Raw genomic sequence first — 72,089 nt, 5'->3', positions numbered from 1 at the left:
GTAGCGAGCTACGCAACACCTGCTCGATTCTCCACCAAGCGTGAGGACGCATTCACCTCACTACTATCCACGCACGAGTTGGCCCATTGTGACTCCGTTAGCAAACGTCTGGTTCATCGGATTGTGCCCTGGCTTCGAACTGCTCGACATCGTTCGACGTGGGAGCAGCGCCGCAGCGAATAGTAAGGTCAGACCTTTTTAACTAAATACGATTGCGCAACGTATGAAGAAGTTTTTGAAAGCGAATATCGATTGCTCAAATGTGACGTCACACGGTCCGTAGCCAGTTTTAGTTGATTTAAAATCCCAATAATTTGAAAATTGAAAGGAATCGAAATAGAAATTGTAAAGCTCATTAAATTTACCATTTAGAAACAATATTTTTTCGGTCCGTAGAATTTTTAATAAAGTTCAATAATTACTTCGAGTTTGGTAATCCACTCTATCAGACCATGTTCGTTTATTTTTTTTTTCAATTTCTTACGAATTTGTTCGAGCTCTAATTCATCGTAAGACTATCGCTCAGTATTGTAGAGAGTTTAAATAGTACACATAATTTTTAAAATTCCCTCCGCTATTATTATCACTTGTTTTTTGAATTTGGTTTGGTTAATTTGCGTCGCGTCGTTTGGGTCAAAGTTGTTGATAAGAAGTTCCTACTGAACTGTTTGGCCTGCCCTGAGCAGGAGTTCTCATACCGGGTTATGAACAGAGGTAACGGTCCTTCAATCTGAAGGTGGCGCTAAAGCCGTTAGCTTGGTGGAACGGAACGGATTGTTACACAATCATCTCTCACGCGGGTCGGCCCAAACAGCACAGGTTGAAAAAGCGGGCCAAGCCAAGCAGTTTACGCTGATGCTTTTCAACACTCAACCAACTGAATGTCTAGCAGCGTTGTGAGCCACACTAACACACTCCCAAAACATGAACGGTAGGCCTAACTCGTCGCGTGTGTTTAACAGCCTTAGACCGCTCCAGGAGTCCCTCTTCAGCGAAGAGCTGTGGCAGATAATGGGTGGTATGAATAAAAATCGCTAAACTTTACTACTTCTACTTAAAAACAAAATCTTTACTAAATCTACTCAAAAACAAAATCTACAAAGTTTACTAAACTTTTGGTATGAATAAAAAAACCTTTTGAACATGTAGTACATACTACTTTCGATCGTGAGCAGTAAATGATGCTGCACGTTAAGAAAAATCCATTCAGAGTGCAGTGTAAAATCAATAAAATCAAGCAAATAGAGGAAATGCCAAATTTGTCACTAACTCACACGACAAATCATGTGAAAATATGAATATTACTACATTCCCGCTATACATCGCGTGATCGAGCATGGACGCAAATTCATGTAGGTTATGAAATTTTATACGATTTGTAGTGTAAATTTGCGATAAATCGGTTCTATCCCGTTAGGTCGAATGCCGTTAGGCCGAATGTCGTTAGGCCGAAGGCCATTAGGCCGAAAGAGTCGTTAGGCCGAAAATAACCGATAGTTCTAGTGAGGTCGAATTGGTAACCAAGAAGGATGAGTCAGGATAATTTGCATTACCGTAAAACGGGGTAACTTTGATAGTTTTTTCGAAGAAAACTTGAATATTTATGCGTGCTGTTTCAAAGAATTTTAATTTATATTTTTAAAACAAGTACTGGCATCCTAGCTATCGAATGCAGTCGATAGATCGCCAAAAAATTTATTTTGATTGGATGTATAATTTTTAATATAATCGAAAGTAGGTTTTCTGTTTTGGGGTAACTTTGATAATAGAGTAGTAATCGAACAAAATTGAAAGAATAACGAACATTTGTAGGGCATTGCATACCTCTAGGCGTTTAACGTTATATAGACATTTCTGACTTAGATTACAAAAATGGTCCCAGTTTGTGAAAATGCTTCTCGCTAAGAGATTTGAGACCGTTTTCAAGTTCTATGATAACTAGGCTGACAAAAATAAGTGGCCAACTATTCAAAACCACATCAAATAGTGATCGTAGAACAGATTGTTTGTAAGCGTTTTGAAAATGCTATAATTGTGTCAATTTTTAATATTCGTATAAATAGCCTGAAATGTTCTTGATTCAAATGAAAACCGCTCTAGCATGAAGCGTCATACTAATATTCTTTAGATTTGCATTCATTTTGCTTAACTGATTAACAGAAATTATAATATTTTGTTTAGTATGTGGTGGGTTACGCACTATCAAAGTTACCCGCATTATCAAAGATACCCCGTTTTACGGTACCTAGAAGCCGTCGAATGAATATCTAGGTTGAATGGATTGTTAGTTTTCACATAGGATAATTTGTATTACCTAAAATAGCACAATATCCGCTGTTAGAAAGAACAGCCTATGATAAAAAAGGAAAAACATTTTTGCATGGCTTACTTCACAGCCTACTGCTTGACAATACAACGTTTTCCGGGACAACTAGTTTGCAATACAATATAAATAAATTTTCGAGGAATCTATTCCATGATTTGAGGAGGGTTAAAAAGTTTTCAAGATTACTATTTGTTCGTTTTTTTATTCTAGTATTGAAAGGATCTATTAAATGTTGGCAAATATTATTTGAGCTTCATAAAGCCTAGCAAAAAAACTAAACCAATGTTTTTGAAGAAACTTAAATAAACTACTCATAAAAAAGAGAGAAACTATCGTACAAATGCAATAGGCTTGTATATAACACTGCGGAACACGTTTTTGTCTCAAGCATCAAAATACTGTTATTTACTTAATTAAGGGTTGCTGAATCCATTGCCGTTTTCAAAAATATCACAGCACGTCTAGTTTTTGAGATATTGGCAGTTGAAAATGCAAAATTTGACTATTTCAGCCAACTTGCATGCAAGTTTGCCAGCTTGCAAGGAAATTTATTCGCTTAATTTGCCACAGAATTCAAACTTTATGTGTATAACAACACTTATCAGCAAAGTTCATAATACTATCGATGCTCAAAAGTTGTTTTTTGGTGTTTTAGAAAAGTATTGCATTTTGCCATATAAGATAAACAAAGAGTTTTGTATGGAGACTGCAAGCATGTTGAAAAAATCGATTTAGACTAAATTTTATCGTGCAATTTCAACCAAATTATATCTAAAATGAAAGTAGAAGTGCTATTTTGCATGTTTACTGTAATGGATCACAAAAAAGTTTGAGTAATCATACTTTAAATTTCATGTAAACATCGCTTAAACCAGTGTTTTATACTACTTTGGCGACCTGTAGTTAAAAATTGTGACGTGCTGGGACATTTCTGAGAACGGCATCAGATTCGGCGGCCTCAAATCTACTAGAGACACATAATTTGGTTCTTGAGACACGCAAAAATGTCATTTTTGTTACGCTGTGTAATATGCATAAAATATGAATTATTTCAGGAAAGTACATCAAATTAGCATAATTATAACGTTTTAAGAATTTCCCGGGATTGTTTGTAGTATGTTCGAAAGGAGTAGTGAAGTAAAATAACACAAACATGTTCCACTCGTGTTCCACATATAGCATTTATTACCGAGAATGTAGTAAACTCAACTTTACTACATTCTTTTCATACCGCCCAATGTCTGAACACGGTTTTCCGGTTAAACTAATAAGGCTGGAACGTGAAGCAACGAGACGCACTTTTGAATTCACTGTTCAACTTTGCATTCGAGGGTGCTACTAGAAGAACTGGCGTGCAGAGAAACGGCACTATCATCATACGGCCGCACATATTCCTTGGCTTTGCGAACGATATCGACCTTGATGGAATTGATCGTAGATCAGTGGAGGCCTCGGCCTTCGAGCCTCTCAAGAGGGGACAGCGACGATAGGCCTGACCATTAATTATACCAAAACGAAGTACATGATTCCAGGTAGATAAAGGTAGGCTTGGTGCTGAGGTAGTGTTTGATGGGGATGTGTTTGAAATTTTTGAAGAATTTGTTTACCTTGGACAACATGAGACATGTGCCAACGACGTTTCTCGCGAAGTGAAAACAACTTGCAAACGGAAACAAAATTCGCTCTGTATAAAACATTGATTCTTCTCTACGAGCACGAAGCGTGGACGTTGAAAGAGGCAGACCGTGAGTTCTCCGGTTTCTTCGAGCGTAATGGTGTGTGACGCAGGCGCATGGATCACAAATTAAATCAAGTTTTATACGAATATTACTATGTATACAACATATGGCAGTCTTAAGTGGGCTGGTCATTTAGAGGTAGGCGAATTCGTGCTGGCTGTACGCAGTGGAAGAGGACCTGGCGACTCTGAGAGTTCAAGGCAGCTGGAGAAGTATAGCCCAAGATTGACGAAGATGGTGCTCTACAATATACCCGGAAATAGCGTGACGCTACGCTTTAGCCATCAAGGTGCAATCTACAGGACAAGTACGAAAATGCAAGTACTTTTGCATGCTTGGTAGATTGGGTTTACTGAAGTCAGGGAAGAAAATAATCTGACATAATATCTGAATGAAGGTCCAAAACAAGATCCTCAAACAAAAACTTTAACTCCATTAAGAAAACATTACATATTGATCAATACTTCTGTAATGCACCTAAATCTACCAAGAAAAAAGTTCTCATCATATACTTTAATGATTTCGATCATTATCACAATTCGTCAAAAGCGATCCCTTCACCCTGGACTTAAAAGTACACAATAAAACAAAAAATAATGGCACTTTTATATGTCTTTTTTCTGACTCAGGACGTTTTTGAGACAAACTTGAAAATTTAATATTTGCTTGATAAAAGAACATATAACCCGACATAGTAAGCGGTATGAATAAAATGTAGTAAAGTTGAGTTTACTACATTATCGGTAGTAAACGCTATATGTGTAACACGAGTTGAACATGTTTGTGTCATTTCTCTTTCTACACCTTTCGAACATACTACAGACAACGCGTTGCTATGAATAAAGGTAGCATTTACTACAAAGCTACTGGTAGTTAGCTTCAGAGGTTGCTACTCATGCTTTGAGATTGTTGAAATGAATGAAATAATTAAAATTTGAGTAAATATCATGGGAAAACGATGTGAGCATTGATATTTCGAAAGGTACACTCCCGTGCATAAGTTTGGGTCCACCTCCTTAAAAACATGCAAAAGTGATTAGTCCATATCTCTGTGATTACACGTCCAATTGAAACTCTTTAAGCCGCATTCGAAAGGCAAAGAGTTATTCTTACTTCGTATGTATTTTTCCAAAATCATTTTTTTAATTTTGTATACTAAATTTTTACTTAAAGTTGTGACGTTTTTCAAAAAACACACTGAAAAATCATATCCAATTTCCTCAGCATTGGATCGACCAAAATTTTAAATCAAAGTGTCATTAGAATCGTAATCTTATATTCTTTGAAGAGGCCCCAATTTTGGCGGAAAAACCTGAAAAATATTCAAAATCAATTAAACAGTCAGTCAAGTCATCGTGCAAAAGTTTGGGTTCACCCCTCAGTATGGTGTATCGTGCAAAAGTTTGAGTACACTTGAACATACTTAAATCTGTGAAATCTCAAAACAATCATGTACGCGCCGATATTTGTGCTCAAAAAAGCTGTAAATTATTGAAATCGGTTGAAAAATGGCAGAGATATTGACAAAAATAATGTGCCTGCCTCAGGTGAACCCAAACTTTTGCACAATTTGCATCATACTGAGGGGTGAACCCAAACTTTTGCACGATGACTTGACTTACTGTTTCATTGATTTTGAATACTTTCCAGATATTTCCGCCAAAATTTCGTGGGGTCTCTTGAAAGAATATAAGATTACGATTCTAATGACACTTTGATTTAAAATTTTGGTCGATCCAATGCTGAGGAAATTAGATATGATTTTTCAGTGTGTTTTTTGAAAAATGTTACAACTTTAAGTGAAAATTTAGTATCCAAAATTCAAAAAATGATTTTGGAAAAATACATACGAAGTAAGAATAACTCTTTGCCTTTCGAATGTAGCTTAAAGAGTTTCAATTGCACGTGTAATCACAGAGATATGGACAGAACACTTTTGTATGTGTTTTAGGGGGTGAACCCAAACTTTTGCACGGGAGTGTATTTTGAGAAGGATAGGGAATTTTCAATTTATTTGAGAGATCTGGTATTCTTTCTGGCGTTACGTCGCAACTGGGACAAAGCCTAATTCTCAGCTTAGTGTTCTTATGAGTACTTACAGTGAGATTCCTGCAAATTCTGGTCCGAATCTTTGGAATTCTTGTAAACTTTAGATCCCTTTCCAGTTTCGTTTGGATTTCAGAAGAAGTCTTCATTTAGAGTATAAACTTTTGATGTAAAAATGTAAAAGAAAATCCTTAATTAAACCACTATTGTGAGAATTGATTATTATTTCTAAGAATTCCAGGGATACTACCAGGAAACCCACCGAAATAACGAGAATACCACAGAAATACTAAGAATTCCATATCCACTTCCTGTTTTTTTTTTAATTCACAGAGGAAGCTCAAAATTTTACCGCTAATTCATCAAATTCTCACTACTGGAATCTTGAAAAGGTTAGGAACTTCATTATTCCACAATTGCTGTAATCTCAAGATTCTTTCATAGAATACAGATTTCTAGCTACAATTCCAAATTTCTCGGCAAATTTTTTGTTGTCAAATCATTATTAAATTCACATGCACAAAAGGGAATGGTTTACACTTCAAATCGTGTAAAAGTTACATAACCTACATGAATTTGTGTTCATGATCGATTACGCGATGCATAGTGGGAATGTAGTAATATTCATATTTTCACATGATGTGTCGTGTGAATAAGCGACAAATTTGGCATATATGCTTGATTTTATTGATTTAAGTGTCACTATGAATGGAATTTTTTTAATGTGCAGCATCAGTCACTGCTCATGTTCGAAAGTAGTAGGTACTACATGTTCAAAAGGTTTTTAATACATACCAAAAGTGTAGTGAACTTTGTGGATTTTGTTTTTGAGTAGATGCTACATGTAGTCAAGTTCCACGCTTTTCATTCATACCTCCCAGTATCTGATTTTCAGAGCAGCACAAAAAATATTATGCACTAAAATTGAACTTCAATGTGAAAGGTTGTCCTAGGATTTGTATAGAATTCCCTTTCGTTTTACCCTTTTTTTCTATGTTTTTTTAGTTTTATTCGATATATTTTTACGTTTTTTTTCTTCTATGTTTTTGAGTAAATGCAAAGAAGCATGTCCAGTAGACTGATGCAAATTTTGAAGTTTTTGCTCCCCTATGCTTAAACGATGTCAATTATTATGAAAATGATCCTCCCAAAATTTGAAGTGATTCGGAAGAAATTTGGTTGTGCTCAAGCTGTTTGAAGTTTGTATGGAAATTACTATGGGAAAGGCAACCCTTTTGTGTTCAGTCCGATAAATTGCTCGTCATAATAATCTATGGAAAAGTGAACACACTCATCTTATATGAAAATTTCCCAGCTACAACTTTGCCAAAGACCACATTTCGATAGGACGTAAGGATAATTTGTTATTATTGGTAACAGAGTCTAAATCATGCTGAGATGATCATTCAATTACATTCAGAGCAACACTGCTTTTTTGCTGTAGAACATAGTAGCCTGGATAACTTTGATCTATTCTTCCCGCCAGGAGCACCACTGTTGCCTGCCGAACAGTTGGTGAAGCATGCTACATGCAAACCAACTTTATGATAATAAATAACAATTTATCCTGAGGTCCAATCAAAAAGTGGTCTTCGGCAAAGTTGTAGCTGGGAGGATTTCATATTAGAAGAATTTGTTCACTTTTCCATGAACTATTATGACGAAGAGATAGAGAGCTGAACAAATAAGATTGGCGTTTTCCATAGTAATCTCCATATAAACTTCAAATGGTGTGTGCACAGTCAAATTTCTTCCGAATCACTTCAAACTTTGGGAGGATGCTATTTACCATAATTAAAATCGTTTAAGCATAGGGGAGCAAACATTTCAAAATTTGCATCACTTTAATGTCCAGGGCCAAACATATCGCTCCCACAGTTTCTGCACGGCTGTAGTTAAGGTGAAGATGAATCGAAGCCAAACCTCAAATTTTCAAATGCACGGATCTGGAGAACCAAACATCCGTTTAAGCTGAAAACTTGATCGATTGGTAACTTGCTGACAGTGACCAATCGATTAAGTTTTCAGCTCAAACGGGTGTTCGGTTCTCCATATCCGTGCTTTTAAAAAAATGAGGTTTGGCTTCGATTCATCTTCACCTTAAACGTTTCTCAAATTGAATATGGATTTCAATTGAGGCAACAACTACGTATATAAGTAGACACATACCTAGCAGCAACCTGATGGTATGTAGTTACGGAGCCAAGGTCGAGGGTTAACAGATTTTTGGTCAGGCGCCTCGTTAATTTGTTAATTTGCGGCGACCACTAATTGGTGATTGCATCATATTGCCAAATTTGTCGTGTGGAGATTATGATTCGATCGGGTATGGACAGATGTATTTTACATGATTGGCATGCAATGAAGGAATGTAAGGTGAAGCACCTTATATTGATCATATTGTTAATGAGTATGCAACTTCAGAAACATGTACAAGTAGAATTGTGAAGGTATAGAGACTAATAATAATTGAAGAACTAATTGTGGAAGACTTGTGAAAGCAATTTACTTCAAAGTCGTAAGGAAAAACTTATCAACAACAAGCATGAACTTTTTTGCTTCTTTCATAATAAGAGCATTTAAACAAAAAAAAAACGCTGAGCATACTCTAATTTATTACACAGATCACTAGTAGTGATTGTTCGGAAACAAGACCATCCAAACAGCAATCTCAACGACTATAACCTTTGTGTCGTTAGATCGGTGTGTGATATCCAATCTGTTTGGCACTTGAGATCTCGAGGAGTCATTCAGTCTGTACCTCTTTTTGCTTTGCGAGCCATTCGCACAGCTTAAGCTCATCCATCCCATTGAGGGAATAAGATGATTGTTTATTTATGAAGATAATTTTGATCATTGATCGAATGTGTTTTTTTTCTTATGTCAACCGTTTTTGCCAACCAGTTTGAATGGATCATTATTTTGGATTAGTGGTTCTCAAACTTTTTAATTGCTGCAATCCCCTTTGAAGTTATACAAGCATACCGCAAACCCCTAGAAATAAAAGCTCACGAAATAAAAGTTTTTGGAAAGGTTTAATAAGGATTCGACAGATATTCTTCCTTGGTCAGCATATCCAAAAGTCATGTCTGGAATCCACCACAGATAATTCAGGAATTCTAAACTACACAACAGATCTCCAAGAATCCAATATGGAACTTCAAAAACAGGCTTTTACAAAACAACCAACAAAAAATCTTGCAGATCAAGTTGGGATTTTTATACTCAAGCTGTATCACATTTACTTGCTGTTTCATTAAAAAAATAACACCTATTTGCAAATAGCTGAGCGCATTCCTATAAGTGCGCGGACCACTGGTTGGGAAACCCTGTTTTGGAGGGTTGCCTTTCGGGTGTCGAATCTTTTTTTATTAAGTCTCTCCCTAAGACTTGGACTCATCCTCGTTACCCTAGTGTGTGGAGGCGATTCATTCATTGTCGGTGTGTGGCATTGAAAGTGCGCAAAATTACTGCCGGCTTTAAAAGGAGATCGTTAAATCAACATTGGAGCCACCGGTCCGGTATGCGACATCACGGTATGATGTGGAATCGCGGCTGCGTATCAACCCAATTTCTGGAGATCTTCAGTTCAAGGTAATGTTTGTTGTGGCACAAACCGCCTCCACGAACCGCCGGTCGAATGGTAGGTAAATGGAAGAAAATGGAACCGGTGGTGAGTTGACTTGTTTATTCGTGGCACATTGGTGCATGAATATTCTTATTTTGAAAGCCATATTTAGTCAGAGGTTTTAGTTTACTTTGGATGAGAATTGATTTTGAATGACCGGTGACATGATACGACCTACCCCAATTCAATTCAGATTACGGAATAATTATTTGTATGATTATGAAACTGTGGACATTTATAACCCAAAGCTCTCTTAGAACAATTGATATCAACCTAACTTATCGAAGTTTAAACTATGGCAAAAACGGCAAACATTGGAAAAAAATGCGAGGTTCACGGGCTCCACCATAACAGTTATTAGTTCTAACAAATAAAGAAACAACTACAGTCGACTCTTCACATCTCGATATCTCTCCCTATGTCGATGATTTTTTCGGTCCTTTCTTTCTGCATAAATGTTCACTCTTCATATCTCATTATCCTCCTGATCTCGATATCGCGATGTGATTTTCGTTCTCGTTTTTCTCTCCGTATGTCGATATGCCCATTATCAATGGTTACTAGCAGGGTTGGGAAAAAATCTGAAATTCACTCTATAGTAGTCAAACAAAGCCAATCACAGTCAGCGAAGCCAGTGAAACTCACGCCCATCGCTGCTGTAGGCAAAAAGCCTTGAAAATTGCAAAACACCCGTTGCTAAGGGCAACCCAAAATTACTGTAGAAAAATGTTCTCTTTCCCGCTGCATTTCCCGCATTTAGAGCCTTCAATGACACTACTGATTTAGAGAAATTCATGAACCCAATGAACCAATGCACGAGTTCACTAATTTGACGTTTGAGCGGTGCCGAATTCACTCGTTTCCATGGCAACATAAATAACACGGCACCGCTTAAACGTCAAAGAATGAACGCGTGCATTGGTCCATATAGGCTACTTGATGAGATTCACGATTTTAAACTATTGTAGTGAGAGGACCACGTGATTTTCGCGAAATTCAAGCCTACTACTATTACCATTCCCAGCACTGGTTACTAGACTAGTTTTTAGAGATTCAAAACAATTTGCGGAGACGAAATGACATCTGTTTGTTTTCAATTTTCCAGGTATCGGAGGGATTTTCAATCTTATCTTCATTAAAAATTGTTCTATATCTCGCTCTCACCCTATTTCGATGGTTCCTTCGATATCGAGATGTGGAGAGTTGACTGTATGCTATAAAAACTAAATACACCACAAAATAAATTGATCTTTAAGGCTTTGAAGGAATTTGAACACACATTGGCTTACCAAAGCACCCTTTTTGAATCCAGTTAAAACTCTCCAAAATTTACGGAATGTTTAGATAACCAGACACACATTTGGAGAGCTACTTCTTGAAAAGGGAAATTATAAATGATGTACCATTATTTGGCCAACTTTTAACAACCTATCCGTATAAAGATCATGAAAACTTCGAAACACATAATTTCAAAATTTACGAATCTATTGAAGATAACTCAAATGATTTGTATTATTTTTAGAGAAGCTTCGTAATACCTGACATTATATAGCCCATATTTTTATTATTAACCAGTTCACTCGACAAACGATGCATTAACCAGTAGGCCATGCAGTAGGCCCACTCTGCATCACGTCAAATTTTTATTTTCCGCATTTTCACCTTTCTTGGGGATTTTCTCTACAAGCACGTCGGAACTCTTAAGGAAATCAATAGTGAAAGAATGGTCCAAACGATTGTCCCGCTCTTAAGCCAACTCGTGACATACATGTATACATGCAAATAACAATTCATTTTTATTTGGAGATTTTTTTCATGATAAATTAAATAAAATCAAAATGGCGGTCGAAAAATTAAACACCGAAATATCTTCAAAACAGGATGACCAAATGTAGTAATAAAACGAATAAAACGAAGGTGCAAAAATAGATAAAACCAACACAATCGTTATCTAAATATTTTTTTGGTGTAATGTATCTTTGTGTCGACAGAGCCCGCCTAGGCAGCAGTGTTACAATAAACGGGGATACTTTCGAACTGGTTGATGAATTCGTCTACCTCGAATCCTTGTTAACGGCTGATAACAACGTCAGTCGTGAAATAATGAAAAGCATCAACATTGGAACGCCTACTATGGGCTCCAGAAGAAGCTGCGATCGAGAAAGATGCACCCCCGCACCAAATGTACCACGGCGTGTCTGGTAGAACAATATTATCACAAAAAAACGCTAAATCTTTCACCATTCGAAAATATAGATTTTAAGCTTTCATTTCGTGTTCCCCAAAAAAATCCACCAAGGGATTTCGAACAATTTTTTTGTTTTAAATTTTGGTTTTTAAAGTATATTTTAATATGTAATCATGGTAAATGGCAGTTTATTTTCTCTCAAACTCGATGGTAAGCTAAATTTCAAATGAAAGTCTGTAGAGCAAAGATATAGAAGGTAATATTTTGTAACGGACAAACCTGTGTGATCTTGTGGATTTAATAAGCCATAGGACACTTATTCGTACAATGGAAGTACACAGTCAGTTCAGTTCGGCTAATTTTTTTTTACCAAGATCAGCGTTCAGCAAATTAATTTTAACTGATATGTAGGCAAAAAAACATGTTTGATTAGAGCAGCACCTTTGGGTGCCGCTGACATCAAACGTCACATTTGCTGAAATGTAAGCAAACGAACTTTAATCAAGATATTCACAAGTTTAAGTGTGGTTGAAGTGTGCATTTGATTCTTGCGTTTAACTGTATATCCAATGGTTAGAATACATGAACTTCCTTCTTCTTATGTCTGGAATTACACCCCTATTGGGACAAAGCCAGCTTCTCAGCTTCTCAGAGTTCTTTGGATACTTACTAACTGAGAATTTTCTTCGCCAATCGTTCATTAATGTGTTTGTATATTGTATGTAAGAAAAATATTCTCGACTAGTGAGATCGAACCAACCATCCTGACAAAAATACGGAATTCATAACAAATTCACGCAGCTTTTCTTTCAATTACATATATCAGTGTTAAATTCCAGGTGTCCAGCCATTTGGACGAATGCCATTTGGCCGAACGTCATTTGGCCGAACAGGTCATTTGATCAAATGCCGTTTGGCCGAATTAAGAACAAAAAAGTAATCTGATTGCTACAACGCTGATGAGTAGGAGCGGCCCAACAGCTGTGGTGGGGTGGGACGCCATGTTTGTTGATGGACTTATTTATTCTGGAGGAAGTTGTGAACTCCAAACATCGCTTCAAGTTTCTAAGCTGATAATTGGTTCGTTATGTTCGTGTTATGTTATTAATTCGATTGCTAGACTTATGTAATAATTTTCTAGGTATGCTACTTGAGGGATCGAAGCAAACCTATCCTACAGAACTAAATATTTCAGTTCCTGTCAAAAGTTGATAACAAACGCGAAAGGGAATATTTGCTCACATTTAGGATGTTCTTCTTTCAACTCTGACTGTCTCTTGAACTGACACTGAAAAGCAAATTATTTGCATATTAATGATGATTTATGATTTAAGAGTAAGCTGTTCTTTGAAAGTCAACTTTGAAATTCAGTACAAATACAATTCACGCTAACATTATGCTGTGTTGATAGGGTGCATAGCTACTTGGGCTACTTGGGATTTACATTGGCAAGGGAGGTTTTTCTTGGCCGAATTTTCTAAAACTTTGCAATAAGAAGCACTTCAATACGATGCATGTGTGGCCAAAAATGAGCTCAGTAGATTTCAAAACAAAAAACAACTGCCAAGAATAGGATACAGATCTCTATTTTAATCTTTTTCACAAATAATATGATACACGACGATTCTTGGTTTACTAATTTGGTAGTGAGAAAATAAGTGATAAATCTTTCAGTCTGTTGAAAACTGTGTTTTTTGATTGGAACTGTGTTTTTTGGTTGATATGCTAGTAGATGATAGGACAAATAGAACGATTTGGTAAGTAATTCAGATAAATTTTCCAATAAAATTTTCAATTTGAAATATAATATTTTTAATATTTAATGGATCAATCACCTTGTGATAGCCTATTTGCTGATGGGCACACGAATGGGAAGGTATTTTTTCTAAACATCGAAACTCTTGGAAGAAAGTCTTAAAAATATACTTTAAATTGCAGTATCCCTACTCTGTGGGGCAAGTTGGACACATAAAAATCAACTTGTTAATCCACCTCATAATACTTACCATTACCATTAATCACATAATCACAATTACTGCAGTTGTGATAATTGTGTCATTGCTGTTATGCTTGTCAAAAAAAAACACACTTTCACGGTAGAATTAAAGTTTGTCTGTTTTTAAAATTGTCTGTTTCATTCACAACAAAACGCGCCACCAATTTTCGAGCAAACTGAAAAAATCAACCCCAGCAAACCAATCAGAGGAGGTGCTTTGCCTTTGTGTTGGCAAGACTGATGAAACGTCAAATGCCAGAAAATAAATCAAAGGAGGTGATTTGCCATTGTGTTGGTAAGACTGGTGAAACGTCAAATTCAAAGCGGTTGCTTGGCTGGCGCAATTTTGGCGACGGTTTCACCGGCGACGATTACAAATCGTCGCGTCCGATAGGGTGCAAAATGTACAATATCTTCCACTATATTCTTTTTAAATTTTGAAATTAGTTTTAGAATACATTGTGAATCAATTAAAAATCAACGTTTTCGACAGTTAAGCTTTAAACCCTCTAAAATTGATCCCAAATTCAAATCGTTATAATTTCTCGGAATATCAATTATTTTTTAATTTTTGTGCTGTTTTGGAAAACAAGAGAGGACAGTCTTGGTGAAGAGGGATTATTGTGAAAAAACGGAAATTAAAACGTGAAAATTGAAAACTTTAGTCGCTTGTATCTCAGAAACTCAGAAAGTTGTACATAAAACTACACTTTCTTCGATAAATAATTGTAACAGGGGTAGAGCTACTTGTTGCACATTGGTTAGTTAGGAATTCCACCACATGATGGAGCTATCACAGAAAACATTATTTTCGGATCCCCAGAATTTCATAGGGCCCCCCCATGGGGCCCAGATAGCCGTAGCGGTAAACGCGCAGCTATTCAGCAAGACCAAGCTGAGGTTCAGCTACGTATCTTTGTGTCGACAGAGCCCGCCTAGGCAGCAGTGTTACAATAAACGGGGATACTTTCGAACTGGTTGATGAATTCGTCTACCTCGAATCCTTGTTAACGGCTGATAACAACGTCAGTCGTGAAATAATGAAAAGCATCAACATTGGAACGCCTACTATGGGCTCCAGAAGAAGCTGCGATCGAGAAAGATGCACCCCCGCACCAAATGTACCACGGCGTGTCTGGTAGAACAATATTATCACAAAAAAACGCTAAATCTTTCACCATTCGAAAATATAGATTTTAAGCTTTCATTTCGTGTTCCCCAAAAAAATCCACCAAGGGATTTCGAACAATTTTTTTGTTTTAAATTTTGGTTTTTTAAAGTATATTTTAATATGTAATCATGGTAAATGGCAGTTTATTTTCTCTCAAACTCGATGGTAAGCTAAATTTCAAATGAAAGTCTGTAGAGCAAAGATATAGAAGGTAATATTTTGTAACGGACAAACCTGTGTGATCTTGTGGATTTAATAAGCCATAGGACACTTATTCGTACAATGGAAGTACACAGTCAGTTCAGTTCGGCTAATTTTTTTTTACCAAGATCAGCGTTCAGCAAATTAATTTTAACTGATATGTAGGCAAAAAAACATGTTTGATTAGAGCAGCACCTTTGGGTGCCGCTGACATCAAACGTCACATTTGCTGAAATGTAAGCAAACGAACTTTAATCAAGATATTCACAAGTTTAAGTGTGGTTGAAGTGTGCATTTGATTCTTGCGTTTAACTGTATATCCAATGGTTAGAATACATGAACTTCCTTCTTCTTATGTCTGGAATTACACCCCTATTGGGACAAAGCCAGCTTCTCAGCTTCTCAGAGTTCTTTGGATACTTACTAACTGAGAATTTTCTTCGCCAATCGTTCATTAATGTGTTTGTATATTGTATGTAAGAAAAATATTCTCGACTAGTGAGATCGAACCAACCATCCTGACAAAAATACGGAATTCATAACAAATTCACGCAGCTTTTCTTTCAATTACATATATCAGTGTTAAATTCCAGGTGTCCAGCCATTTGGACGAATGCCATTTGGCCGAACGTCATTTGGCCGAACAGGTCATTTGATCAAATGCCGTTTGGCCGAATTAAGAACAAAAAAGTAATCTGATTGCTACAACGCTGATGAGTAGGAGCGGCCCAACAGCTGTGGTGGGGTGGGACGCCATGTTTGTTGATGGACTTATTTATTCTGGAGGAAGTTGTGAACTCCAAACATCGCTTCAAGTTTCTAAGCTGATAATTGGTTCGTTATGTTCGTGTTATGTTATTAATTCGATTGCTAGACTTATGTAATAATTTTCTAGGTATGCTACTTGAGGGATCGAAGCAAACCTATCCTACAGAACTAAATATTTCAGTTCCTGTCAAAAGTTGATAACAAACGCGAAAGGGAATATTTGCTCACATTTAGGATGTTCTTCTTTCAACTCTGACTGTCTCTTGAACTGACACTGAAAAGCAAATTATTTGCATATTAATGATGATTTATGATTTAAGAGTAAGCTGTTCTTTGAAAGTCAACTTTGAAATTCAGTACAAATACAATTCACGCTAACATTATGCTGTGTTGATAGGGTGCATAGCTACTTGGGCTACTTGGGATTTACATTGGCAAGGGAGGTTTTTCTTGGCCGAATTTTCTAAAACTTTGCAATAAGAAGCACTTCAATACGATGCATGTGTGGCCAAAAATGAGCTCAGTAGATTTCAAAACAAAAAACAACTGCCAAGAATAGGATACAGATCTCTATTTTAATCTTTTTCACAAATAATATGATACACGACGATTCTTGGTTTACTAATTTGGTAGTGAGAAAATAAGTGATAAATCTTTCAGTCTGTTGAAAACTGTGTTTTTTGATTGGAACTGTGTTTTTTGGTTGATATGCTAGTAGATGATAGGACAAATAGAACGATTTGGTAAGTAATTCAGATAAATTTTCCAATAAAATTTTCAATTTGAAATATAATATTTTTAATATTTAATGGATCAATCACCTTGTGATAGCCTATTTGCTGATGGGCACACGAATGGGAAGGTATTTTTTCTAAACATCGAAACTCTTGGAAGAAAGTCTTAAAAATCTACTTTAAATTGCAGTATCCCTACTCTGTGGGGCAAGTTGGACACATAAAAATCAACTTGTTAATCCACCTCATAATACTTACCATTACCATTAATCACATAATCACAATTACTGCAGTTGTGATAATTGTGTCATTGCTGTTATGCTTGTCAAAAAAAAAACACACTTTCACGGTAGAATTAAAGTTTGTCTGTTTTTAAAATTGTCTGTTTCATTCACAACAAAACGCGCCACCAATTTTCGAGCAAACTGAAAAAATCAACCCCAGCAAACCAATCAGAGGAGGTGCTTTGCCTTTGTGTTGGCAAGACTGATGAAACGTCAAATGCCAGAAAATAAATCAAAGGAGGTGATTTGCCATTGTGTTGGTAAGACTGGTGAAACGTCAAATTCAAAGCGGTTGCTTGGCTGGCGCAATTTTGGCGACGGTTTCACCGGCGACGATTACAAATCGTCGCGTCCGATAGGGTGCAAAATGTACAATATCTTCCACTATATTCTTTTTAAATTTTGAAATTAGTTTTAGAATACATTGTGAATCAATTAAAAATCAACGTTTTCGACAGTTAAGCTTTAAACCCTCTAAAATTGATCCCAAATTCAAATCGTTATAATTTCTCGGAATATCAATTATTTTTTAATTTTTGTGCTGTTTTGGAAAACAAGAGAGGACAGTCTTGGTGAAGAGGGATTATTGTGAAAAAACGGAAATTAAAACGTGAAAATTGAAAACTTTAGTCGCTTGTATCTCAGAAACTCAGAAAGTTGTACATAAAACTACACTTTCTTCGATAAATAATTGTAACAGGGGTAGAGCTACTTGTTGCACATTGGTTAGTTAGGAATTCCACCACATGATGGAGCTATCACAGAAAACATTATTTTCGGATCCCCAGAATTTCATAGGGCCCCCCCATGGGGCCCAGATAGCCGTAGCGGTAAACGCGCAGCTATTCAGCAAGACCAAGCTGAGGTTCATGGGTTCGAATCCCACCGGTCGAGGATCTATTCGGGTTGGAAATTTTCTCGACTTTCCAGGGCATAAAGTATCATCGTACCTACCACAACGATATACGCATGCAAAAATGGTCATTGGCATAGTAAGCTCTCAGTTATAACTGTGAAAGTGCTCATAAGAACACTAAGCAGGCTCTGTCCCAGTTGGGACATAACGCCTGAAAGAAGAAGATCATCAGAGTTCAGTAACATACTCTAGAGCAGCGTGCTGCCTTTGCCTCTTTGCGAAGGAGCGAAAAAATACTAAGCAAGATAGGAAACGAAAATTGAGCGAGGAAGATGCAGCACAAAACACACCAGAGTAAAATTTCATCACAAAAGATTACCATCACAACTCCCCGAGGACTGGCTTGTTCGGGTGGGGACGCAACAGAGAGAGAGAGAGTGAGAGAGAGAGAGAGAGAGAGAGAGAGAGAGAGAGAGAGAGAGAGAGAGAGAGAGAGAGAGAGAGAGAGAGAGAGAGAGAGAGAGAGAGAGAGGAGAGAGAGAGAGAGAGAGAGAGAGAGAGAGAGAGAGAGAGAGAGAGAGAGAGAGAGAGAGAGAGAGAGAGAGAGAGAGAGAGAGAGAGAGAGAGAGAGAGAGAGAGAGAGAGAGAGAGAGAGAGAGAGAGAGAGAGAGAGAGAGAGAGAGAGAGAGAGAGAGAGAGAGAGAGAGAGAGAGAGAGAGAGAGAGAGAGAGAGAGAGAGAGAGAGAGAGAGAGAGAGAGAGAGAGAGAGAGAGAGAGAGAGAGAGAGAGAGAGAGAGAGAGAGAGAGAGAGAGAGAGAGAGAGAGAGAGAGAGAGAGAGAGAGAGAGAGAGAGAGAGAGATCATCTCCACGTATTTGGTACCTTAAATAAGTGTACCGAAGACGTCAGGATTCGACGTAACACTGAGCATCTATCATATTTCAATGGAGCGTGCATACTTTTGTGACGGTCCAACTTTTGATGTAATCAGCGATATAAATAAAAACAGAGAAGCAATCCGATAATCCTTCGCTTAGTTTACTTTGGTTTGAAGATAAGTCGTTCTTTGTGCAGTACATAACTTATATTCTGCTGTTCTAACTATCAGAGAATGTGAATTACACTACCGTAGTTGAAACTTAGCCCCGGCTTACTCTACGTACTTCAATGAACCATTTCTTAAGTTGCTCCTTATTTGGGCAGCATATCATTTGCTGCTCTTTCTTATAATTAAAATTCACTCATTCCCAGAAACTTTCCGATGGGAATTAAGTGAGCCCCCGCCTTCGACTTTTAGTGCTTCTTTCACCTCCCTTTTATCGAATCTAGAGCAAATGCTTTTATAAGGATGTGAGGTGAGATTCATTAACAAAATCTGACTATTACCATTACTGCTATTGTGTGGTTGCCACATTGACTGGTGGTATGCTGAATGGTCAGGTCAAGTAAACGGATATCGGTTTATAAGTACTGCGCAGTAGCCTAGGATTGGATAAAACTTCCATTACTAAAGTTCTCATATTTGAATCTGGATATGTCTATAAAATTTCATAACTACAACCAATTCTATTACCTCAAACAAACTCAAACTTATGATTTCCAATTCCGGGAAGCCAACAGAATACAAATTGGAGAAAACAGTAGAAGACCGATACATATATACTGCCATGAAATATAATATACATAATGCAAAAAAATAAAAAAAAATCGTTAAAGTCTGCTTTATTTTCAAGTTTTTTTTGTAATTTTCCGGGATTCCAAGAATTTCAAGGATATTGGAATTAAAATTATTACTGTCTTAATATTTGATTATTTTAAAAATATCATCTGAGTAATATGGAAAAAAGAGTATTTTATATGGCAATTATTTTCGAACAAATGGAATCGATTATCAACAAAAATAAAAATAACAAAGTTCAAACAGGGCAAATGTTTATTAATTTAGAATTCTCAATTTAACACAAATGATATAAATGTCTTGAACCATGACAAGAAACATTACAGAAATCGGGTGAGATTTGGAAATTTGACTCTTTGTTGGTTTTTGATGTGAAAATTGTTATTTTTGGTCGAATGTGAGGCAAATGTTCGAATCAGCGATACAAAAGTTAAAGCAATATATAATATCGCGAAAAAACATGAAAATTGTCTGAAATCTACAGATTATCTTGAAATTTAGTGAAATATGCCTGATCATGCGAAAAAAAATTTAAATTTTTTGCTTACTTTAGTTGGTGACTGATTGAAGGTATTATTGTCGTAACAGTATTGATATGTTATGTGTCAGTCAGCGATTTTTTACCCCACTGGTAGGGAAAAAGTTCGTTGAGGACAATCAATTTTTAAATTGTTTTATAATTTTAATTTAATAATGGGTTAATATTCTGACACAAGTTTGTTCAGCGAAATTGTTGTCAATATGTTCAAAGTTCACTGTGTGGTATTTATTCTTTTTCAATTACTAGAATATATCTGAAAACGTCGATAATCCCTTTAAGGTACAAGTTTTTCCCAATTAAAACTCAATTTCTCAATCAATTTGGAACATATTAAGAGGTTTGTCCGACTTTTTAAGTAGAAAATGGCTACTGTGCATTGCCTCCGTACTGCCACATAAAACCCGAAAGCACCTGACGCGACAACGGGTGCTTCGTTACTGTCGGGTCTCACGCGTGGTCCTCAATTTTGGCTACTACAGCGCCGGCGACCTCTGAATTGGTGGTTTACTATGGCATTGGCAGCTGATTGAATTCAACTAAATTCAATTTTGTTCTTTCCTTTAGTCGTCCTACCCTTCCGACTGCTGCTTCCCGCGCAAGACCAGGTACTAGTACATAGTAGGGGAGCTGGTGGTAGAATGAACATGGAATGGATTTCATCTCGTTTCTAATGGGATGTGTTCATATTTACCTCATTGTGAAACCTTAATTCCTGTTAGTTGAAAGTTACATCAGATCATTCTTTAAACATGGTTTTCTAAACTTTGGTCCCTCGTTGATGTTTTCAGTGCCATTGACCTCTGTATCAACATATACACTATATTTGATGCTCTTAAAAGTCAGTACGTGACAAAAAATTTCTAAAGATGTTATTTTTCTTTGTTTTTAGCTAGATGTTCATTCTACCACCACTTCCCCTACGGTATGGAATGGCGTTGAAGCACGACGTGAACCTGTTATGCCCCCTCTAGAGGGGTAGTGCACTGGTTCTTCGGGCTTGTGCAGAGTCAGTAATTTTCGGTTGATGAAGTAGGTCTGATTTACCCCTCCTGTCGCTTTTTGGTGCTGGGCTACAGGTGCAAGGCAAGTCAACCTAGAAGGTTCAATGCGATTCTAATGGTCGTTTTCAGTGTCAAGATCAACCGGACAATACGGTGCAATTTAGTAACAAAACAAAAAAGTCGAGAGCTCGTTTTTTTTTTCTCCGCCGATTACCAATTTCGCACATTTTAAAGACATCAGTTTGGACACTTGAGACTATGCGGGACGCACTCATGCTGCTCATCATGGTAGTGGCTGTAATGATGCAGGATGTTCACAGATTAATCGCCTGACATTTAGCACTTTGTTTCATGGCTTTTTTAATCGCAAATTACGGGATTCCAATAGCTACGACGATTGTTGACCAAGGCGAATAGTTAGGGCTATTCCATTGGCTATGGATATTGGATTTAACAAAACTTCACTATTTTTAAATAAAAGTAGTATAGAAGATATATAATGTTTCACATAATACAGTATTCAACAAACCAATAACAAGATTATAAAAGAATATGTTTCCATAATATGATTTTTTAATATACATGTAGCGTTAGTAGTTTAAATGACAACAATTATAACAACAGTGGCACTAAATGAATCGTAAATATAACATATTCTATTAGAAATATTAAAATAATTATAACTTCGGATGTGATTGAGACAAAACTTACAACAGCAATGTCAAAATTTTAACAAATGATGTTATCAATATGTTACAAAAAAAACAAGTTAAGCACAAAGCTACCTATCAGCCATTATATCAAATTCTTCTGTTTTGAATCAACAGCATATAAATGTGCTATTATTTTATTTATGTTTATTCTGGGTATTCCAACGTCACAAAATGTTAAACACAACTACCGTTTTGATTCATTTTACGGACTGCTTAGAATTCCGGACACACACAACAACATTTCACACGAATGTTTCAACGTATGACTTAAAATGAACTTTAATAAATCATAACTTGGCCAATTATTCATCGATTTTGGATCTTTTGGTCTCAAACAAACCGCATACTTCTACTAAAATGAGGTTCTTGGCATATCCGGACACCCCGGAATCGGTTCTGACAAGGCGTCGGTGGAACGCATTTGTAATCCTACTCACTCATATCGTGCCACGGCTCAAAATTCACGATTTTTTATCTGGAACATCATAGCCATAATGCCAAAAATATAATATGAGGTTCTGGTCACATCCGGATACCCCGGAATCGGTTCCGGCAGGGCCTCAGTTAGACACTTTTGCAATCCTATTCACTCATATCGTACGACGGCACAAAATTCATGATTTTTTATCCGGAACATTATAGCTACAATATGAGGTTCTGGTCACATCCGGATATCCCGAATTGTTTATCCAACAGCATCACTTCATAAACAAACAAAAAAAGTTTCTGTCCAGATACTTGAGATGGATACGCTTGAAATCTTAGCGAGATACTGAGGCTGGTTCGAAGAGTGACCATAAGGAAACAGAACCTGGACTAGAAGACAGAGCTTGGACGCGGAAGCAGAACCTCTTCGTGGAGAAATAGCCTGGAAGCTGAGCTGTAGTCTGGAGGAAGAGGTAGCATGGATGAGGATCTAAGTGGTTATGGTGCGCACGCGCTCTGAAAACGTTTTTGCTCATGGTCATGGGTTCGAATTCCGTCGGTAGCAGTACAATGATCAACAATTACAGCAGTTCACGAAATCTGTTTCTCGCAGATAAAGGCGGCAACGAATTGTCGGGTAGCTTCAAAAATGCCTATTTTCGTCTTATTTCCGCGATAATTTCATTCACTGGTAAACACAGAGTTGAGTACGACAAATCTCAGCAATCACAGAAAAAGAAGACCGTCTTCGCGAGTTTCGTCTCAGCATAAAACCAGTGCAACTACAGTCGCCTTTCCACATCTCGATATCGAAGGGACCATCGAGATAGGGAGAGATCGAGACATAGAACAAATGTTTATAGAATACTAGATTGAAAATCACTCCGTTACCAGGAAAATCAAAAACAAACAAACAGACGTCATTTTGTCTTCGCTAATTGTTTTGAGTCCCTGAAATCCAGTCTAGTTACCTTTGATAAAAGTAAAATTCAATAAAAAAGTGCGTAAAAAATAGTGTAGACAACTACTAAGGTACTTTAACACGAAGCGTTATTTTTTCGTCAGCATCGTGTTAAATTTTTCAATAAGAAGGATTTCGATTCTTCGCATATTGTGGACATATATGAGTTCAGTAGCTTTTTAAAATCTCCTCTGTCAATTTGAATCAAAAGTTCCAAGGATAAGATCTTTAATCGTCTGAAAAAAATAGCTTATGAGCATCTTGGAATAGATTTTTTTAAATACGGCAGTGAAACTAAACAAACTAAATTTAAACCTAATTGATCCCAATCATATAGATGTAAGCTATCTAAAATTATTTGCTGAAAACACTAACCTTCTAACATTTTATTTTCTCGAAATAGGAAAGTTCTCTGAAAATACCATTCATCTGGGGATTAGCGATATTTGGATCAGTTTTATCACTATTCTGACAGATATTGGGGCTCTGAACTGTTTGGTACAAACACCAGATTTTTAGCTATTTGGGATCTTAACCCACTAATACCCAACCCCACCTTTAGACGGGGTAAACTTTGGAATTTTGTGTATTTTTTCGTAGCTCGGAAATCAAAATGATTTTATTTTTGGCTTAAACCTTGGCTCATAACACGCATATAGGAAAAGTTTTTTATGACTTTTGAAACTTTTTTGCATTTTTGAAAATTGTTGGAAAAATTGTATTCTTATATAACCTACCAATGCCTAAGGTTCATTTAATGAGTAATATAAAAAATCGTACCTTTTATATTTTTCTACGATCAACCTTTCACAAAATAAGAGCTTGGTGGTATTAAAAAAATTTCAAACTTGATTTTCCGTTAATTGCACGGAAAATAAAGATATTTTTTTAAATATTAAAAATTTAAGATTTTTAAAAGTATCGTAAAAATCTGAATTTTTATTATTGCCAAAAATCAGTAACTAGAAGAGGCTTCAAGAAAAAATAAAAAAGGTAGGGATGTTCAAAAATAAGAATTATAAAAATCAAAAACCAAAATTCATAGATTTGCGAATAAAGATAAATCATTGCCCAAAACGTGTTAAGAACGATTTTAGATAACTAAAAATGATATTTAGATCGAAAACAAAAAACACTAATACACCGACATTTCAGATCATCAAGACTCGACATATAAGCAATTAAAGATTTTGTAGAGCGCTATGAATTTTCAGTGATCTGATTAAAAACTTTGACGAAGGCATAAACCTTCTAAATCTAAATTATCAGAATGTCAAGATATTCAAATTGTACTAACCGTCACCCAGCGGATTAGATTTGTAACTGCCAGATAGCCCTGGATCTTCAGAGCCATTTTGTCGATGACACCAACCTTCTAACTTATGCGGATTTCGAGATATTGAATATTGAAGGAATGTTGTTACTAACGCCACCTAGTGGCTAAATTCTTAATCAAGTTTGTCACTCTCAGATCGCCCTTAATCTGTTCAACAAATTTGTCGACCAACCTTGTTGCTTATCAGAATCTCGAGGTATTGAAAATAGGGTAACGACTGTTTCGTTCTTAATCGCTAATAGTTGGCGCCAGCGGCAAAAAGTACAGACAACAACCTTTCGAACTGACCGCCGAGCGGCGACACTGATGTTTGTATTCCACTCACTGATTGCGCTACGCTGGATTCTCAAATTTCTCAAACTGTTAACACAAGCGCATGGAAGAATGGTGGTCGACAATTGTCAAAACGTATGAAAAATAATGAAAAACGTAAATTACTTGTAATTAGGAAACTGTTTCAAAAAAGTAGAGATTAGAAATCAAGCGTAATGTGAATTCAAAACTTTGTGTGTTTAGTTCATCTACCCTGGTGCTTTCTTTGCTTCAGGATTTCATTTTTACTACCACTGAAAATGAGCCATCTATTGCCTTTTCAGTTTTGAATATCGCCCTATTGAAAATTTTTACGAGCGACACCTAGCGGATGAATTTCTAATTATATTTGTTACTGCCAAATAGCCCTTGAACAGCAGAACAATTTTGTCGAAGATACCAGCCTTCCAACTTATTGAGATCTGTAGATATTGAATGTTGAAGGAACTTTGCTACTAACGCCACCTAACGGATGAATTCTCAATCAGATTTGTCACTATCAGATTGCCTTTGATATGTTGAACAACTTTGCCGAAGACACCAACCTTCTGGATTATCAGAATTTAGAGATATTGAAAATTTTTACTCGCGCCACATCTTCTTCTTCTTTCTGGCGTTACGTCCCAACCGGGACAAAGCCTGCTTCTCAGCTTAGTGTTCTTATGAGCACTTCCACAGTCATTAACTGAGAGCTTACTATGCCAATGACCATTTTTGCATGCGTATATCGTGTGGCAGGTACGAAGATACTCTATGCCCTGGGAAGTCGAGAAAATTTCCAACCCGAAAAGATCCTCGACCGGTGGGATTCGAACCCACGACCCTCAGCTTGGTCATGCTGAATAGCTGCGCGTTTACCGCTACGGCTATCTGGGCCCCACATAGCGGATATATTTTCCAATTCCTAATCTAATTTACCACTGCCATATAGCCCGTTATCCGCTACACAACTTTTGAACAATATTTTGAACATCTGTAACTTTAAACACATGGATTTTTATAACAAATTGATCAATTTTCGTCTAATCTTATATCAGCTAACTAGTTAAATACTTTTTGGTAGCAGGAACATGGATAGCTTTCAGTATGTCATTTACATTACGATTTTTTCGGGGAAATGGTACATTCGGGAAAATAATTTTCGGGGAAATAGTTCATTCGGGAAAACGTCATTCAAGGAAAATGCATTCGGGGAAATGGTTTTCGGGGAAATGTCATACAATCAATACGACCAATTGGCACTTGAACCGTAATCTCATTATCTTTGATGAACACTTGCATAGTTTTGGCGAAAGAAATATTAATTATACAAGTCATCGCGCAAAAATTTAGGTTCACTTCTAAATATGGTGTATCGTGCAAACGACACAGACACCGTCCCAGCCATTTAGCTGCTCTAGACAGCGGTCAAGCATGCTCAGCGGACAAGCAGTCTGGAAACTTTCCTGACGAAAAGTTTCAATGACTGAATCAGGAATCAAACCCTCACCACATGGAACGATACGCTTTACTGAAAAAAAGATAATGGTCCCGCGGCCATGAAGACAAGTGGACAGAACAAAGTAATAAAATGGTTGTGATTGAATTCACTTACATGCTTCCAATTCTTCATACATAGTCAAAAATTACGAGGACCAATATTAATTTACTTTTTTGCTATGTTGTTATTTTTCGGCATATCTTAAGTGGAAAATTTCGCAAAGAATAATAATTTTTTACCTAGGAATTTATCAAACAGAATCTATAAATAAAAATGCAATATGAACAAAAAACAAATATGTTAATGAAGTCACAAATCAACCCCAATCGAAAAGCGTTGACTTCAGAAGCAGCCCAAAAGTCGTAACAAATAAGCATGATCATAAGTTTATTGCCGTTTCCGTTTTCAATCCAACGAATCTCGTCTTATGGTGACTTAATTTCGATGCAAAGTGTTAGATTGCGAGATGAGATGGTCCACTAAATTGGCTACTTCCGTCCCAGCCTAAATGTTATCTGTGCAGAAATGGGTCATTTTTCAAATTTCGATAGTTCTCACAGCTTCCGACCGGCGGAAGCTGGACGGATGTGGGACAAGGACGTGGGCTGTACCCTTTTACCGTCTCGTCTGAAGCAAAATTGTGAACCTTCAAGACTATTTTCTGCGCGACGACGAGGCCTTAGTGATCGTGCCAATAACCGCTTTCGGATGTCATAAAAAATTGGGGAGAATAAACAACCTGTGAGGAAGTAAACAAAATACGCACTAGCAATCAAGCTAATACCACAAGCCTTGTATGAGATATGCCCTTTCTGTAGGGCAAGAGCTTTCAAGAAACTGGATGATGGAAAGACGAAACATAACAAAAATTGAAATCTTGTTTTGACGGCTCGTCTAGCGGTTCACAGTGCTTTACTTTGTCAATTTCATGCGCTTTTTCAAAAGCGCCTGAACCTTATAATTTCTGGGTATATTGAAGTTCATCCTTTAATGCTAAACGTTTTATGATTATGCCTCATCAAATAATTCTCATTATGCCAAACGTCCCTATGCGAAATGTCATTACGCTGAATGTACCACCTTTCTAATATCAACAGTTAAGTTGTTATTTTAAAAAGGCACGAAAACGACAAAATAAAACACTGGCAGTCGCGACTAGTGGTCAACAGGATATTGGATACCAATTTGAACGATAATATACACCACATCAGCATAATCGCGAAAGAAATGTTTTTATGAACATAGTACAGAAACAGCAAAACGGAAAGAAACGAAAAAAAACTACTGACGGTTGTAACCTTGACCGACACGTTTATAGCAAACCCGAAATGAAGGAGAATATACGGCTCTGAGCTGATTTGTGACTGAGCTTGATGGGGATCTGTACCGACTGAGAGTGAGAGCCCCCTCAATATGTCCAATCCGCCAGTAGAGCAATCCAAAAAAATACTCGAAGGCGAAAGAAAATGACAGCAAATAACCACCCCGCCGCGCCGTAAGTGGATAAACGAGTTGTGAGGAACTGGTAGTAAACTAGCTCTGCGCCAATCATTTCGTATGTATTGGCTGTAATTCCCACGATAATTGTGTGCAGAATCCCTTCGGGCGCTTTGTGGATATAAATAAATTATATCATACAGGAGCCTTTTGAAGGGGTATTTAAAAAGCGTGAAGCGTGACATTGACTGTTTAGAAACATGATTCTTTTTAATTACATATGTGATGAAATCACTTACACAATAGCAGAAAATTGGATCTGGGAGGACGGTTTCCTGAAAATGGACACATCTACTCTACAAACAAGATATTAAGGGTATTGAGGATATTAATGAGAAAATTGTAGGTGGTACAGTCCTAATCCACATAATAAAACCAAAGGCAGATACTCTGGACTACAATAACCGTGTATCTAGTCAAACCTAAACAAGGATGCTTGAGTGCAGAATAGTGGCCTCTAAAATGATCACCTTGTTTTCTATTCGAATTTCTTAGATCATAGATCATACTATCCAGAATTTCTACAAAGCTAAAACTGTTAATCGATGCGTTTAGCCGTGTGGTAAGAGTCCGCGGCTTCAAAGCAAAGCCATGCTGAAGGTGTCTAGGTTCGATTCTCAGTCGGTCCAGGATCTTTTCCTAATGGAAATTTCCTTGACTTCCCTAGGCATCGTACCTGCCACACGGTATACGAATAACTTTGGCAAAAAAAGCTCTCTCAGGTGATAACTATAGTAGTGGTCATTGAACATCAATCTGAGAAGCAGGCTTTGTCCCACTGAAGACGTTATGCCAAGAAGAAGAAGAAGAATTTGTGAAAAGGGCCTTTTAACGATTACGTAACTAGCTTATTTTCCGCAAGTTGCAAATTCTTCCGGTGGCTCTCTACGGACACGAAGCGTGGACGTTGAAAGAGGTAGACCCGAAAGCCTTTAGTGTTTTTGAGCGTTAAGGGGTGCGGATAATACTCGGTGGTGGCTCAATCCTATTATCCCGAATGAGCCATTACTCCGAATAGTATGAGATACAGTGCAGTATCTTGTTTTACGGGCAAAAATGCGTCTCTAATGAAAACTGGTAATTAATGGCGCGTAAAATTCGTCGGTAAAATGTTCATCATATATTGTACCTTCTTTTATATGTCAGCTATTCTTTCAAAATATCTTGTTGGCGATTATTTTCTTCTCATTCTTTCTGAGACAGTGCCTGTTTATCAGCTCAGTGGGCACTTTCGCAGTTCAAGGATTCTTTCACAAATTTCCTAACGCCAGAAATTGCCATTTTTGACACCTACCCACCCACCCCATCGTAACATTTTGTGTATGGAAATACTACATATTCTGTATCGGCTGTAACACTTTGTGGACCACAAATTGTTTGCCTTCTTCAGCGTTACGAAATTTGTGAATGGGCTTTTCATAAAATAAGCCTCTTATGAACTGAGAGCTTTCCTTGTCAATTTATCATACTTGTCATACCTCTATGCCCAGGGAAGTGAAAGAAATGTTCAATGCATAAGATCCGCCACCTGAGGAATTTGAACCCATAATTCTCAATATGGTTTTGCTGAACAGCTACGTGATCACCGGTATTTGGATTTCTTGGTGGTGTTCATATTTCAATTATGTTTTTAATCAAATATTTTCCTTACTTATGGTTGTGCCAAAGCATTACATTGTTACAGTGATCATTCAAGTCATAGCTGCAAACATTTCACCAGAAGTTTGCCCTTCTTTCACAAATAGGCTGTTCTTTCAAGTTTTCGTTGGAATAGCTAGTCATTTTTTTTTCTTCATTATTGAGATTTTCAGCCCTAGGCTGGTTCATCTCATAGCTAGTCATTAATATTTCCATATAGAACAGCTTTTTAAAGGAATATGCCCTGAAGGCATTCACTAAAGTGAATCCTGCTATAATTTTAATCAGAAATTTTTCCTTTCTTGTATTAAAACAAATCTCAATTAGTTGAACACATTTGTCCAAGACACCATTTTTGTATCTCATCGCTGAACTGAGAAATAAACGAAGCAAATATGTATACCGTAAAACAGGGTATCTTTGATAATGCGGGTAACTTTGATAGTGCGCTACCCACCACATTATAAACGAAATATCATAATTTCTGGTAATCGGTTAAGCAAAATAAATGCAAAAGTAAAGAATATTAGTATGACACTTCATGTAATAACTGTTTTCATTTGAAACGAGAACATTTGAGGCTTTGTATACGAATATTCAAAATTGACACGATTTTAGCATTTTCGAAACGCTTACAAACAATCTGTTCTACTATTACAATTTGGTGTAGTTTTGAATTATTGATAGCCTAGTTATCATAGAACTTGAATACAGTCTCAAATCTCTTAGCGAACCCCTTTTTGACAAACTGGGACTATTTTTGTAATCTAAGTCTGAAATTTCCATATAACGTTAAACGCCAAGAAGTATGCAATGCCCTACAAATGTTCCGTAGTTCATTCTATTTTATTCGATTTATACTCCATTATCAAAGTTACCCCACAACAGAAACCCGACTTTCGATTATATGAAAAATTATAAATCGTTTCAAAATAAATCTTTTGGCAATCTATCAACTGCAATCGATAGCTAGGATGCCAGTACTTGTTTCAAAAATATAAATTATAATTCTTTGAAACAGCATGCATAAATATTCAAGTTTTCTTCGAAAAAACTATCAAAGTTACCCCGTTTCACGGTACGCCGAAAAGTTGCTTCATATGTTGTTCCTACATGCGACACTTGTTAGAATCTGTGCGCGCCATCTGGTGAGTCAATTCTGAATTTAAAAAATCGAAAAACTACGTTTAATCAATAAAATATTGGATTCATCAGCGACGAATATGAATTATTTTTGTTGATATCTATATCATTGTTCGACTTGTTTCAAATGCCTTTGGCTTATATGAAAGTAAATTATGGACGCCCCTATAGTTGTGTTCTAAGTAAGTATTAGTGACCCCAATCTTTCGCACGATAGCTTGAATGATTGTTTTATTGATTTTACAAAATCGAATTAATCTCGCCCAACTTTTACATGTGCTCTACAAAAAGTATGGAATCTGGGTTCTTCTTCTACTTCTTTATCTTTTTCTTCTATTACTTCTTCTTCTTTTTACTTTTTTTTTGCTTCTTCCTACGAGCACTTTCCAGTGGTCATATTTACTAAAATGAATAACAATATTGTATTAACTCAATAATTTCACAGTTTGAATTCATCTGCTCTGGTATGCGGTATCGGAGGATTCTTCTCTACACTTGTTTTACGATCCATGAAACTTGGCGTTACTTATTAAAGTTTTATTAATTATCTGTATAATGACATTCCCGCGACTTTTCCATTCGAATGCACTCACCTGCGCTTTCAGTCATTTTTCCTGCTTTTCGTCTCTCCTGCTGAATCCGATGGGACCTTGTAAAACAGCACACTTGGCACGAAGCCTACGATCTCCAGCCCCAATCAAGCGTGAAAAGTATTTTTTTCCGCTGTTGCACTTTTTTTTCTTTCTCAAGCACCTAAGCCACTCACAGCACTGAATAACTCCACGATTTATCCACGTTTTGCTCCCTTGGATTGGTTTGTCACGTCGTCTCGGCTCTAGGTGATGCGTTTCTTTTCACTTTTCCTCGCGGGCGTTCCTAAAGCGGACTCTTTGCGGTGTTCGTTAACGGGGACACTGGCTCTAAGATTGCGCCGATTTTTCTGTACAAGAGGGAAAGAGAAAAAAGCGAGAAGCAAAAATGTAAACAATCATCCAGTGGAAGCTTATTCACTAGCAAAAGGTAGGTAAATTGAAATAATAGTACAGAAGCCAGTAATCGAGATAAACAGCCAGTACACGAGCCTCCGGCTTCAACCAACAAGAGCTACGTAGCGAATCTACATTTAGTTATGACTATTTGAACAGCTTATTTTCTTGCGCGATACCCGCTTTTCTACACTTGGAATTAAAACGAACCGTGTGTGTGAACGTGATAAGTCTAATTATTACTTGTACCGGATGGATTACTTCGCTTCCTATGCAGCTTAGCTTACAACCAACCGGCGCAGATGGTCGAACGAGAAAGATTGCCGAATGGATTTCTCAAAGTGGAAGATACCGCCATCCGCCTACCTGAGTCATATAGGGGAGACTGGGTGGACTTGATCCAACTCTATTTTTCTCGAAATTTAAATTAGTTTTATTCTTAGTAAGTTTATACAATACTTCCTCTATGAAGACAATTCCAGAGCTGGAAATTCATCAGATGGTAAAAAATACTGGGCAGTCTTTTTATCTCAAGCACCAAAATACTACTAATTTCTCAATTTAGGGTTGATGATTTCATAGCCGTTTTCAAAAATATCATAGCACATCTTGTTTTCGAGATTTTGTTAGTTGAAAAATGCACCACCAAGTCTCCACAGTTTCCCCTACAGATGAGCTGAGCCGTAGAAATGGCTCGTGCGATTTTATGAAGTAACCAAATCAAGATGAGTGCAACAATTATAGCACCAAAACGCAACTCTCTAGCAGAGATAGATGATTGTTTGAGTTTTACGACAGTGACACCCGTAATTACTGTATGGTGGGCGTGCTGATAAGATTAGTCTTGATTGCTAGGAACGAATGCTATTTAAAGTGCTCGACTGAAGGAGTTCAGTAGGAACCGTTTAATAACTACTTACTAGTTGTTTAGGAGAAATGGTTACAAGCTGTCCTAATCCGATGGGCTGTATCACATTGGCTCTGATAAAGTGGGTTTTATCATATGCGTAAGAACAGGGAAATGGTGCAAACTCATCCTTCTCACCCAAGATTTTTCTATGATTTTGAATATGAAAATGTAAACTTATTCGATTCACATGACTCTAGCAAATTGGATTCTATAAGCATCCCCAGAAGGTTGGTAAATGGCTGGGCATGGCATACCATTGGTACCTCACGTACCCGCAGGAATAAAATAGACCCCTTTATGTGGTCCTTAGCATCTTGCCCAGCAACTCCTATCTCATCGTGGTACTGGCCAGGGTACGAATAACCTTAGGGAAGATCGGGTAGCCAACCCCGGTGGGAACTTTGGTCGTATGCTGACAGGGAAGGGGGGAGGGGGTTTGCTTTTGCCTTTGTTGCTGCAATCCTGGAGCGTCTGTACTCTATGTTAGGAGCGGCTCAAAACAATAGTCCTCCGGAAATCTAGGGGGTTAGTGTCAGGCCCTGCAAGCCAGCCGTAAAAAAACTCAAGCAACGAATAATCAGCGAGGGAATGCGAACCGGGACAATCGGCGAAGACCACAGCGACGTAAACGGACTAGCGATTGGAAGCTCGGTACGGAGAACTGTAAATCTTTCCTCTTTATCGGGAGCACACGCATAAGTATTCACCGATTTGTTGAGACCGCGGATTCGGTATCGAAGCGTTGCAGGAAGTTAGATGGAAGGGATCAATGGTGCGAACGTTTAGAGTGATCCATAACATCTACCAGAGCTGCAGCAACACACACGAGCTGGGAACAGCTTTTATAGCGATGGGTGATAAGCAGAGGCGCGTGATCGGGTGGTGGCCGATCAATGAGAGAATGGCCGGTTTTTCAACTTTAGCATAATAAACGTGCACAGCCCCTCACTCCGGAAGCACTGATGATGACAAAGACGCTTTTTATGCGCAGCTCGAACGCGAGTACGACAGCTGCCCAAGCCATGACGTCAAAATCGTCATAGGAAATCTAAACGCTCAGGTTGGCCAGGAGGAGGAGGATTTTAAACCGACTATTGGAAAGTTCAGCGCCCACCGACTAACGAACGAAGACGGCTTACGACTAATTGATTTCGCCGCCTCCAAGAACATGGCATTTAGCCTTTCCAGCACAGCCTTCCATACCAATACACCTGAAGATTACCACAGCAGACAAAATCCCAAATCAACCACTTCTGATTGATGGACGGCACTTCTCCGACATTATCGACGTCAGGACATATCGTGGCGCTAACATCGACTCTGACCACTATCTAGTGATGGTTAAACTGCGCCCAAAATTCTCCGTCGTTAACAACGTACGGTACCGACGGCCGCCCCGCTATGACCTAGAGCGGCTCAAGCAACCGGATGTCGCAGCGGCATACGCGCAGCACCTCGAGGCTGCATTTCCGGAAGAGGGCGAGCTGGATGAAGCCCCTCTTGAAAGCAGCCATCAACAATGCAACTGAGAGCAACGTCGGGTACGTGAGACGGAGTCGACGGAACGATTGGTTCGACGAGGAATGTAGGCAGATTCCGGAGGAGAAGAACGCAGCGCGGGCGGTCATGCTGCAGCAAGGGACCCAGCAGAACGTGGAGCGTTATAGACGGAAACGGCAACAGCAAACCCGTCTCTTTCGGGAGAAAAAACGCCGCCTGGAGGAGGCGGAGTGCGAGAAGATGGAACAGCTGTGCCGGTCTCAAGAAACATGCAAGTTCTCTCAGAAGCTCGATGCATTCCGCAACGGCTTCGTGCCGTGAGCTGAGATGTGCAGGGATAAGGATGGGAGCATTTTGACGGACGAGCTTGAGGGGATCGAAAGGTGGAAGCAGCACTTCGACGAACATCTGAACGGCACTGAGAGCACAGGCAATTAAGGTCAAGACAACGGAAGAAATGCCTTCGTCGGTACTACTGAGGATGGAAAAAACCAGCCCTCACTTTGAGGGAGGTTACGGATGCCATTCACCAGCTCAAGAACAATAAAGCTGCTGGTTAGGATGGTATCGGAGCTGAACTTATAAGGATAGGCCCGGAGAGGCTGGCCATTTGTCTGCACCGGCTGATAGGCACAATCTGGGAAACAGAACAGCTACCAGAGGAGTGGAAGGAAGGGTTAATATGTCCCATCTACAAGGTAGGCGATAAGCTAGATTGTGACAACTTTCGAGCGATCACTATAATAAATGCGGCCTACAAAGTATTATCCCAGATGATCTTCCATCGTGTGTCCCCTATAGTACGCGAGTTCGTGGGAAGTTATCAATCCGGCTTCGTGGACGGCCGATCGACAACGGATCAGATCTTTACTATACGGCAAATCCTCCAAAAATGTCGTGAATACCAGGTCCCAACGCATCACCTTTTCATCGATTTCAAGGCGGCATACGATTGTATCAACCGCGTAGAGCTATAGAAAATCATGGACGAGAACAGGGAAGCTCACGAGACTGATAAAAACGACGATGGAAGGTGTGCAAAATTGTTTGAAGATTTCAGGTGAACATTCCAGTTCGTTTGGATCCCGCCGGGGACTACGACAAGGTGATGGACTTTCGTGCCTGTTGTTCAATATTGCGCTAGAAGGTGTCAACAGTCAACAGCCGAGGTACGATTTTTACGAGATCCAGTCAATTTGTTAGCTTCGCGGATGATATGGATATTGTCGGCCGAACATTTGAAAAGGTGGCAGACCTGTACACCGGCCTGAAACGCGAGGCAGCAAAAGTTGGACTGGTGGTGAATGCGACCAAGACAAAGTATATGCTAGCTGGTGGGGCCGAGCGCGACAGGGCTCACCTAGGAAGCAGTGATACGATAGACGGGGATACGTTCGAGGTGGTCGACGAGTTCGTCTACCTTGCATCCTTGCTGACGGTTGACAATAATGTTAGCCGTGAAATACGGAGGCGCATCGCCAGTGGAAGTCGGGCCTACTATAGCCTCCACAAGAAGCTGCGGTCAAAAAAGATTCACACCCGCACCAAATGTACCATGTACAAAACGCTCATAAGGCCGGTAGTCCTCTATGGGCATGAAACGTGGACGATGCTCGAGGAGGACATGCAAGCACTTGGAGTCTTCGAACGTCGGGTGCTTAGGACGATCTTTAGAGGAGTGCAGGAAAACGGTGTGTGGCGGCGAAGGATGAACCATGAGCTCGTCCAACTCTACGGCGAACCCAGTACCCAGAAGGTAGCCAAAGCTGGAAGGATACTATGGATAGGGCATGCTGCAAGAATACCGGACAGCAAACCTGCAAATATGGTGTTCGCTTCGGATCCGGTCGGTACAAGAAGGCGTGGAGCGCAGCGAGCTAGGTGGGCGGATCAAGTGCGTATCGATTTGGCGAGCGTGAAGCAGAACCGAGGATGGAGAGATGCAGCAACGAACCGAGTATTGTGGCGTGAAATTGTTGATTCAGTGTTATTTGTTTAGATGTTAACTAAATAAATGAAAGCATCCCCAGAAAACCAATTTCCCGAAAACCATTCTAATGAATTGACGAATAATTTTGGTGCTATCCCTTGGTGGAATTCCTATAATTTGTATGATTCTATAGAATACAGAATTTTATGAATGGAAATCAATGATGGAATCTCATAAAAAATGCATAATCCATGAAGCAATACTTTGAGGGATGTAAGGGCATCATCCGAAACTAAGTATCTATATTGATAATAAATCTTCGAGCTGTTTAGTAGAATACCTATAAGTAGATGAAAAAACCGAATTTAGTACTATCCCAGACAACCAAAATGTACGTATAACGAAATCACCTGGAGGCTTTATATGGGCAAACTTTCAATTATAAGATGTCGCGAAAAGGCCTTCTACGTACAAAAGTGGAGGCGATATGCGTGCATATATTATGTGATGAATAGTAACATACAATGCGAGTGTATAAATATTCTACCGAACCAACCTGTGATCTTATGCGACTTAACTTATGATAACAAATGTTGATTTGACAGCTGCTACGGATTGATGCGACTTACTTTGTACGAGTGTACGAGACGAAACAAAATGTATAAATAAACTCAGAAAAGAAGTGTTTTATGCGAGGAAACTCATCAAACTGACGAGTTTATCCACGGTGTTTTGCGGGTTTGATGTAATTAGTATGAATAAACGAGTTGTAACGTGAACTTTCATGCGATTTCTGGTTGTCTGGGATACCATTTAATTCCACTAGAGTTTGTATCCTTTGACAGATACGCGTATTTTGACTTCAACTGTAAGGCCGTCTTCAGTGTCGTGTACTAGACTCGACTGACGGCCTTACAGTTGAGGTCGAAATACACGTATCTGTCAAAGGATACAAACTCTAGTGGAATTAAAAGGTATAGTACTAAATTCGGTTTTTCATCTACTAAATATCTAGCTGTTTTTTTTTTTAGTTTTCAAAGAATGAGGAGTTCCAGGAATAAGATGTTTAATAATCACCACAACACGTGCACAATGTTTCGTGGGAATCTCAAGAAAAAACATTGAAAGGTCATGAAGAAGTTTTTAAAGAAATAATCAATGATGAAATGATATCACAACTTTTAGAGAAATATCTCCAACTTCTGGAGGATGCGTTAGAGAATATTCTTTTACTGGATAATATTTTTACATAAATAATTTTATATATTGAAAATTAAAATCAATCAATACGGCTGATCGTGTACAGTGATTTGAGACAAATCGATACAACCGTACAATCATTAAAAATACATGTTTGCATTAATTTAAAAAAAAACGTGATTATTGCGACCGACATTGCTTCCTGAAACACTAATTTGCTGGGCCAACAATAATTTGCTGTTAGCAAAAAGGAATACGATAAATCGATCAATATAGTACATCCATGTCTTCAATGACTTGGTCGTACCAGGGGATTTTTTTATTATCGTACAAATTGAGCCGAAGGGTCTCAGATTTTCATGAAACTTTTTCCACAGGCAGGGCTCATGGATATATGAATAAAAAAAATTGAGAAAAATTCAGGGTCGCCTATTTTCCGGAAAACTCAGGTGGAAATTTTTTGTTTTCCCTTGACACTACTTACTTTGAAAAATCATAACTCAAGAACGAAGTATCGTAGGAACAAAGTTTTTATATGAAAATTTAAGCAAATTTTCTCAAAAATCCAAAAAAAATATGAACTGGAAAAAGTTTTCCACAAAATTTTCCACCGTTGGGAAAATTCGTAAAGAAAAGCCGGAAAAACTATGCCCGAACTCGTGGAAAATTTTCAAAAAAATATTTTCGAGAAGGTAATTTTATAAGCTTTAATAACTGAAATTTTTGGAATGCACTTTTTTTTCGTTTTTCAGTTATGGCCAATTTTGTGAAAAATGTCCAGATGTGCCATATACGACTTTTCTTTGAAAAATCATAACTCAAGAACGAAACATTGTAGAAACAAAGTTTTTATATGAAAATTTTAGCAAATTTTCTCAAAAATCAAAAAAAAATATGAACTGGAAAAAGTTTTCCACAAAATTTTCCACCGTTGGGAAAATTCGTAAAGAAAAGCCGGAAAAACTATGCCCGAACTCGTGGAAAATTTTCAAAAAAATATTTTCGAGAAGGTAATTTTATAAGCTTATGGCCAATTTTTTGAAAAATGTCCAGATGTGCCATATAAGACTTTTCTTTGAAAAATCATAACTCAAGAACGAATCATTGTAGAAACAAAGTTTTTATATGAAAATTTAAGAAAATTTTCTCAGAAATCCAAAAAAAATATGAACTGGAAAAACTTTTCCACAAAATTTTCCACCGTTAGGTAAATTCATAAAGAAAAGCTGGAAAATCTATGCCCGAACTCGCGGAAAATTTTTATTAAAATATTTTTAAGAAGGAAACTTTATAAACTTCAATTCTAGTAACTTTTAGGATGTACTTTTGTTTTGTTCCTGAGTTATGGTCAATTTTGTAAAAAATGCAAAGATTTGCCATACATGCCTTTTCGTTTAAAAATCATGACTGCACTTCACGCAATTTTTCATCTTTTCCGTAATCCACCGAACTCCATTCGAATGAAGCTTACTGATGAGGCCTTGGCTGATCGATCGTAGATTTGTCCTTACTGATTTGTGGCCGTCCAGTCCGAAGAGGTTACAGCATAAAGAATTGTATTCGTAATATTGAACTTTGCCCATTTCAACAGCTTCGGGAAAACTTTTTTTCACTTTCCAAAAATTAATAACGAGGAATATACAGCTGATAGACAACACTTGCACTTTCTCACTGCTCATTGTTAGTTTTTGGTAAACTTATGATTCTCAAGCCATTTCAACGCTTTAAACTTGAATTGGTAAATACCTATTTGTCATATTGTCTACCCATTTATTTAACTGTCAATTTTGTAGTTACCTAACAGGAAAAACTTGCCTACATTCTGATTGAAGAAAACTTTGTTTCTATGTAGTTTCGTTCTTAAGAAATTTTGTTTATGAACTTATAAATTTGTAAATATATGGTTCAAACAGCTCATCCTAGCAATATATGATCATGTTTTAGGAACGAAAAATGAGCGTATTGAAAAATATTGTAGGATTGGATCTTATTGATCGCTCTTTTCAAATATACTTTGTTTGAAAGCTGGAATAGCTAATCGGGTTTTCATTATTTGTTTTCATAAACAGTGAAAAATGTCCTGGGAAACTGATTCCATTTCAAAAATTTCATATTTTTGTGGTAATTTGAATCCAGTTCGACAAGTCATGATGAGTCTTGAGTCATAATTTTTAAACGAAAAGGCATGTATGGCAAATCTTTGCATTTTTTACAAAATTGACCATAACTCAGGAACAAAACAAAAGTACATCCTAAAAGTTACTAGAATTGAAGTTTATAAAGTTTCCTTCTCAAAAATATTTTAATAAAAATTTTCCGCGAGTTCGGGCATAGATTTTCCAGCTTTTCTTTATGAATTTACCTAACGGTGGAACATTTTGTGGAAAAGTTTTTCCAGTTCATATTTTTTTTTGATTTCTGAGAAAATTTGCTTAAATTTTTATATAAAAACTTTGTTTCTACAATGATTCGTTCTTGAGTTATGATTTTTCAAAGAAAAGTCTTATATGGCACATCTGGACATTTTTCACAAAATTGGCCATAACTGAAAAACGAAAAAAAGTGCATTCCAAAAATTTCAGTTATTAAAGCTTATAAAATTACCTTCTCGAAAATATTTTTTTGAAAATTTTCCACGAGTTCGGGCATAGTTTTTCCGGCTTTTCTTTACGAATTTTCCCAACGGTGGAAAATTTTGTGGAAAACTTTTTCCAGTTCATATATTTTTTGGATTTTTGAGAAAATTTTCTTAAATTTTCATATAAAAACTTTGTTTCTACGATGCTTCGTTCTTGAGTTATGATTTTTCAAAGTAAGTAGTGTCAAGGGAAAACAAAAAATTTCCACCTGAGTTTTCCGGAAAAATAGGTGACCCTGAATTTTTCTCAATTTTTTTTTTATTCATATATCCATGAGCCCTGCCTGTGGAAAAAGTTTCATGAAAATCTGAGACCCTTCGGCCCAAACCCGTACGGTAATAAAAAAAAATCCCCACCATCTATTAAAGGAAATTATCACTCTCTCAACAAACATGGATACTAAGCATGTGTCATTGTCAAAGTCACCTCCAATTTTGGCAGAATTCACATAGCTTTAACTCTACAAATAGGACCGATTGCATACCTCCTCAGCCCAGCATAATCAGATCATTGACTCACCATCCGGAGTTGATAGCTCACGTTCGATGATCTTGAAACCGCCTATTCTTCACCATCACCATCATCAACCCCGATGATCAACGACCGATGCCTTCAAAGTGCTGGCCTGACTACACCTTGGTAAAGCTAGATTAGCGCACTAAACTTTTCTACACCGTAGACGGCCGATGCGAAGTAGCACTTGCTGTAGGCGCGCTCGCTTTCAAAGATCAGGCGCAACCAAAACCGGTCCGCTGCCTATTTGAAAGCCGGCCCCGATGACTGAGCGAACAATTTGCGCATGTCAACGACTGCAACTCTCACGAATTGACCGACTGCGGAGGTCCCTTGGAATGTGTTTGCTGCGACTATGGGACAGCCTAAGGTACAAGAGTAAGTGCAATAAATTATCCATCCTGAGGGAAAACCCAATGGATGATGCTAAAATATGCCTTATGATTTTTGTACACGATGGCAAATGTTTGAGTCTGGAATTAGTAGAGACAAACAATTCAACCATCAGCAGTAATTTTGCTAGTGTTAAAACTGGTGTTTGCCACTTTTAACTATAAGCCCACTTCTAGCTGATGTTCGACACTTTTAGCTATCATTCAATGAACTTACTCTCATTTATGCATAAACTTTTTGAAAATGTTACATAGAACAGAGTGGTGGTTTACATCAATCAAAATTCTAGTTTTCCCAATACATTGGATGTTTTCATATTTCCACTCATCACGTACTCTACCACACTACCAATTTGTCGTGTTGAATTATGGATGATTGATACGAATGAATTGAAGCATATCACACCACTTAGTTTTGTCACTCTGGATGCTAGGATTATGGAGAATCATGATTATGACTCCAGGAATCAAGATTTGTCACCCTGATATCAAGACCTAACCAATTTTTAAATTTCATGACTTGATTCATGACCTTCAATTGGGAATCACATTTTTATTCATATAGTAATACTTTGGTTTCGTTGTAGTGATTAAAATTCAGCGCAATATTTAGAAAATATCCTGAAAAAAATTGCGAATAAATCCTTGGTAATATACAAGCATGATACATATTTTTGGAGGAATCAAGAAATTATTGAAATGTCTATGATCAATTCAGAAATATTCTTAAAGAATTTGCAGATATGTACTCTAAATATTTTCATATTGGCTAAAATACCTTTTAATGCCTATTTTAAAAGTTTTCATCAATTCATTGTGGAACCTTCCTACAGCCGTTGTGTGGAAGGTTTCCGGAGTAAATGGGACCTTCCGTCATAGCGCATTAAAGAAAAGTTTTTCAAGGGGTTATTCTTCTAGATCTAGGAAATTAAAGATACAATTATACGGAAAGTATTTAGCACGAATATATTGTTATTTTGAACTCGCATGATAAATTGTGACACGTCACACGTCTTCTATTAGCTTGCAAAAACATAATTATGTTATTGCTGTGTGCGTTTGAAATGCAAATATCAAAGGCGGGAACACCAAACGCGGTAAGATGAGAGAGGAGCCTGTGCACATCATTAGCTCAGAAAGGTTAAATATATTTGCGTGTTTAAAATAATAAATATTTTTTTCCTGGGAACACTGGAAAAATCCCTGTGAGAATTCCTGAAGCAATCCCTGAAGGACTACTTGAAGAAGATGCTGATAAACAGGACTGTTAAATATCATGGAAATCTCATGACTTTTTCGGTTGAATATTGGCAAAATCATCCTTCCCAGTGAGATAAATGTTTCTCCAGGTGACCTTTTCCGATTTACTTTCGGATGGTAATATTTGCTCATAAGAAATTTTGCACGGCAGAGTGCTATGAGCAGTATAGATTTTTTTTTTTTCAAAATTTTGACAGTTACCCATTGCTGGCAAAATATCTGTGAGAGTTTTCGTGGAAGGAATATATGATGAAACATTAAAATAAAACCTTTATGCTGACATCTCAAAAAATTGAGGACTGAGACACTGAAGAATTCCTGAAATTTGATCTGGATTTCTTTGAGGAATTCTTGCATGGACTTATTGAGCCTCTATTTTTGGCAAAAGCTTCTATGAATAAAATCTACAAATAGTTCCTCAACAGATGCACGGAAAAACCTAAAGATATCCTCGCCGGAATAGATGGCGGAATCTTCTCAGAAAGCCGTGAAAGTTTTACTGAAGAGATTCTTTTAGAAATAACAAGAAGAAATCTTTCAGACATCTTTTATAGAAGCAACACATTTGTGAACTCTACCTTCCATGAGCCGATTGAAAGAACCATATGTGGAAATTTCGTATCATATCCTTTGGAATGGCCTTCCTTAGCCGAGTGGTTAGAGTCCGCTGCTACAAAGCAAAGCCATGCTGAAGGTGTCTGGGTTCGATTCACGGTCGGTCCAGGATCTTTCCGTAATGGAAATTTCCTTGACTTTCCTGGGCATAGAGTATCATCGTACCTGCCACACGAGATACGAATGCGAAAATGGATACATTTGGCAAAGAAAGCTCTCAGTTAATTACTGTGGAAGTGCTCACTGAACACTAAGCTGAGAAGCGTGCTTTGTCCCAGTGAGGACGTAATTCCAAGAAGAAAAAGAAGAAATTCTTTAGAATGCGGTTAAGAGGGACCATCATAGTGACCAGGAAATAACGTTTTGGTATAGTTGTATAAGCTGATATCGAGTAATGGAAGATTAACACTTCAGTCGTCGTGCTGTTGTATATTGTACAACAAACCTCGCTTTTCGTACACAGCAGCAACGTGGTGGTTCTGACGGTCGCAAACCGTGCGACGATTTTTCAATGAAAATGATGAATATATGGTAGAAGACCAGAATGTCCTTTTCTTCTTCTTCCTGGTGTTACTTCCCAACCAAGACTGGGCCTGCTTTTAAGCTTGCGTGAGCTAAGAGCCACTACACCGGGCCCGGGCGCTCTCAGCTTAGTGTTCTTATGAGCACTTCCGCAGCTTTTAACTGGGAGCTTTCTTTGCCGGTCAATCGGCATTTGTATTTCATGTGGCAGGCACGATGCCAGTGTTTCCCAAACTTGTTTAGACTTTCGTCCCCTTGAGCCTAATATGTTTTGGAATCGCCCCCTTGTAGAACTTTCATGAGCTTAATACAGTCGACTCTCCACATCTCGTTCGAATCTCCACATCAGTTCCTATTCTTGTAGCTTGTAATAAGTAGATCGTTTTAATGTAAGCAGTTGTAACACTTCCCCATCTGACCATTAATATTGAGAATTATGACTAAACAGTGTCTTGTAGAAATCCATTCAAACCTCAACATAATTTTCTTTGTATTCAATATTGCTCTTAATTTTGTTTGTATTCAAGTAATGTTCATAAATAATATCAAATTTAAAAGAATCTTACGTACGTGCATTACAGTGCGCACCATAATACAATTATTGAAAATTTTCAACTCAGTCAATTCGTTTCACGCAGTATAGAAGAGACCGTTGAGTAGGTCGATACCTAGAGGTACAGAACACATATTTTTAAGCAATCGGATGTTTCATGGTTTCAGTAAAATATAATCAAAATGTTTACTCCAATGTGAAAAATACTTCGATTTGAATCAATTTTTTTGAAAAACATTTATTTTATGATTTCTTATACTGAAGTATATGTTTAGGTTTTGGTTTCTACACAATCTCAATATTCAAGCTTCAATTCTATGAAATTTATTATCATTTGGAACGTCTTGTGAAAATTATCGATTACGAGAACTGCAAAGATTACATGAAAACGATACAGATCACATTGAGTATGGAAGATGTAGACTTGTTTGAAGATTAAAGAACACTAGGGTAAAGGGAAGTTTAATACAGTATGATTTGGTTTGTCATCGGTATTTTTAAACAATTTTGTTCAAATTGGCTGTCGAAATTATAGAATTTCAAGGATTTTGTTTTCTTTCTTTCTTTTTAACTCAGGGGATATCAGAAATGTTTTAGGAATTTTATGGAGACTCCCCGATGTGTCTCTAGAGGATTTCTTTCAACGTAAGATCCTTGAAGAAATTCGAGTATCATCTATTCAACTAGAAGAGAAAAATGCATTTCCTAGAAAAATGCAAAGTGGAATCCTTAAAAATCCTTGAATTCCAGGAGATACGTTCTGAACAATTCTTCGAACTATTTTTGGAAGCATTTCATGATACAATCACTGTGCCACATAAGGAATCGATAAGAAACATATCGAAGAAATCCTTTTTGGAAAAAGTTCCTGGCTATATCAACTCGGAAGAATTTATGCAAGCATCCCTGGTGTAACTTCAGCATTAATTCTTGGACAAAAACTTAAAAAAAATTGGAACGAACCCTTAACGTTAGCTTTGGGGAATCACCAAAACAAATCTTATGAAATTTTCCGATGAATCTGAGAAGAACAAAATCTTTGGAGAAAACCCTGGTGGAATCACTGGAATTAGTTCTAAGTACATCAACATTCACAGAAGAATTTCTTGAGAAACGTTCTGAGGAATTATTCAAAGTATTTTTGAAGCAATGCATGAAAAATCCATTGGTGGAATCGATAAATTATATATCGGAAAAATCATTGAAGAGTTTCTGGATATACACTCGGAGGAAGTAATATAAGAATCCCTGGTGTAACTTCTGCAGTGGTTCAAGGACAAAAAGTTACCAATAAAAAATGTTAGCCAACCCTTAAGGAAATCTTAGGGGAAACGCCGGAAAAAAAAACCCTAATGAATTATCCCGGGGAATCTAAGGAGAACAAAGTATTTGGTAAACAAAAAATAAACATATACGAACGATTTCTTGTAAGCATTCCCAAATTTCAATATTTCCTAGGGCATTTTAAGAATATTATTAAATTTTATGAACTGGAATTTGTATCGGCGTGACAATACAAAATCAGTGGCGTGACGTTGACCGGCATATGACGTGCCGCCGATGCCAAAATTGGCGTCGGCGTGACTTAGAATGAATCGGCGATGGCGGCGCTCAGGTCTATTTGATAGGCGCTTCTGAAAACGAAGTCTAGCAAAACCAGCAAAATTTTAATTGGAAATGTCAAATTAGCTACAGCTATTACATGCTAACAAAATAATTCAAATTGAAAAGAGACAGTTTAAAAGTGCATTTTTTGCGTTTTGGACTGGAATTGATTTTAAAAAAATCTCGAAGTTCAGCATTTTTCTGAAAAAAAAATCAAGGAATCTATAAAAATATTATTTTTTGCTATCTTGTCACTGAACATGTTCATTTACAACCTCATACCCAGAAAATCTTTTATTTTTTTCTTTTAATAAATATGAATAACTTTCGCATGTCATAATGATACCACACATTTTGCAATATAAAACACTTTGCAGGCATGGGAACTGTGACCAGAATTTACCACAGTTCATCGATTCTACAAGTCAACCAAAACACAAAGCAGCAGCAGCATCAGGCGTTGCGCTGCCAACGGTTCACACACTGCTTGACTGTTTTTTCTCCACTATGACCGTTTTTGGGCAGCCATTCCAAGGTGAATGATTGAAAAAAAATGTTAAATATTTCAATCGCTAATATTTCGCTAGTGTTTTCAACTAATTGCAATCTATTAGCGCTAACAGCAAGCACAATCGTTCCGTTGCAATACATATTAAAGAGTTCAATTTCATGCTGCTTTTATCGAGCAAAAATGCAAAACCCCGAAAACCGGAAAAATCGTGTCGCCACTGTGCTTGAGTCATTTCGCAGTCGGGTTTGAAAAAACGTTGGGAAGAAAAAGATTACAGTTTTGAAGAGCCGTGACATTTTTTATTTTGAACGGTCATGGTTTGCTTTGGATTTTGATGATCGTGTAGAAACTTGTAAATGAAAAGGTGCTAAATGTTTGTTACAGTATTTATCCCATCCCTGCACGTTGTTTAAGGTGAATTTAGAAGCTGTTATAAGGTTTTGACTTTTTGAAGTTTACATTACACGACGAAACACGCGTCAAATGTACAAATTGAAATTGAAATTGCGAAAAGACACCTCATGCTCCGGTGGGGATCGAACCTATGACTCCCTATTCGCTAGATGGGCGCTTCAACCTACAAGCTGCGGAGCCCCTTGAGAGACCCCGACGCTCGAAGGCGAACTGAACTCGATTACCCTAAAGCACCTGAATCTTCTCCCGTTCTACCGATTATTCCGGAGACGAAGTTTGCCGGGACCACTAGTTTTTTATGCAAAATCTTGTTTATTGGCTTTGAATAAAAATAATGCGTTGAAATTTCAACCTTGACTTTTCAGATTAGAGAGTCTTTCTCCCGTTTCCGTGTAGGGTTGTTCCTATCTCACATTTTAGTTAGGTTAGGTTAGATTTCCGTGTACCTAATCACCCAAAATCTGAGTAGAAGTCTAGAGATACAGCATAAATTCAGGAAACAAAAAAGTTTTTGGACAGCAACCAACATTATAATATTGAGTAAACGCGTGTTTAATCAACTCAAGCGTTTGGTACAAAATTTGAGATACGGGTTTATGACTCTATTGTCTGGTCTGAAAGAGTCTGGTTTCAATTCTCGGGAAGTCTAGGATCTCTTTATCAAATAAATTATATATTTATCTGTGACAGGAGCTCAAATAGTCGTAGCGGTAAACGCACAGCTATTCAGCAAGACAATCCTGAGGGTCGTGAGATCGAATCGCACTGGTCGAAGATTTTTTCGTGAAGGAAATTTTCTCGACTTCGCATATAGAGTATCTTTGTTCCTGCCATACGATATATGAATGGTCAATTGGCACAGAAAACTCTTGGTTAATAACTGTGGAAGAGCTCATAAAACACGAAGCTGAGAAGCCAGCTCTATCCCAGTTGGAACGTAATGCCCGAAATAAGAATTATTCTTGTGACAGGCATGATTTTACTCTATGTCCAGGGAAGTGATACTGGGGGAAATCAAATCTAGATACCTCCAGCCAGACTTTGCTTTTAAGCTGCTTACGTTACCACAAGGCAAATATATTCTAAATCGTGTTAAAAATAAATCTAACCTGAAAATGTCACATGATTCTGACAAATGATAAATTTATTGGCTATTGTCCCTATTTTGAGTCAAAAGCACTTAAAACGCTGTAGGCCGGATCGATTCATCTCAGAGTCATCAACATCACTAATGCTGACCTGTACCACTAAACCGGATTCAGAGCATTGATTCTGGGCGAGTTAGTTTTCCAACCCTGCACATTGACACGCTCCAACAGATTCCAGCAGTAGGTAGGTAGCTCCAACCCATTATTGGCGCATGACTGCGACTAGATTAATTGCAGCATTCATTTGCGCGCGCGAACGAGCTTTGCTGCCGAAGAAGAAAGTAGGTTGATTTATGGTTGATCTTAATACGTGCTAGTTATGTACAATTGCGGCTCTTTATTGTCTTGTGGCTTCTTTCTGCCCCATCGCGCCAGCAGATAGCGAAATGGGTAAGAGTGAGTGCTGATGGTCGATTGGAAACGTAAAATGGAGTAACTTTGATATTTTTTGACACAATATATATTTTTTCTGCATTCTGTATTAAAGATTTTTATTTTCTATGCTTAAAGCAAGTAATTAATTGTTGATTACAGTTAAAATATGACTTAACGATTAATTTTGGTTGGACCTACTTACAATGTTTGTAACTTTAATAATTGGTATGTAAACATATATAAATCCACAATCCAACTACTGTTTGACAGAATTGCAGTTGGCACTGGATTCTTCTTCTTCTTCTTGGCGTTACGTCTCAACTGGGACAGAGCCTGCTTCTCAACCTAGTGTTCAATGAGCACTTCCACGGTTATTAACTGAGAGCTTTCTTTGCCAAAGTTGCCATTTTCGTATTCGTATATCGTGCGGCAAGTACGATAATACTGCCCAGGGAAGTGAAGAAAATTTCTATTACAAAACGATCCTGGACCGACCGGGACTCGAACCCAGACAACTTCAGCAAGTCTTTGTTTGAAGCCGCGGACTCTAACCACTCGTCTAAGAAAGGCCCCTGACACTGGGTTACAGAATTTTAATATTGATCGTGGATTATATTTAATACTCATCGTCGAACATATCGTTTGCAAGCGTTTAAAAAAACTTACATCTCTTGAATTTCTCATAACCCCTCTACCGGCAGCTTCATTTTTTACCGCAAAATTCAAATTCAAATCGTTATAACTTTTTTGTTTTTCAATATTTTTGCACCATTTTTTCACAATCGTATTCAGATAGTCACTCTTCGAAACAATACATTAATGAGAGTATGTTGTGAAAAAATGAAGCAATTTGGTGTAGCCGTCTTTAAGTAATGACCATTTAGGTTTCTGGAACCACGCTGGCCAAATAAAGATCTTAAAAACTTCCAAAAACATCATATCGTTATTTTCAGATATCTCCAAGAATACTGAACCGATTTGTATGATTTTTTCAGAAAAGCTCCTTATTAATTGGCATTATGTAGCTCACATTTTATTTTTTTGATAAATTGATCAAAAACAAAATGGCCATCAAAGGCATTTTATATGGAAAATGTCGGTCCCCCAAGGAACATCGGAATATCTTTAAAATCAGATCACCAATAATCAATATCGACACTGAACCTAAAACTAGAAGAGTTTTTTGAGAGCTTGTGAAAAAAATGGTGCAAAAATATTGAAAAACAAAAAAGTTATAACGATTTGAATTTGAATTTTGCGGTAAAAAATGAAGCTGCCGGTAGAGGGGTTAATATAAAGCCCCTACTGTTCGCGATGACAACGAAAATAGCTCTGATATGAAGTGTCCTACTAATACTCTTTACCTTTGCATTCGTTTTCTTTACTGATTAACCAAAATTAATTCATTTCGTTTAGTAAATTGGGGGCCCGGTACTATCAAAGATACCACGTTTTACGGTACTTATGGTGCACTGCAGCGAAACCAGAAGCGGGCCCACACGAAAGCCCACCGATGGACGATGACGAGAGAGAAAGAGTCTTGGACGAACGGTGGCAACTAATTTGTATGTACTCTACGAAGGTATTTTAAATCTCTTGGTCACTCTCTGTGGTCAGTACCTAGTAGTTTATCAACATGTCTCACACGATAGCGAAAGGTGGCAGTGTAAGGTGTAGTCTCTTCGCATGGTAGAATTTACGACTTGGTGCATTCGGTTTAGCTACCACCGAAGAAGGTTGAAACATAGAAAGGTTGAACTTAGAATGGACACAGAAGCAGCGCAGAGGCATTCGCGAAAAGGATCAAGAAAAAATGCACAAGAAAAGCATTTTGTTTAAAAATGCTTTAAAATTTTGGTTCACAAAACAGTTTTTGTTATTCTTTTGATTGCTCTGTAAGTATCACTCCAAAAATTACAATTTATTTCTTATATCTAGGTGTTCTGTGTAAGGCAACACTATTATCCTAATTTGGTGAAACTGAATCTAGCTCATTTAAACATTTTGTTAACAACATATTAAATTTCATTTGCCGTAGCGGTTCAGAACATTTCAGGTGAGTTGATGTTACCTGCTTATAAGAGAAAAAAAAATTTTCAATTTACATAATCAAACTTAATCTAAATATATAACGCGTTAATCGTGGCAATAAAAGGTTGAAACAATTTTTGCCTGAATTTATTAATTATTTATCTTGACAATTATTCCAATACTTCAACATTATTGGATATTCTATGTAACTCATTGGTACTATACCAGGGAGGAAGCTTCCGAATCGTTTTCAAAATTTTATTTTGAATTCTCTGCAGAGCTTTCTTCCTGGTATTACAACAGCTAGTCCATATTGGTACAGCATACAACATGGCTGGCCTGAATATTTGTTTGTATATCAAAAGTTTGTTCTTAAAACAAAGTTTTGATTTTCTATTAATAAGGGGATAGGGACATTTTACATATTTATTACATTTGGCTTGAATGCCCTCAATGTGATTTTTGAAACTTAAATTCTTATCTAGCATGAGCCCTAGATACCGTCAAACGGGGTATCTTGCAACAGGGGTGAAACTTGCAACACTTCGACATGTAACCGGATAGTCGTTTCGTTCAGCATTGAGTTGAATTATTATGATTTATTCCGCCGTTTATTGACCTTAGGTATACAACAGAAGGTTATGACAAGGGTTTGGGTATCGTTTCTTTTTTGGTGAGTTTGCTGGAGGTGAAAATCATATTAAAATTTGGATTGTATAAAACTAATCTTGAAAAACGTTCTTCGTACCACACAAACGGTAGAAATATGTCATTCGAGGCATTTGCTATCAGTTACAGTACTTAGTAGTGTACAAATTGACAACATAAAAGTTTTGATCATTTTTTGCTTAAACACTCTAAAAATTCAAAAACGTTTTTGACTAACCTTGTGGGGTAACTTGCAACAGCAATTTTGATCTCAATTGTTTGATATTTCCTGCCGTTTGTCATCGGTAACACATGCAAAGGCAAAATTGAACGTATATTTGTACAGTAACATTAAAATTCTTGTACCTCAATAAATTCAATACACTGTTTGTATTAATTTTTGAAAAATTTAAATAAATCGTATTATTATTAGATTTAGTCTTATTTTTTTCATGAAAATAAAGAATAATTTAGAAAATCTGCAAAAAAATTAACTAACAGATCAGTCATTGGGAACTCTCAGCATGAAATATGATGAAAGTTATGTGAAACCAATTTTACATATCAATACGTTATACGTTGCTTTGATTTAAATATGTCTAAAAATAAGTTATGTGAAGTAAAGCCTAAAATACCATTGTATTTGTAAAAAAGTTGCATTAAAACGTTTTGATGGCTTTCCAATAACTGTCAAGACTTATAATATGCTAGAATTTTCCAGTGTGGACACCCTATGCAATGCCAATGAAGCTTTCAATCAAATTGATTCAATACTCATAATACAATCGATAATAATTAGTTTTCTAAGAGAAAAGCAGCCTGTTTCTGATAATTGTCATGCTTTTACTGTAGACAATTATTATATGACCATAATAACACAATATAGGATAATTTTTTAATAGTGTACTTCAGGTACCATTATGTGTTGCATGTTACTCCACATCAGGGGTAGCATTAAAAATGCATATTTTTCGTCTCTCCTGATTCCAGAAAACTAAATACTGATAAAATTAATACCGTGTGGTATTCTTTACGTAGCGATTAGGGTACCAGATGGATTTTGTCTCATCTGAATCCTCAATTTTTTCGTCCATGTAGCTTTGAAGTTGAAAATTGTTGCAAGTTACCCCGTTTGACGGTACTTAACTTCATCTGACCAATTTACTGGAACCCCTCTCATCGTGACATCATGTCTACTTGAAGGTTTCAAGTAAAGAGCTTTTGGTTTATGTGGGAATATTATTAGTTGAGTTTTGGAAGCATTAGGAGAAATCTTATATTTTTGCAACAAAGAAGAAAAAATATCCAAATTTTTTTGCAATCGACTACAGATGACACGCAGACTTCTTCCTTTGGCGGAGAAGCCTGTGTCATCCGCAAACAAGGATTTTTGACATCCCTGATGTAACTTAGGTAAGTCAGATGTGAAAGTATTGTATAATATATAGTTCTGATAATTATCCTGAAGTGTACGATTTGACAGATAACTTTGAATTATTCTAACAATGTATGTTGGAAAATTAAAGTTTTTTTTTTTAATTTAACAATCAAACCTTCATGCCAAACACTGTCGAATGCTTTTTCTATGTCTAGAAGAGCAAGACCAGTAGAATAGCTTTCAGATTTGTTGGAACGGATCAAATTTATTACACGTAAAAGTTGATGAGTGGTCGAATGTCCATGGCGGAATCCAAACTGTTCATGGGCAAAAATTGAATTTTCTTTAATGTGAACCATCAATTTGTTCAAAATGACCTTATCAAAAAGTTTACTGATGGAGAAAAGCAAACTAATTGGGCGATAGCTAGAAGCTTCTGCAAGATTTTTTTCTGGTTTTAATATTGGAACAACCTTAGCATTATTCCATTTGTCAGGAAAATATGCTAATTGAAAACATTTGTTGAATATATCAACTAAAAATGATAAGCTACTTTCTGGAAGTTTCTTGATGAGGATGTAGAAAATTCCATCATCACCAGGAGCTTTCATATTTTTGAATATTATTTCTCACTTCTTCTAAATCAATCTCACAGGCATTTTCGAAAACGTTCTCTTGATTGAGAATTCCTAAATTGAAATTGTGCGCGCCTTCAAACTGCATAGCAAGTTTTTGAGCTTTTTCGCAATTAGTTAGTAATAATTTGTTTTCCTCTTTCAATTCAATTTACAATTAAGCTGAGAAGCAGGCTCTGTCCCAGTGAGGACGTAAATGCCAAGAAGAAGAAGAAGAAGAAAAAGAACAAGAAGCTATTTTCCGTTGTTTTCACGTTCTGATTTTTTGACGCTCCAATTCTGTCACGTTCCGATTTTTGCAGCAAATTATTCCGTCCGGATATTTTTATTTTATGCTTAGATCTTAAATCAAAGACTTATTTAGAAACAATTCAAAAGTCTTTCAATAGCCTCAGAGTTGACTTATAGGCATTATGTTGGTGTTGAGCACATGGCAAGTCCTATATCATTCAGTAAAGATTGACTTCTCCCTGTCCGCTAATCAATGTGAGTTTTCAAATTAAGCTTGGGCTGTTGAATAAGAACAACACATCCTTTAACAGTCGAGAGTTGCTCTGGCCATGTCCTAACGACACACAATGGCCGCACCCCTTACAAATGCTGGTCAAAAATATCATTCAAATCGTTCAAAAATCATAATTCATTGACAAAAAAAAAGATTTTTGAAAGCAAATTGATGAAATTTGTCGCTTAACCAAAAAACCTATATTTTCGGTACATTAGGTAAAATGGGTTCAAAATCAGCATATTTCTTTATTTTCCTGAATAGATCCGTTTCAACATCAAAACATATTGAAACGTTATTATTTATACACAAATTTAAAGTAGTATATCGCAGGTAATTTTTTTTTAAATTTATTTGGCGTCTGAATTTGACAAAATTCTGAATTCTGAATTTCTAAAAAAAGTCTGATGATTTGATGACCTAATTCACAATTTTCCAAAATTATATTTTAGCTCAAGTATGCGCAAATGAAGCCATAGTACATCGAATACTTTAGAACATTTGTGGCACATTGAGGAGTAAATGATCATTTTAGAGCATTTTCTTGGTATCTTACGCAAGAATTGAAAAATTGCAAAATTTTTCAAGATGATTCATGTTACACACTTGTTGACATGCTCAAATGGTAAACATGTCAAATACGATTCAAAATACCTTTTAAACAAATAACCATGCATATTCTTTCATTTAGAACCAGTTGTGCTAGATTTGGCGAAGGTTTTACAGCAACAGCAGAATCAAAGGACCAGTATACACAAATTTTGGAAAAAAAAAAAACAAAATGATTAATTTTGGCTAAAATCTCTACAAATGATGTAAACAAAAAACTAAATTTGCATCAATCAATCTAAACCTTGGGGAATTCATATTCAGTTCCGTAGAAAGCCAGGAAAATATCATACAAATTTTCAATAATATTTTCAGTCAATGTTCTGTTCTTTGTTATAAGGGATGAACCTGGGAATGATATCAAGATATTCTGTCCCGTAAGTAGAAGCGGTAAACTTTAGACCAAAAATTAATAATGTGTTTGCGTGAGTGACACTCAAACTGGGTATCTATCCAAGTACTGCATTCGTTGCTCAGGTTCGACAGATAACAGTACACATTTCAAACTCGATAGCACTTTACAAATTATAGCAAAAAACTATTTATTTGGCCCTGCTGCAAGAAGTAGGGGATGTAAAATTTAGCAATCTAGGTCGTTCGCCAATTGGGAGATTAGTGCCATCGCCATATTTGAGCCTATTTAATCATCTACCCGATGAGAAAGGAAAGTAAAAAGAAATTTTCATACGAAAAGCGTTACGGAGGGAGGAAAAATTCAATAAATAGATACTGCCCTATTGAAAATTTCGAAATCTCCATACAGTAACTTAATATCGAGGAAGAGGAAATGGGCTGACATGGCTGACATTTTGATAAACTATTCATACTCGACGTTCGCACGCCACAAACATTCCCATCCCAAATTTCCTGGGATCCTAATCATTGAACAGATACGTACCCCTTGTAATGAAATAACGAAAAGTCTCATACAAACTGAATCTATTCGATAGCAGTTTTAATAAACAAAAACTAAAGCTTTAATTTAGTTTAGTGTTAGCCTATTCTTGATCTAACGCAAAACTAAAATACAAAGATGGCGCTATTCTAGAAGGGTGAATAATGCATCCCAATTGAACTCACTAATGATAACTTTATTAAAACAATCACCACCACAATTATTTTACTGATAAGGTTTTGGCAATGTAAATCACAGAAATCGTAAATATTCATTTGAGATTGCAAAACTTTCACAAACTAACCCAACGCCAATAGGATGTAGCTACAAATGCTTAAACGTACTTTGGCAATGAAGCTCTCAATTGATAACTGAGAAAGTGTTTGTAATAACATGAATCTGAAAAGAACGCTCTTTATCGATTGGGATGTAATGTCATAAAAAGAAGAAGAAGAAGGAGAAGGAGGAAAATATAAGGATGAAAAAGAAAGAGTTGCTCTTGTTGAAGGGAAAAAACAATGGTCCAGTTGACTCACTTTCGCGATTTTCACAAACAAGACCCCTCATGGTTGAAAGTACATTTATGTGATTATCGTTTAGTATTCAATATTACACTTATTGACATTCTGGCCAAAAACCTAAAACCACTAATGATTTATCGCAGAATCATACTGATTATTTGGAGTTTTCAATCAACTGTCATTATGAACTTATACGAATGAATGCTTCTCATAGCCCCCAAACATTAATACTATGCATTAATATGGTACAAATTTATACTGTCCTGTACAAACTGCAATTTAATGTTCATATTTTGTAAAATATTTTATCTAAGCAAATTATTCCTATTTTGTCAACTGAAAATTGCCGACCATGTTGATAAAAACGGAACATAACAAATCATTCGTTCCTTTTTTAATCTCTTCAGGTGACTTATATCCACTTGAGACACCTTTCGAAGTGACCTTGAAAAATCGTTCAGTTTTGTCATCATAAGTAAAAAAAAATGTGCATTTTCTCTTCAAGATGTTTGAGAAGAAGTTCGCGATCTTTGAGAGTTGCCGGCAAAACGTGACAGTCTCCTTTATTTGCGATTCGGAAGAAAATCTAGATTCCCCTAATAGAGTTCAAGATCTACTGCATAAATACCCCAAATTCGGAACAACTGACCACGATAGGCGGCATTTTTTGCTTCCTCACTTGAATCAAAGAGCCTGGGCTAGAGACTACTTCAATTTGATGTTCGAAAATATTGTCTAAAGCATCAAACTGATTGCTTATTTTGATGCTATGGACCAATGCACGAGTTCACTAATTTGACGTTTAAGCGGTGCCAAGTTCACTCGTTTCCATGGTCACGTAAATAACACGGCACCGCTCAAACATCAAATAGTGAACTCGTGCATTGGTCCATTATCAACGTTAACCATTTCACCCTCGGAAGAAAGCGCGCATTCCGGAGAAATGTCCTTTATTCCATTTTTGCCACATTTAGTGGCAGTTTTAAAACCCACTCTTTAGGAAGGAAGTTGTGAATTCAGAGATTTACTCTTTCTTTTGTTCGTGGTTGCAAAAATAAAGAAGAAGGATTGGTGTTGAAATTTACAGAGCAACAAAAAGTAAGGAACGAAAGTCTTGTTACAATGATACTGATAAGGGAATTAAAACATATCTTGGAACAAATATCTATTAACAACTACCGAAAAGCTAAACATTACATATACTTTGCAATTGGATTAAATGGAAAAATTGATGTGAAGTTTTGCGAAAAAGTTACACGTCTTCTCAGTGAGAATCGAACTCACGACTTCCTGATCTCTAGTTAGGGCACGTTACCCCTACGCCATGAGAGAATTCATGGACGCAGAAGTTAACCTGAATTCGATTTCAGCTCAATAATCACGTGGTCCTTTTTCGCAAAGTGCACCTCTTTCGGAATAATTAGATTCCTATCCAAACACAACGCTTTCTATTGATATCCAATGCCTAGCCCGAGAGCGCATTATTTTTTTAAGTATTGAAATAGCACACCACACTAGCCAGCAACTGTGGTGGCTGAGGTTTCTATTGTGTGGGCTTCGAAAAAGGACCACGTGATTATTGAGCTGAAATCGAATTAAGATTAACTTCTGCGTCCATGAGTCCTCTCATGGCGTAGGGGTAACGCGCCCTAACTAGAGATCAGGGAGTCGTGAGTTCGATTCTCACTGAGAAGACGTGTAACTTTTTCGCAAAACTTCACATTAATTTGTCCATTTAATCCAATTGCAAAGTATATGTAATGTTTAGCTTTTCGGTAGTTGTTAAACTTCCACTCGGCTGGTTAGCCGTAAACTACACAGTTCGAACTGAACGTGTAAATTTCTGAGACATATAATGCACATAATTGGAGCGTGAAATATCATGGATATTTACCTGCTATGTCATGTAAACTTCAATTATATGCCATGTAATCCAGCAGGATCATGTGTGATTACATGACATATAACACATAATACATGATTTCTGACTTAAATTTACATGACGACATGTTTACATCGCATGAATGAAATTTACATGACGTGTAATCTTCATTATTTTTAACTGTGTACGATTTATAATTAAAAACAAATAACAAATATCTATTATTATCCTTCGATAATCACATGAAAGAGATGTGAACTACAATTTAACACTCCAACCCCTAGTAACACCACTGTTTAAGACACAATAGCAGCAAGGTGCGCTATTATCCCATTGACCTACTCTCGAAGCAACGCTGTTTTCTTCCTAACAGTCAAAACCACATTCTAGAGCTTTCGCTTTTCTTCGCCACGATGCAGTTAATCGTATTTTCAAAATCTACTATCATAATTCTAAAATGCAAAATAGAACAGCCTCGTGTACAAATAGAACTGCAAAGCATTACCACTCCATCGTCGATAGAACTTCCTTCCCAGCACATATGTGTAGGGCCAGGCTCTTGGCAATTTCAAATTCCGGAAATCGTATACCAGCACAGCGCGCTAGCAAAGCTGTACCGTTTTGTACTTTGTCCGATGATGACCAGTGCGCACTGGCGGAACCCCGGCTGACGAAAAGCATATTTATTTTGTGTCGAAAAATGGAACTGCTTTCCGCTCATATCCTACATAACTGGTATGAGCTGAGAAAATTGCATAAATTTGCAATTTTCCGTTGGGCCGAAAAAATGTCAAGCGAAAAGGTGCAAAGTGGAATTAAAATCTCCTATTGCACAGCGACTTGTTTATTTGACGAAAATTGCGGGTACAGAACGTCAATCACGAACCATTAATCATCACCTATCAGCAAGCAGTGCATGGTTATGCCAAAAATAAAATAAATGGTTTAGATGGTAACCATTTTTATCAGTTCTATGCACGTCAATGCGTTGGTGGTTCGGTGGTCCATCTTATCAAATGCAATCATGATAGAATGGTTGATCGTTTTACAGCTGACCCGTTTTGTAATGGATGATTTGTTGAACTGCGTTTGTTGTTGCCATCGTCTGACGTTAAGCGACTCAGTTGATAAGTACCTTTCCAAAAACGAGATATGATCGAGATATGCATAATCGACTCAACAACTGTATTCTTAAAAAATCAGATAATTTCAAAGAGTTCTTTATAAAATATCTTAAAAATACACCCGATTCCGTTTTTGCACGAGGGATGCGTATCGTGCAAAAAAAGTTTTCAGTTCAAAATTTCAAAAACCGTACAAAAATAGTAACACCAGTTCTCAACGTTTCATGCAAAAATAAGGTTTTGGCGGAAAAAATGTATGGAAACTTTTTTTGCACGGCCGTGTAAACAAAGTCCGTGCAAATCCAGAATCGGGTGTAATGGAGCAGCTGCATCGTTCACAAGAAACGCGAAAGTTTTACGGAAAGCCCAACGCATCCCGAAAAGGCTTCGTGCTGCGAGCCGAAATGTGTAGGGATAAGGATGGGCTGACGGACGTGAGATGATTGAACGGTGGAAGCAGCACTACGAAGAACACCTGAAGGGCACAGAGATCTCAGGCACAGAGGGTCATGCCAGCTGAGGACGTCAGCATGACGGATGAAGCGAACCAACCTATTTCCACACTCAAGGATGCTATCATTCAGTTTGAGAACAACAAGGCTGCTGGTAAAGATGGCATTGGAGCTGAACCCATCAAAATGGGCCTGGAGAGGTTGGCCATCTGTCTGTACCAGCTGATGGTCAGAATATGGGAAACGGATCAGCTACCGGAGTGGAAGCAAAGGATCATATGCCCCATCTACAAAAAGGGCGACAAATGTGAAAACTATCGTGCTATCACTATCCTGAATGCCGCCTACAAAGTGCTATCCCAGATTGTCTTCTGTCGCCTATCACCACGAACATATGAATTTGTGGGATGTTATAAAGCTGGTTTCATTAACGCAGGCTATCTGGGTCCCAACATACGTTAATATGATGATTATTTTCAATAATACCAAATATTGTGAGCATAGATCCTTTAGGTAGTTAAACAGAATGCGTATAGAATTAAAAACGGGGCTAGCCAAATCAATTACCTCTTCCATGTACTGCAGCTTCTAGCCAGCTATCTAGCTTTATTATAGAAATGTATAACACGACCAGCGCAACACGATAACGAAATCAATAATTGCATAACTGAATCAACTGACTGAATGCCGATTTATTACAACCACCCCAATACGGGATTTGGGGGTATTAAAACGATAAGATTTTAAAGCTGATAGTACCGCACTGAATCAACCGGATCTGTACGGTAGTTGGAAGTACATTGTTGAATTGCAAGTGCTTTCTTTCGATTAAGTACAGTTTGGAGCACATGTAGATAAGCTATAACGTCACCCAGATAATTTCTCAAAACACCGTAACACCATGTTATCACATTAGCCATAAATCTACGAAATCAAAAAAAAAATGAGCAGCTCTCTTACTCGTGTCAAAGCCAGGTTGAAATTGTGCGCTCAACTTTTGGAAGAGAACAATCAAAAACATTAAGACAAACAAAATTCTATGAAACTGCCGGAGAGAATAATGCTTTCATTTTGGGACAACACTATGTTACATTGACTAATTTGCATTGTAAAATCAACATTTGAATCGTATTTTGCAAGCGATAAAAATATGTGAAAAATCAGGATTGTGCTACTTTTCCCCGAATGTCGTTTCCCCGAATGTCGGTTCCCCGAACGCCCTTTTCCCCGAATGCCATTTCCCCGAATGACCCAGTTCCCCGAAAAGTGGTACTGTTCAAATAGGAGCTCTAATAGTTTTTAGTAGCAAGACGGTGAACTAGAAAGAACAATAGGCAATCGAAAGAAGGAGGTATTTGGTCTTTCTCGACTATACACATGTTGCCAAAAATGCTGTGGACGGTAAAACTCCTAAGAACCGCCAATCAAATAAAGAAGGGTGCATATCAGATGACCAGTACGTTCACTTACCTGAAATTTAAAAAGTTATGACAATTATGCTTGCAAAAAACTGTTCGGGGAAGTGGGTTATTCGGGGAAACGGAATATTCGGGGAACAGGCATTTGGGGAACTGGCGTTCGGGGAAACGACATTAGGGGAGTGGTAGCACAACCAAAAATCATCTCTTTTAGTCTGAATTCGTCTCGCTGCTGTAGACAATATCTCTATTTTTAAAGCTGTGTGATAAAACCATACAAATTCTTAGTTTTTCTATCAAAAACAAGACGATATCCTTAAGGTGTTCATTTTACCACCCCTTCTACTAGTCTGTTAAGATAAAAAAAAAATCACGAGTGCTTGAAGATAGATAGACGTATATATCTTCATTTGAGACTCTTGCAGCCCGAATCTGAATCATAACTTGCCTCTCGAAGGAAATCAATCAAAATTCATTAGTGTGAACAAACTAACCGTCGGCTTATTTTGAAGAAATGTTGATTTTACGATACTATCAACTCAAGAAACTGTCAATTGTAATCATTCCTCACAAATTTCTTAGATTACAATTTTACAGTCAGCTTTTCCTTACTCGATATTAAGTTGGTGTTCTTGGCTAACTCGATGGTTACTTGGATCGCACTTGCACTGGTATTGTGTTCTGTCTCGATACCTCCTAAACTCGATTATACCTTTAATGTCGAGTTATGGAGAGTTGACTGTATAATCGTATGTTGAGGCATGAATTAAGTCAAGCTTGGCAAATTTTCGAATCGTTTGTCGAGTCGTTTGTTAGCTGACTTTTAGCAAAACATTTTCCTCAGCAGACAAAACCACTACACTCAAAAATCTGACCACTTGAATATCAATTCACAAACTTTATGGGACCGCGGCTACAAAGTAAAGCCATGCTGAAGGTGTCTGGGTTCGATTCCCGGTCGGTCCAGGATCTTTTCGTAATGGAAATTTCCTTGACTTCCCTGAGCATAGAGTATCATCGTTCCTGGCACACGGTATACGAATGCGAAAATGGCAACATTGGCAAAGAAAGCTCTTAGTTAATAACTGTGGACGTACTCATAAGAACACTAAGCTGAGAAGCAGGCTCTGTCACAGTGAGGACATTAATGACAAGAAGATGAAGAAGATGGAACATGTTCGCCGAGTGAGTGCCGATCTCGATAAAATGCGTTACAGAATGCCGAAATTCGGCATAAAAATAAGATATCAAGAAACAATAGTAAAGCATAAAGCTATGAAACAAAAAAGTGGCGCAAGATACGTTTACACTAAATTCATATGCCTTGCTATTGACGCATGTCTCTATCGAAGAGTCAAAATACGTAAGGCACATAATACAATCATAGACAAAATACAGTCAACCATTTTGACGCGACATCGAAGCAATTTTGTATCACAGCCTAGTTTATGAAGAAGTTGTGACTGTTCAGTTCAGGAAGATATTACCAACTGGTAATCTCGTTTCATGCTTATGATAAAGCACATTTTTACTGAAACTTTAAATTCAGTGTTTCCCAACTTTGTTTTGACTTCCACCCCATTGAAGCCAATATATTTTACTATCACTCACTTTCTTCTTCTTCTTCTTCCTGGCGTTACGTCCCAACTGGGACAAAGCCTGCTTCTCAGCTTAGTGTTCTTATGAGCACTTCCACAGTTATTAACTGAGAGCTTACTATGCCAATGACCATTTTTGCATGTGTATATCGTGTGGCAGGTACGAAGATACTCTATGCCCTGGGAAGTCGAGAAAATTTCCAACCCGAAAAGATCCTCGACCTGTGGGATTCGAACCCACTACCCTTAGCTTGGTCTTGCTGAATAGCTGCGCGTTTACCGCTACGGCTATCTGGGCCCCTATATTCTTATTATTTTTTCACCCACTTATTCATCATTTCTTATTCACCCACTTTATATTCTTATTATTTTTAAATGTAAAGGCTATATGGTGCAGAAACTTTGATCTACATTTTTCTAATATTGCACCAAAATCAGTCATATCGTTGACTTTCACGTTCAATATTGAAGAGATCATCGAGTTTGAGAGGTACATATATATCAATTTTTAACCTTATTTTGACAAAATGCATTTGAAACAGTAATTTTAACGTGTAAAATGGTCTAATTTTGAACTTTTAACTACGTGATACTTTTTAAAAAGACTGCAAGAATTTAAAATTGTATCATCCTGGAATGGGTTGCAATCCTTCATTTTACTACATATTGACGTAATCAAAAAAAGTATTATTCATTATCTTTTGGATGACGTTATTTATTTAAACTTTTCATGAAAATAACAAGTGAGAGGGGTAACTTTGCATAGGAAACTCGAACAGAGAGATTTTAGTTCCCCGAAATCATGGTGAAATTTTCTCTAGCATTAGAAATTGAGTTTTTGCCAAACTGAAATGTATCGGGCGAGGAAAATTAGGTTTGGAATGGCCTTGAATTAGTAATGAGTAGGGGCCCCTATATCACCTAGTAAAAGTAGCGTTTATTTCAACGCTATAGTACAGTACTTTTGAACAGATCATTGTGGTTTTGGATTCAGAAATACATTGTTTTGCTAATCATCGAATATCAGGGGGGGCTCTAGAAACTTGAGCCTAAGGAAGGCAGGGACAGGTTTGGGAACATTTTATTTTGAGCCATATCTTGAACCTTTATTTATTTATTAAATTGGTGTTACATCAAATAATTTGATACAACCTCGTTAACGATGTTACGCCAATTAACTCGGTCCATGGCTGTGTCTCTCCAACTTCGATTTTGGCCCACGTTCTTCAGATCTTGTTGCACCTGATCAAGCCGGCACCATCCCATTACCCCGAACGCCACTACCTAGAAAGCCACTACCCCGAATGGGTCACTACCTCGAAAGCCATTACCCCGAATGGGTCATTACCCCGAACGCCACTACCCCGAATAGTATGAAGAACAATGCAGTTCCTTGTTTTGTGGACAAAAAATGTTGACTACACTATTATAAAAGATTGACCATTCATGTACATATGCGTCTCTAATGTAAACTTAATGGTTCTTTTTTTCTGGTACAGAACCTGTTTCTTAGCTTAGTGAGCATTTATCCAATTCAATGGTCCATTCACAATAACACCAAAAATTGCCATTTTGACACCCACTTTTTGTGTGGAAATTCAACAAATTTTGTATGAGCTGTAATATTTTGACAATCACCCCTTTAATCGTTATAAAATTTGTGAATGGGCTTTTAATCCAATATGCCTTTTATTTACTGACATCTTTCCTTGTCAATTCACAATTCTTGTACAAGTGCTTCTGAGCCCAAAGAAGTCAAGGAAATTGTCAATGCAATCAATGTCCTCCGCCACCAGAGGAATTCTAACCCATAACATATAATCTTAGTGAACAGCTGCGTGCTCACCGGTATTTCGAGTCCTTACTGGTGTTCTTATTTCAATTATGTTTTTTAACAAAGATTTCCCTATCTTATGAATTCATTAACAACGTGCTTCTATGCTACAATAGAATCACGTTGATAAAGTGTTGTCATAGCTGCAAGCACTTTGTACAAGTGCTTCTGAGCCCAAAGAAGTCAAGGAAATTGTCAATGCAATCAATGTCCTCCGCCACCAGAGGAATTCTAACCCATAACATATAATCTTAGTGAACAGCTGCGTGCTCACCGGTATTTCGAGTCCTTACTGGTGTTCTTATTTCAATTATGTTTTTTAACAAAGATTTCCCTATCTTATGAATTCATTAACAACGTGCTTCTATGCTACAATAGAATCACGTTGATAAAGTGTTGTCATAGCTGCAAGCACTTTGCCAGAAATTTGCCCTTCTTTCTTAAAAAGGCTGTTCTTTCAAGTTTTCGTTGGATAATCTAGTCACTAATATTTTCGTATGAAACAGCTAAGTTTATTAAAAGCGGGATATCGTTAAGGCATTAATTGAAGTTAATCCAGCTTAAATTTAATACAAGAAGATAAAAGAAAAGAAATTCCAGAAATTGTCCCTTCTTTTACCTTCTTGTATTAAAACAGTTAGGTCTCTTGTGGAACTGCTCACCACTTTTCTAACATCATCATTTCTTCATTGTCTTGAATAAAATACAACTAATTTTTGTGGTCATCTCATCGAAATTCAGCTGAATGGCCCCTAAAACCAATGAAAGTTTTTACTGTAGTGGCCACCGTTTTTCTGATATGTACAAGTATAAGAACGTTTATATGCCACAACTGAACAATTGTCTATCAGGTTAGTCTTTAAGCGGGTTCCATAGAACAACACTTGCAGCGATAATAACAGAGTGATCTTTCATTGCCACAAAATCTTTTCGAAGATTCTAATGCTAGAAGACCGACATTTAAAACATTATTAGTAAAGGAAGTGGGTAGCAGCGTCCAAAAGAAGACTGTACTACATCCTATTTTTTGCATATTATAGCTATCTTTTTCAATACATTGTTAGGTTAAAATAGTTTAATACTCTGTACAATTATCTCCCCATCTTCTAATCAGAATTAGTCTCGAAATGTTATGCATTCGGGGTAATGGCGTTCGGGGTAGTGACCCATTCGGGGTAGTGGCGTTCGGGGTAATGACCCATTCGGGGTAATGGCTTTCGGGGTAATGGCATTCGGGGTAGTGGCGTTCGGGGTAGTGTCATAGAGTCGATCAAGCCACCTCGCTCGCTGTGCTCCTCGCCTTCTTGTGCCAACCAGATTCGACACGAACACCATCTTTGCAGGATTGTTGTCCGGTAGTCTTGCAACATGCCCTGCCCAGCTCACCCTTCCGGCTTTCGCAACCTTCTGGATACTGGGTTCGCCAAAGATTACTACACAACCACTGCATAGGTTCATGGATTTTTATTTTCAGGAATTCTTCTAGAGATTCATTTAGAGCTTTCTTCAGTTATACGTACAGAATTCTTGTGGAGATACCTTTAGAAAATTACCCTGGAATTTATCTTGAAATAATTTAAATGATTTCTTAAGATATGCTAATTTATTCCAGGGACTATTCCACAAAACTTTTAAGGATATTTCCAAGAATTTCACAATAAATGGTACCAAGTATTCCTTATAAATTTCTCAATAAAAAAGGATTGCATCAATGCTTTATGGAATTATTTTTGCAGTAATTTCTTCTTGGAATCTGCAATTTAAAAAATTATGTGTCTCAAACACAAAATCCTACAGCAATTAATCATGAAGCCCCTCAAAGAGTTCCACTTGAGATTTTTCAGGGATTTCCTCTAGCAAATTTTTGTTGGGTATTTTTTTAATTATTTCATTCTTAGTTTCTTTGAAGACTCATCCAAGACTTTTTCCAAAAGTCCAGAAGAGATTCGGAAATCTTTGAAAGACTTCTCTCTTGTGGAAATTTATCATATATTTCATCAGTGATATCTTTACGATTTTGTTTAGGATATTTTAAAGGAATTCCAATAAAATCTGATTAATGACCTTAACATTCTCTTGGACAAATTCCTAGTGAAAAATTGTTACAATTCGTTTTCTGAGAGAATCATTGGAAACGATTGGGAAAAGTTCTGGTTGAGTTTTTCAAGGTGCCTCGAATGAAAATTTTGAAGGTATTCCTTGGAAAGGAAGTTGAAGAAATCGTTCAATGTACTCCTGAAAAAATCTTCGAATTAATAGTTGAAGCAAACTTTAAGCAAATACCTGTACTTTCTGATGCAATTTCTGAAGATAATCATCAAATCCCAGAGAAACTTTTCAAATTACGTTTTGAGATTTGTCTGTTCAGATTACTTAAGGAATCCTTATCGAAATGTGATTCCTGTTCAGTCTCATTTTAGTTTCATTTTTCAGGAATGAGGTCTATAAAGTTCCTTTTTAGACAGTTAGCCGCTATCAGCCCTGAAGTGTATCGGTGTATGACTCTTCATTAATTGGCCTTTTTGTTACTAAATAAAAATTAAAAACGATTTCAACAATAGATAAGCTTAAGGTTCATTTTGTTCAATCCCAACTATTAATATTGATTGATAGCATATTTTTGTTTTGATTTATTGACGAGTCAATTGGCACACACCCCTATTTGGAAGGGCAATTTGGAATTTGACTCCGCACCGGGCTTCGAAAACCCTAGCTACGCCACTGCTGTAAATTACATGATACAGTATAGCGAATAAGAGAGAGTTGACTGTATTACTATGTTTTCATGAATAGTATCAAGAAAATTACATTAATATGAGAGTATGCTTCAAATTTGAACGCAAAAAAAACCTTCACTCACATGTGCATAATAAGATTATCGATAAGAATCATATTTGGTTCATTTTCCTTCAGCAACAAATAAATCCAATACATGTCCTGAAGTGAATAAAGCTTTAATAAATATTTTATATTAGCAGATTTATAGTACAAGTCGTATTCAAATACGAAATATACACATTGAGATAAGAAATTAAACAGTACCTTAGCATAGATTTCAAGTCAAATTTTGTTTAATAGTAGTCTCTCATCTAGAACAGTACTGAAAATTCAAGTATGAATCACAAATGTAAAAACTTTCTACATGTATAATGTTTTTTTTTAATTATTAACTGTTAATGAAATCTTAACAATTATCAATCTACGTCACTTTTTTTTTTAATTTCAAATAGTTTTGATAATTGTTTCAGAGTATTTTTTAGGTCATTGGCATTTGACATATCAGAGAACACTATTTTACCATGGTAAATATAGAAAAATCCATTCGATGTTTGTCTATGATAGATTGAAACTAAGCTTAGAATGCAGACAAATGGAATGAACTGCAGTTTGGCGTAATCTTCCATAAAGATTAGGTACAAGTTCATATGTTCTCCATATGTTATGAGTAGTTCCCAAATATCACCTTCATCACATCTCTAGTGAATTCACCCTCTTTAGGTTCTTCTTCTTCTCTCTGGCGTTACGTTCCAACTGGGACAAAGCCTGCTTCTCAGCTTAGTGTTCTTATGAGCACTTCCATAGTTATTAACTAAGAGCTTTCTTTGCCGATTGACCATTTTAGCATGTGTATATCGTGTGGCAGGTACGAAGATACTCTATGCCCTGGGAATCAAGAAAATTTCTTTTACAAAAAGATCCTCTTTAGGTATCACTGCTTTAAATGGTATCATGTGTCAGGGCACATTTTTTAAATTTATATGTTGCATTGATTTCAATACTAATCTTGACCATTCTTTCGAAAAGTCGTTAATTATAAACAGCTATTTTGTCTCCAATTTGATCCATTCAAAGAAGGAAAGGTTCAACTGATTTTGCAAGCCATGCATTGAAAGATCAATGTATGTTTTTAAGCCTTTGGCACACAAAAAAAACAAGAAAAATGATGATCGAAAATTATATTCCACGGGACAAATTATAAATTTCATTTCGCTTCAAAAATAATCCGTTGCCATATAGGATTTCATATGGAGTTCCACGAGACAAGCCCATATTTCGTTTCGTTTCGTCATTGCTAAGAATTATGTGTGTCATTACCGAACAGAAAAAAAAATCGCATGCCCTCTAAATGAATTGTTATTTCCTAATTATTCAGGTATAAATTTACTAGCATTAAGTAAAAGAAATTAAAAATAGTTGTCCAAGACATTAACATGTATAACAGTGGTTGAAAAGCTAATTCACCCTAACAGAAAAAAAATCATAATAGATCGCTGGTGTACGCGGACCCATATTTATGATCACAAGATCCCATTATCAAAAAAAACATCATTGCGTCAAATTAATCTGTTTACCACTCACAGCACATACGAATTATTTTCATTATTAAAAATAGACTTATTTCAAAACAATCCAACTGTGATACCGACAGATTTTGAATGTTCAATACGTTTTACTCTATTTTTGACCCAACTGTAAGAGCTATCTCGTCATAACAGAGCAGACAAAACGATCACATTGTCCACTATGCTGTCTATTTTCTATAAGATAGTTTCCTTAGACTAATTTTCAGAGCAGAGTCAGTCACGTGACGCCTTATTTCACGCGTTCCGCAGCTCAATGAGAACGACGATGAAAACAAAAATACTCCTGAGTGTTCCATTAAATTTCAAACAGCAGTCCGCCGTCAACTAGCACCGTACGCCAATGCTTGGCTTTACATCTTCGAATGGCTGGGCTATGTTCCCTCCGCGTCGCTCCAATGTTGTAAGAATATCACATCAAACAAAATAATACAACGAAATGTCATCCAACGATAATTGATCACCACTCCGAGACAAAAACCATTACAACCTCCAATAATGGTTGCTCTTCTGGGGTGCGCTTCTACGACACCTTCAATCCGACAATCGACCGGAACAAATCGTTTGAACACTAACCGACCCAGTCACTAGTTCCTTCACGGCACTTCCTTTCGGGGCACTAATGAACAAGATAAGGAACAGTCCAAAACTGCCGCCTTCGCAATGGTGACCGTTATTGCTTGGAAAATCCTTATCATTTCACTTTCGTTCCAGCTGACACATTTAGAATCACGTACCCATTTATCACATTACGGGTGTCTCAACAAGAGATGCTATCGCACTTGACGTGACTTTGTCTGCTTGATTTATAAGTAAGTTACCCTTAGCTAAGATTTAAGAATCAACATTGCACAATCACCTTCTCATGCGCTGGTGGAGGATGATCACAAAATCACATTAACCGGCCAGGAGACCTCGAACAAATTATCCGCAAAACTTGAAAGACAACTGAACCGAGAATCGCACACAATTTTCACACAAAATTACAACCACCCGGTGTAATTAGTGTCGCCAAGAAAACTTTTCACCGCAGTAAACCAAAACGACCGAAATTCTATATTTATACGACCGGACTCGTAGAACAAAATCCAGAACGGACACAAATCGCGACTACAGTCCCTGCAACAACCAACGTTTAAATGACAACCATCTGTAACGTACAAAACCAAATATACCTGAAGGGGTTTGGTATAGCCTTAGAGCTCGCAACAACTATTCCGAGAGTCTCTCGCGCGCGCACAAGTCTCACACACGAGGCGAGGTGCTTTACTATAAGCAGTTGAAGAGTTACTCCGCGCGCCAAGCATGCGGTGCTTTTTTGCTGCCCTGGCCTGGCCGCAACACTAGATATCCGCTCGCACTCACCGAATAGACTTCGGTGGTAGGCCTGTGCTGGGGGGTTGGCGAATTCTGGTCTCTCGCTGTTGATGCTGGGAAGTTGCCATGGGTGTAAACAGGATTTCCATGAGACTCACATGTATTATTCAACAATTTCTCACAAAATGACAAAGTTCGTTTCTTTTCACATTTTTTGAATGATTACCAATCTTTTGTACTATACGTAACACTATTCAGGACGTAAATCCTTTTCCACTTTATTACAGTTGGAAAACCAGAGTCCACAATCCCATTCAATTCAGTTTCTTGACTACTTTTTCTTGAAATCAACCTAAAATGATCTCCAGAAAAAAAAATCCAGCAGCTTCAAATCTTCTGTTCTGTCTAGCAGTTTTGAAGCTACTATAAAGCTACGTATAATATGTTCCGAAAGTTAAAATATAGTAGAGTGTACATTATTTGAGAAATTAACTCTCAAACATATCCAATGCATTTCGCACACTGTACAATGTACACTGTACAATATGAACCGCAACTAGAAATTTATGTACCTATAGCACGTAGTTCAGAAAACTTGAACTCCATAGCAATTTAGATGACACAAATAATTCAATGACTATGAAAACAGAGACCAACCTCATTTTGAGATGTTATGGACATCGACAAATGTCAACATGTAAAAAGAGTGTTGGACTAAGTCATTTTTTAGAGTTTTTAGAAATTGAAGACCTTGACTCTCGAGTGCCTTGAAAATGTGTTTGAATATATAAAATTTAAGGAAACTACCTCAAAATGCTGTAAGGGCCTTTTTTGCAATTTCTCATCGTAATAGGCTGTTTTTCATAACGCCAATCTGTCATGAAACGGACTATTTTGCTGCACTGAATAATGCAGAGTGGTAATAGTTATTACCTAACTGAAATCAATTGCGTCATGACTATTACGCAACGCTTTTTTATTCTATTTTTTTTTAATGATTCATTACGCAACTCAAAACAGTTGCGTAATGAATCATTACACAACCATTTTTCAGAAATTGTAAAATAATGGTGAATGCATTCCGATATAATTTCTGATACCCTCAAGTGGTCTTCTACGAAATTGCAAAAAATGTTGTACGTAACTCGTTGCAGAACTCGATGTTTACAGCACTCGGCAAGCCTCGTAGGATAAATTTACGACTCGTGCTGTAAAAATCATCATTCTGCAACTTCTTCCGTAAATTACGATTCTACCCCATTACCCCGAATGCTATTTCCCCGAATGTCATCACCGCGAATTCCATTGCCTCGAATGTACCATTACCCCGAATTCCATCACCCCGAATGCTATTGCCCCGAATTTACAATTATCTTGACATGTTGACATTGATGACATTTGCTTATGATATTGGAATTCGGAGTAATGTCATTCGGGGTGATAGGTTGTTCGGGATTTTGGAATTCGGGGTAATGGAAATTGGGTGAATGGCATTCGGGGTAATGGGATTCGGGGTAATGGGGTAGAATCTCGTTGGATAAATGCTGAAGAATCTCAGGATTCTCAATGTTATATTTCCAAAATACTTATCAGAATCGTTCCAGGATTTTCATTAGAAACATTCTAGTATTGTCACCAGAAAATTTCCACGATTTTTTATCAGAAACCTTCTAGCGTTCTTATCAGAAACCTTCAAGTGATTTCATTAGAAGCCTTCTAGTAGTCTTCTCACAATCCATTCAGGACGCTTATTAGAATCCATTCAGGATATTCAATAGAATCCTTCTGGATTATTTTTGAAATCGTTTAAAGATTCGCACAAGGACCCTCCCAGTATAACAAGAATTTCAAAAATAAAGCATTTACCTTTCGAAATCAAAAAGTCGAGCTTTGTTACTGAACCTGAGTTTTGGCATAATGTTCGACAGTATCCTTAATGCTCTTATTTAGATTCCGAAAGATGTACCTTAACGAAACAGTTGTATTTTTTAAATCTCATGATGAGAGTATCCTTCAAATTTGCATTTTTGTGCTACAAGATGATTCTTTCTTAAGAATATTTGTATTCCGAAACTAAATACTTACTTGAGCATGAGTTACTTACTTGAGCATGAGCTTGATTGGCTGCCCGTAGTTGCTACTTCAGTATCGCCAGATCAGGAACCAACCAGATGAATGCTTCGGACTAACAGACACCCTCAGTGTATAACTGCAGGTGATCTTCTATTTTAAGGCAACAATGGCGCCAGCCACGTCAAAATGCAGACCAATGAGGGGAAATGGAAGGAATCGATGATGCATTAAACTTTCTCCCACAGTAGACCGGATATACCTCTGCATCTACGTCAGTTTATGCAGGAAGGTTTAGGAGTGGTAAATTTATGGCAGAGAGGCTTGCTGATTGGTTAGCAGACTGCCTATGTATCAGGCGTAAGGAAAAGCCATATATAATGATGGAAGAATGGAAGCGTAGGGAAACGACTTTTGTGTCCGTCTCTGGTTCTAGCAAATGCTATGGACTGTGATAGATCAACTGTGATATTTCAAGAGCGGAAGATAGAAGCAACAACTACAAAGTCCGAGGAAAGGGACGGGCCTGGGATTGTACCCATGATCTTCTGCTTATGAAGCAGAAGCGATAGCCATTGGACTACCAACCCCGTCTCCGAAACTAACTAAATAACGGAGTTACTTAACAACTTTATAAGTTCCAATTTGCTGAAGCAGTGTTATTTGATGTTATACATGATGGCTGTTTTCTTACAATAAAAATCGGTCTTCTGGAACCAAATACCTTGTTCTGAAACTGAGCTCAAAGTGGACACCTGAATTTAAAACGACCGGAAAGGCCTTATTTTATCGAATAAATTTGATTATAGTTGGCACAGAGTGGAACTCAATATTTAATCGGGATCGCGTACTAAGACATCCGGACTTCTGTATCTTATCATGTCAAGTGGCCAAGTGATTACTCTGTTTAAAAAATATTCTACATAAGCTCGTAGGACCTGATACACACTATCATCCCTATTCTTATTTACGTTCAAATGCTCTTTCGATCGAAAACCGTTTTGTATTCGCGTTTACGCCAGCAAAATCAAATGGACCATTGATTCGATCAAAAATCGGATCCGCCGTAAACAAGA

General features: G+C 37.2%; 1 long non-coding RNA gene across 1 annotated transcript; it reads right to left on the bottom strand.

Moving 5' to 3' along the window:
• Positions 1-31,286: 31,286 nt before the first annotated feature.
• Positions 31,287-69,268, bottom strand: LOC110676548. The gene is made up of 2 exons (XR_002500501.1): positions 68,486-69,268; positions 31,287-31,602 (listed from the first exon to the last, which is right to left on the bottom strand). It is a non-coding gene; the product is annotated as an uncharacterized LOC110676548 (long non-coding RNA).
• Between the last annotated feature and the right edge of the window lie 2,821 nt (positions 69,269-72,089).

The sequence above is a fragment of the Aedes aegypti genome, chromosome 2 (assembly GCF_002204515.2).
Source record: "Aedes aegypti strain LVP_AGWG chromosome 2, AaegL5.0 Primary Assembly, whole genome shotgun sequence".
NCBI classification, from domain to species: domain Eukaryota; kingdom Metazoa; phylum Arthropoda; class Insecta; order Diptera; family Culicidae; genus Aedes; species Aedes aegypti.
The sequence above is the reverse complement of the archived record's forward strand: the minus strand, read 5'-3'. Positions and strand labels throughout refer to the sequence as shown.